Source organism: Styela clava, chromosome 11 (genome assembly GCF_964204865.1).
Source record: "Styela clava chromosome 11, kaStyClav1.hap1.2, whole genome shotgun sequence".
NCBI lineage: Eukaryota > Metazoa > Chordata > Ascidiacea > Stolidobranchia > Styelidae > Styela > Styela clava.
The window spans coordinates 12,648,909-12,707,155 of record NC_135260.1 but is presented as its reverse complement, the minus strand read 5'-3'; the positions used below and the strand labels follow the sequence as shown (position 1 = coordinate 12,707,155).

Genomic DNA, 58,247 nt, shown 5'->3' with positions numbered 1-58,247 from the left:
CAAGCGTAATTAACACGGTATGCCAACCGACGAGCCTACTCATATTACCTACCTATTCATCGCTAGCCAACATCCATGATAGAGTGATGAGAGCCGAGTTTGCCAGCTACGAACATTCTGGTCTTGTCGCCGGGACGACAAAGGCTAAATTTAGATTTTGGAGATACAGCTTATGAGAGGTTATTATATCATTGTAGGTATTTTAGAAAGAATGATTAAACCAAATTGACATGCCTTGATGACCTCCAGTTACAGAAAATTACGCTGCTGACAGAACATATTCGAATTAAATTAAAATATAGCTATTGGATCAACCAAAACAAAATTTAACGACTTTAGCAGACGGTACATTGATGATTTAAGAAAAATGTTGTCTGCTGAAATGCGAACTCGACCGGACTTGAAGCTATATCTAAATCTGTCTTACGAAACAGTATTAGATCAAACTGACTTACACTCCTGTTACTTAACACAATTCCCTAATTCAATCATCACAGACTCGAGGTGTTGAACAAATAACCTTATACCGGATGCTTTATTAATATAATTTCAACACGCAAACTCAACGTTTCGGCTTCAAAAAAGAATAGAAAAAATCTATTTCGAAATGCAATTAAAAATGAGCAATTTTATGTTTGCACGAAATGGAACGAATTACATGCATTTTTGGTTATTGTTATGTATTATTTACAGATAATGGCTTTTTTTTCAAAAATTACGATAAAAATTAACAAATTATTTTTTTCTAAAAAAAGAAAAATTGCGAAAAAATGCGAATGAATCTAATGGCAAAAATCAGAAATAACAAAATATTCATATATATGGTGGCTAATCACCATACGCACAAACTCCCCGCGGGGCTGCACTGCGATGCCATTTGACACCATGGAAATAGTTTTTAGGGTAGCTACATAACGCTTGTATTCGCCGGTATATAAAAAAACCGAAATATTTTTTTGATCGAATATTCTCAAATTTGGAACATTAATTGAAGTCAGCCAAGACTGGTCGTGTTGGCTTTGCCAGACGAAAGCAACTTTCGTTTAATCAGAAAGGTCTGTAGCTCACTAATTCAATTCAAAGAATAATTGAAAAATGTCATTTCATGAAACAATAATAACTAGATTTGGTATCATCACAGACTTTTTGAAATATTTGTATTTGTCTTGAGAACGAGTCACTAAACACACATGGCATGTTACATTAAGCATTTGATATATTTAAAATTCGTTGAACATCCAATTTAAATATAGTAATCGTCAAACAAGAAAAATAAATCAGAGTTGTAAACAAGTCAGTCCAGCTGGGTTCAAACCATAAAAAATATGGAACCAAAGCGCAGCGTATGTGGGGAGATCGTCTATTAGGGTTGAAACTTTTGAATTGACAATGGTTATTTATATACAGGAACCTCGTCTTGCAACATGTATGAAATGAGCACTACTATAACATAAGCCAATCCACAAGATCTGTAAGGATAAAGTCCCATAAAAGTTTTTTTGTAAATTGAAAATGTCCACAAACATTAGACGTATGGGTAAAACCTAATTTAGAATATCAAATAAGACCTGAATTCCGTATTGGTCTATCTATAGGAGAGGATTCAATAATATTAATCTTTTCCTACCAATCAAATACCATCACATCGTCATAGAGATGAAATATTATGTACACTGTGTGGCTAGTATGATTACCAGTTGAAAAGATATGACATAAAATAAAAGATGAAATAGTAATACCACTATGGGCACCACTATGGCAGCCTCATCCTGGTATGACAACCAATTTTGTAGTAAATAGACTTGCCAAGTATGAATTAAAAAATTTCATATGTTGATAAAGCATTTTGGAACATACAAAAAGATATTGTACGTTTTATTTTTAATGTATATAAAGATATATGGCACGCTTCATATAGAGTAAAGAAGTTGGTATAATAACATTTCTAACATAATATAAAAGGAGTGGGGCGAAAGCGATGAAAAATATTATTGTGATTAATAAAGCGCAGAAGAAAACCCACTAAAGTTTATAATGAGACCAATACAATTTGAAATTAAAACAAAAAAAAACCTGCGATAAAACGCACAAAAACGTATACGCTTGCAGTTCTGACACTGCCACATAATAAGCAACAGGCCAAGGAATGTGAATATAAATAGCCTCGGTCGAAACGGCAAAATGCTTTGTTTCGCAATTACTCACAGACAAAGTAAGTTGAAAATTCAATTATAATTAAAGTTATTATATAAACAAAATATTGTAAAGAGAATTGATGTGACCCGGTTATATTTTTCTTACTCGACCACTATGGAAATTAACTAAATCAATGCGTCACAACCCAGCCTATATATTATAAAATATATATAATGTAATACACCAATACCAGTTCACTCAAATCATGGCGATTTTAGAAGTGCGACGATGGTGTATGCTGAAATCAAATCTATCAGTAACAAAAGTATGGCTACAACAATCGATCTCCTCTAACAGATTCCATAAATCCTTGAGCACTCGCTGGGTGGTCACATGCCCATATGACGTCATAATCATTGAAACGAACGCCTATCACAATTCAAAAGCAGACACTTCCATTTCGACATCTTGTTGGTAGTAACCAGGCGGCTTATATTCATCTTCTGGTCTCTTAACTACGTCATCAAGTTGGAGACCGACACCATCTTCCTGGCGCATGAGAGTGCTGATGAGTTCATCAACATATTCTTCTGAGTCACGTGTTACTCTCTCGGCAAGGCGGTCATCACTACTGGGTCCTGATGTCAGGATACTGTTGTTGATACTTATTAAAGCATTGTTTCTCTCACGAACCTACGAACGAAACAATAATAATTCCATTTTAAATGTTTATATTAGGAAAAATTAGATAGAGCGAGCACTGAATGGAAATTCAGAAGAGTCGTCTCTGATACTTCGAAAATAGGGTTTCTCAAGCACGGTCGTCGGCCCTCTTAGGGGCACGAGCAGATTATCTGAGGTTCGCGAGCAAAGAATTCACCAGGCAACATTCGTAATGACTACTAATTTAAAGTAAATTGACCGTGATTTTTTTACTATCTGTGGCAATTGTCTCATTCAAATTGTGAAAACCCTAAACTATACAAGCACATTGTGGAGAGCCGTGAAATTTTACTTTTATTAATAAATGCTAAAAATAGCTATCACGGCCAAATGAAATTGCACCGATATGCACATCTTTAAAAAAAATTTCATGCATTGTTCAAAGTATTACCTTATTCAGTATAAAGTGAGCGGCGCTTGGAATAATAACAAGCGAGATGAGATTCCTTTCCAAGGGATTTTTCATCGACCAAGTTTGTCCAAATGATATCTTGATTTCGTACTACAAAAAAAAAAACATAATTATTCCAGTTTTAAATAGTTTGTGGTTAAGTATGCGCCATGAATGGGTCGCACTCCACCGGCGGTATCCATCAAAGAGCATGCTCGGCTACTATATTATTAAAAAAAAAGTATATTCATTTCATGTTTGGCCGATACCGATTACTGTTCAGGGGAAGAACAGTTTATTCGAAAACGAAAATTTGTGATCATATATGAACGAATACTACCGCAATGTCAACAAATATTCAGTCAACGGTTGGTTAATGAATTTTACCGCATGTGACATGAAGGAAAGAGTGTACGTGACTTATAAAAAAATAAAACAGCAGAAATGGGATCAAATATCTGGAAACTCAGAGTTAGAAAATTTTAAAAAAATAATAAAAAAATAGTAGCTTTATAGGGACTTCTTCCAACTTCAACTATACGTAAGACGTTGGAAATCTCTTGGTCCACCAGTTGCATGAAAGGCGATTTTTTGACAACCACAACAAGAATTTAGCAAAATACACTCCGTGCCAAATTATTGGCCGGTGATAAAAACCTCCATCTTTGATTACTAGAAATTTGAAAAAAAAATTGATAGAATAGCTTAAGACGAAGACAATATTTCTCCCAACAACAAACAAGTAAACATTGAAAGCAAGAGAGCGATGCTCAAATATATGGATACGAAGGCCAGAACGAACTAGTATTAAATATTTTACAGTACAGGTAGTCTTCCTTTATGCAGAAACTACCAACTTCGTTGACCCCCAAATCGCTGAAATGCGATCGTTGAACCGCCACGCGGTGCGCAATTTCTAATTTTGATAACTTTCTTGCGACAACAATATTTAACCACGGAAAATAAAATCTCAAAGCAATTGGTCCGGCAGGTAAAAATAAAAGCGTTTTTTTTCACAACAATTATAACAAGAGGAATACCAACAAAACAACAACAATTTAACAAAACGATCCATGCGTCCATTTCGTGTCCAATGACAAGAATAAATTATCAAAATGATGCATAAATTTACACTCCCTGATCAATAAATGTTAATATTCTTACCGATGGAGATTTGTTTGCTCCGTCATACTTGCACTGATCAGCTGCAAATCTTCTCATGTGATAAAAGAAATTTTTGTAATCAAACACTTTTGTTGGATTATTACGTTCTAATTTCTCTGGTTCGTTACTTTTCGATTCTGGACATAGATAGAAAACCTGTAAATTTGAATATGCAAATGTCATTAATTCTTAAAATCACAATGGTAAAAGGGAGTAAGAAACGTAAAAAAACGTAAAAACTGCTAACTGTTTTATTACGTGACGCCAAATGACGTGACGTTAATAGCATAATGAGTTTTGCATTTCTTTTCCTAATTTGCGTTTTATTTTTAATGGAAATGGAAGGTAATCAACATAAATCAGAATTCCGGATGTTATGCTCTGTTTCGACTTAACTTATGGTATTTTAAACGATATGACCTCTAAAACGTATTTTAAACGTATATTTCTATTAAAGTATGTATGTTACAATTAAGATTTTCAGCAACAAAAGCAAAAAGCATAAAATGAAAATAAAAAAGAGTGATCGAGACCTAAGGAGTAAACGGATCATAAAAAATATAAGGACAAACTGCGTCATAAAATAAATGTAGAAAATGAAGTTCTATTATGAAAACTATCAGATTTGTGTCATTTGAAAAGTGAAACATTGAGCATCACTTCCTCATGATCAGAAATGAAGCAAGAGTGCAATGTTTACATGAACATTTACGTGAACACGAAGATCGCACAGGGGTACCGGTAACTGAGCACGGAGACTACTAAAAACATCGGCGGACAAGTGTGGAATATTAAAATGTTCCCATACGTCACAAATTGGTGATGCTAACAATTGAAAAAAAATCAGCATAATTTCGGACGAAATATTAGCGAAACACATACCCTGCTTTGACATAGACGTTTAGCAACTATGGTTCCATCTCTCTGAAAGCTCAATATCAATCCACGTTGTACGTTCTTCAGCAAATGTTTTGTCAAATTCACCTGTTTTTCAAATGTAGCCCATGGCTCCACCTCACATAGTTCAATCTGATAAAATAAAAACATAGATTGGAAATTACTAGTGACTGGTAAAAAAGTTAAAATTGATTTGGGCGTTCTCATCTGTACCGTGTTTCACTATAGTCGCATGGCCTTACTTCCATTGTCCTACTGCTCATATTTATACATTTACCAAGTACACAAAATCAAATGATTACAACTAACGACTACACCTTACACGCAGTAAGAAGCCTATTAGAACTGCGTTCCGTTTTTAGTGAATTATTAATTATGCTATTCTGGAAGACCCGAAAAATTGCATCACTTTAAGTTATAAATCTGTGCATTCAGTCATACCATATACACCAGAATCAGGTACGTAAGTCAAGTTAAATTTCTCACTTTCGACATTGATAAAAAGGGAGGTATAACTTTATGAATTATTTTTATTCTAGAACCCGAACTCACGAGTGGAATGAGTAAACTAGCTTAAGCTTTAACTCATTGTAAAGCAGGACTCTACATGGCTGCCTTCTCGATTCGGGTTTAAATATAAGCACAGGTACTTCTGCACAAACAACTTGTGCGTGGCTGCCTAGAATAACAGATACCTTCAGATTCTTTGGAGTGGGGGGGTGTAAACTTAACAATTATCTAACTCCTCCCGACTATGATTTCCATTAACATAATATGTAAAAAACACAAGAGAGAAATGAACGCGGAACTGCCACAAGGCGAGCAATTTTTAATTTGGATGACGTCATCGCACACACACTAAAAAAAACGAATTTTGTAAAGCCCAAGGAAATTTTTAAAATAAATAGCCTGGTAGCAAAAAATACAGTCTTTACCACTGAAAATTTCAAAGCAATTGGTACTGTAGTTAATAAGAAAGAGCGATTTTTTTCACAACATGAAGAAGAAAAATACAAAAAATGAACAACAAAATGAACAACAACAACAGCATAATAACAAAATGATCCAAAGGTCCACGTCGTGTCCAATAGCATGGAAAGTATTATATTAACCTGCTGTAAATCCTGCGGTCCAAATACGTGACTTGGCAACTCGTGTGCCACGGTGGCAATATGTTGCAATCCTGAGCTTCCATAATGAATTCGACATCCACGGTGGTTTGAAACATGCTGAGTCATAACTGTTACGCCGCGGTATCTGACGTCAACGTCAAACTCGTACGCCGCTAAAAAGTAAGAATATTATAAAATTAATTACTGTCTGTTCTAAATCCGTCTACAAAAAAATTAAAATAAAAAAAAGATTAAAAATGATTTATATAAAACAGAACGTATTTTTAAAGCATTTTTAATTATATCCACGAAATTAAAGAAGATTTATTTAACACTTGAACTTATGTTTGTGTATGATTGTACCAAAAGTTTCAGTAATGAAGGACATTTTGCACAAAAGTTATGTTCTCTCTGGAATATGTTTCACATGACCTGGATTCGATTTTTTGATCACCCTGTACAATGTTAATTTTACACTATTGTTGTATAGACTGTTATGGGCTGAAGCGTTATAAAACAATCAGTAAATAGCAGGTAACAATCACGTCCCTTGGGGATTTGAATGTTAAAAAATGTTTGATCTAGTCCTTGTTTGCTATGCCTGGATTTCCCCATGTAGGATAAAATGTTACCAAATTGAAACATATGTGGGCGTTCTGGTTCCATTACATTTGAACACACGTACATTTGAACCCATGACATTTGTACCTGCATACTATAGCACTTATGGAATTTTTTTTTTTGTTTTACGGATATTTGAACCATACTAACCCTGACCCATGGGTTTTAGCCCCCGCATATAGATTGAACCCGCGGATATACACATGGGTTCAAATGTACGTGGATTCAAATGTAGGGTCACCGGGCGTTCTATATATGTTTAGTTGATAATCAAGTTTACTTTTGGTTGCTGGTTAAAGTGGTTATGTATCATGTCAAGAAAACATTCACCAGTAACATAATTTGACTACCCGCAACCCCATTTATTAGTGTTTTGTATCGTAAGTGACACTATTTAAATATATGGCAACTTTCGGTGAAATGCATTACGATAACAGTTCACCAACTTATGGTATCTATCATTCTCCGGTGAGCGATACTTTCTATCATTTTCACAAGTTAATGATTTACCTGGGGTTGCATCGGGCGTAGAAATCATCTGAGAAGGAGGCTGAAAGCTGATTGGTTCCTGAGGGGGCGTCGGTTCAATTCTTTGTCCAGATTCACTCCCGACTGGAGAAGACACTGGGTTTATAAGAGCTGGACTTGTATCTATTGGCAATCCTCTGTTTCCATGTTGTTGTTGTCTTTGATCGCTTGAAGTGCGGTGCACCTAGTGAAAAAAAATATAATTTTATTAGTGTATTACCACAAAATGACAATGGATTTAGATGGTAGTAACTTTAATGCGATTGAAAGTCGGTCGAAAAACACACTCTTTAAAGCGAAATTGCCTTTGTAACCACGAAAAGATTTGCTGTAACATTATAAAAGTAACATTTTTCTGTAAATACATGTAAATTTGTGTTTGGCCGCGTGAATTTCGTAAATCCGAGTACAAAAAAAAACGTTCGATATAAGGGCAGAAATAAAATACGAAAAAGATGCAACAGCATATTTCTTGTTCACGCAGCAGCCATTGTTCAAATATCTATGTCTTATTTTGCATAATAAAAATATTATTTTTTGACCCATACATTGTAAAAGGTTAGCCACCCCTGTTCAAATGTTTCCGGGTATGTAAATGCAAACGAAAATCTTGCCTATCGGTGAAGGTAACCGATACCACAAATGTTTAAACAATAGTATGTACAAGCCATGCTCAGAGACCAGTAGATATTTATTCACGACGTAACCTAACTTCTGTGATACACATGTTGTTTCGAGTACAATCTGTAATAATGTGTATTAAATGAGTATTATGTCCTTCGATTACCTCGTTGTGTCTATGTCCATGCATATTATGCTGTTCAGGTGGAGGTTGGTCATGTGGATTGGAGAGTCGTGGTCTTATGCTGTGATCCTGGAACTCATATTCTTGATCGTCTTCGGGTGGAGGAATAACCGTCATCTGCAACAAACAAATAAAAATTACTTGGATGAAAAATAAGGTCGAAAATGGATTTTTGAGTCGTCAATGAAAAAAAAAAGATACCAGATATGTAAATTATGGTTTCATTGTGGTTAGGAAAAGCATAGTCACGTATCGTTTATTTTGGCCATTTGCTGAAATTTGAGAATAAAATCACAAATATACTTAAGGGATTCCCTAGTTTTCATTGCATTTTCGGTACATTTTCATAAAAAGTGGTATTTTTACATATGCAAATAAGCGGATAAATTTGATACGCATATTAAATTACGCTGACAACACTAAGGTAAACTAAGCTAAGAGTATGTAAATGAAATTTACAAATGGAAGCATTCAAAATGTTACATTGGGTGATGCAATTAACATAGAAACACCACTCATTATGTGTTATGACTGTAAGCACATCCAGTTTCATGTTACACCAAATACCGAAAACTGCAATCTGACGAAAATTTGATTTATTTGGAGTTGCGGGCGAATGCATTACACCATGGGTGGGCAACTTACGGCCCGCGGGCCGGATCCGGCCCGTTGAAGTGTTCATCCGGCCCACTTGTCTCTGCTGAAATAACGACTATAGTTTTTATGGATATAAATTTACTTGGAAAATATCGATGAAAATAACGAGATAATGACCACGATAGTTACATCGCGCTTCTTATTATTATGTAAACGTTAGCCCGGTTGTTGCACTCATAGTTTTTCTTATTGAGTTTCGAGTCCCCGGCCCAGTTACCAAGTCTATTCTGTGTAACCGGCCCACTCAGAAAAGTAATTGCCCTCTGCGATTACATTGATTTGGTTTGCAAAACAGAGTCAGAACCATTTTAATAGCGTTGTTCAACGGGAAGTGTCGAATAGGCCGAACATGACACCGACAATTCGATTCACTTTTTCCTTTACAGGTAGTTTGCAGTGCCTTTCCACGTTGTCCATATAGTCTAATGTGGGGCATATACTATTTAGTTTAACTGGTCTTTACGAACATACCGCTTTTATTATGTGATTGAATGATGGATTCAAAAGCAACCTGAATAACAACCAGACAAAAATAAAATTTATCATAAAGAATATAGATTATATCGGTAAAATATTCTATTTAAATCAGGTTGATTGGAACCGATGTAGCCTATATATGAATCGGACTGTCTGTCTGCATATGAGACCAAAATAATCAATCAACTGTCATATTTCCCACAGACAACACTGTCAATCGAAATTATCCTATTAATTGTAGGTGGAACAACGTTTATTATTCTGCAGTTACAACATAAATGATATACCTTAGATCTTTCGTATGTTCCTGGAAAATGAGAATTGTCCTTCACTCTCATTCGGCCTGTTAAAATAAAAATAAAATTATTTAAAAAAAGAGTAAAAAAGAGTAAAAAAATGAGCCATACACTACCATTGAATTCTAAAATAACCCTTTTTTTTTATTTTACAGCGATTCAAATTTAGGCATTTTTAATATACAATGCTATAAATTCATTCATAAATTTTCATAAACTAACGAAACGAAAAATATTCAGATATTTGAAAAAAAATTTATGAATTTGTCATTTATGACATTTAGTATATATATATATCAAATGACTATAGAAACTGTACTGATATGAATATTAAAACATTTAAATAGTCTCAGCGATAAGCCAAAAACCAAATAAAAGTGCAACATTTGCTAATAAAAACTTTGAAATATACTATAAAGGGTGTTCAAAAAATTTCGCCCAATTTCAGAGTAAATCAATTGTAAGTTTAAATAAATTTTGCTCTATGATAAACGAGAACTACAAGCACAATAAGAACTATTATTAAAAAAAAAAAAAAATTTTTTAACAGTTATTAAAATAAATTCGGGTGAATTTTTTTGGACACCCTGTAGAATAGCTATCTTCAAAAAGTATAGAAATTTGGTTGAGAAGTAACAATATTTTGTATTGGGATCGTCATTACTAGAAAATAGCACTAAATTTACGTTTTATTTTCCCAACCAGCCCATTTAAGGTATCATTTTGTTATCGTCGCATATAACTTCACTGAAACACTACATTTTAGGCTTGTTTATACGTTGGAATTGTGACGCATATTGCGAAAACTTGCACTTCACGTTTTTGGATAATATTTATTACGTTATTTTGGTCATTTTCGATTCGGTACAAAGTGTTTTTCTGGGATTTTCGATTCTGTTGTAAACTAATAGCATAGTCATGACACTGATTCACTTTTATTTGAATTTCACTGATAATTATCACAGCCTCCGGCGTAAGAACTAGACAACGCGATTGTTTAGTTTTTAATTAGTATGTATTTAATTAAAAAGGTGTTTCTCTACAAGCTTTATTGCCTAAAACATTTTAGGGTGTCTATACATCTTTTCTGCAAACATGTTAGTTCAGACCTCATTTTCATAATCGAAACAAAAAAATATATTTTGGGAATATGCGTATAACAGAACAGATTTATGTAAATATCATTGAAATTGTATAATAAAGCCTTATACTATATATATCCAGCGAATATTTCATGATCGGGAATTCATATACCACAAATTTCTCATTTATTTTACGGAATTTCATACATCATTGAGAACGGAAAATTACAATTTTGTCCAGAGGGAATTGAATTCTAAAATCTTATTTTGTATTACCTTCATTAAGTTAGGGCCAAATAAGATACATAACTGACGACTGATAAACGTTTGTATACCACTTCCCAAATAGCTTACGAAAATTAAATCGAAAAACGTGGATAATAATATGGCGTGATGCCTATAATTATTGATATAATATACACGATACTGCGAACGGCGACGGAATTTTTTACACTTGATTCGTGTAAAAAAACTTCATTATGTTTTTGATAATAAATTCGATGATTCAACGCCTGTTTAAGTTTAGGCGAACAAAAATATATACACAGGTCACAAGTAGAACAGTACAAAAATACCTGATTTTAAATTTTATTTGATAAAAAAATATTGCGAATAGGAAAATATCATATCTATATGCCTAAAGAACTTTGGAAAAATTTATTTTTTGTAAATAAAAAACGGGAATGATGTTATGCGTTGTGCTTGAATTAAACAAAATTGTTGACAAGGGTTTTCAGGATCTGTAAAAGCTGTTAATTTGATAAATGTTGTAAACTGCTTGACTGGGGAAGTCTAATTTTGGTCAGACGAAACATTGCAAAATACATTTGTGTTAGTGTGTAGCAGGACTTTTAAATTGTATAATTGTTTAAAAGTTAGCAATGATAATCAGCGAAAATATTCACTATTTTACTATAAAACGTATTCATTTAGGATAACCAAACTAAAATTGACTCCAGTACCAATTTCTATAATCCAGATTCTAGAATATTACACTATTCAGATATCGAGATCCAGACAATCACTTTGAAGTATGGACGATTCGGTGATGTAAACAAAATGACTCGTGGGCATTGAAAAAGTGATATATCAAAATATCAATCCAATCAGTTAAAATTAACTTTAAGATAGAGATATAACTGAAGAGCGCGATGTTCAAATATATGGACACGGAGGCCGAATCGAAGTAGTACTTGAGTACGAGTATGCAATCTGTCACCGTATACTCCCGATACGGCAATCTTCACGACCAACGAGAACGCGGAAACGCCACAAATTGCGAAATTTTTGATGACGTCATAGCACACAAAAAACGAATCTCATAGGGCCCACAGAAATTTTCAAAATGGATGATCTAGCGAAAAATACAATCTTTAACCACTGCAAAGTAACCACTAGAAGTAATTGGTCCAGTAGTTAATGAGAAAAGCGATTTTTTCATAACAATAAGAAGGAAAATAACAATCAAAATTACAAGAACAGCATAATAACAAAACGATCCATATGTAGACTTCGTTCCCAAAATGACTGATGTATGACTGATCGGAAATTTAGCTGTTTTTACAATCATGTGCCGCATTCACATATATGCATATTGTCATATCCTAATAATATTGAAGTAAAAATTTTATTCCAGCGCCGTGACATGTATCACAGAAAAGAAATTTGTCGAGAGTTCGAAAAGTATGGAGTATATCTATCTACTACAGAGAATAGAAAAACAGAAAGTTAAAATAATTCTCGAACAAATAATAATATATTTTACTAGGTGAATCGAAATCACAATAATTTAGTCTTGTCTGTTCGAAGCCTTGCAAAAATCGTTCTTCGCAGTACTACAAAATCATGTTATATGCTATTTATTTTCAATTACAAATTATGAAATAATCGACTTGTTAAACAATAATTAGGCCGATCGTCTGATAATGACTTAACGAACTGTGTCGTGATATAATAACGTCATCACATCAAGTCCAGGTATTTGATTATTATAACATTTGGTCGAAAATCTATTAATTGCGTAATTAAATATATTGATTAAATTCATTTCATATAATTTTCATACATAAGTACGTATTACGTCAACCAATAAGATTATGATTGACAGCATTGCTATCGCGGTTACCAAGTTTTCTTGACTTGAAAACTACACTGTTCCGGTGTTCATTCGGCCGGGAAAAAATTCTGCTAATATAAAATCCCTAAAGCAAATTTTAAAAACTCAAGTCTAACAATGTGAATTTGTGATGATTGATTATTCATGACCATGTCATCTGTTTTCTTGTTACATTCGAAATACTTGGCTGACTCAAAAAATTGCTTAATTACTTTAAAAAAAAAGACGAAAAGTACTTGAATTTCTGTTAGTGTATGATTGTATACAAAAGTTTCACTAATTGGGGACGATGTGCACAAACGTTACGTTCCTTCCCTCTATAGAATATGTTCCAAATAACATGGGTTCTGTTTTTTGAAGAGCGAGGAGGATAACCATGTGTCATTGCCAGAAGATGTCAGACGAAACGTTGCAGAAATGCATTCGTGTTAGTCAGCACTAAGACATAGAGAGGCATATGTATAGTCTCGCATTATCCAAACTTGTAGGAATTATTAACCTTTGGATTATTAACCCTCTACTTACTAAATTCAGAGCTTGGAGCAATGGTATCATCTCTTCTCTGATAATTTGCAACTGACATAATTCCTGGGTGTTGCACCATAATCGGATTGTGGTGTGACGTCATCGTTTCCATGGCAGGATCACCGTGACGTTGATATTGTTCTGGATAAGCCGGTCTTGGTGGACCATATACACTTTCTTCTGAAAATAAATGGCATAACATTTTATTGATACTACGTAGTTCACAAAAATCAATTTTACAATTTTAAGCGAAAATAGTAAGTATGCGAGTTCACCATGAAATTCTTTACAGTTGCAATTGGGGTTTGCAATGAATATATGGCCCAAATTTGACTCGCCTCCTACCTACGATCAGATATAATATTGGGCTCCCATTACTTCTGTTTCGAGATAACAAATATGAACAATATGACACAGCTGGTAGGCAAGTTTGGGTGAGTAAAATATGTTCAGTCAGCAAAACAATGCATTTGTTAAACATTTGTTATATATAAACATTGTCCTGTGATGCGTCTTATCAGTAGCACAAACATGAATGTATACATCTTGGCAAACATTTTCTATATCTGTTTAATATCCAAAAGCAAGTTGTATGGTTATGAACAAACACAAGAAAGTAAATTTGAATTTTTTGGCGGTAGACGTTATTGTGCGCATATACCGATTTGATTTATCATTTAACTAGTACAATATTATTCCTATGTCAGGTTTAAATTTTGAACCGAAATAAAAAATTTTGTTCAAAACGTCACTCAACGTCATCCGTTTTGTATACTAGGTACAGACACTGTCAAAGATGACAAATGTTATTTAATTGATTGGGTAATTTTAGATTTCGATATTATACTACAGCAGGAGGCAGCCCTTCAAATAAATAATTTTTTAGTGTCATTCGGGTTCGGCTTTGTATTTTTGTTTCGAGTTTGCTTTTCAGAAGTCAACTTGATTGAATACACTAATATTGATTGCATGTATTTTAATAAACCCTGCCAATATTTGTGGGTATTGTTTCTAAATTTTTTCAAATTCAAAACCAAAAGTGCATCTTCTTGATACTATTCCTAATAGCATACCATAGTTTGTTTTCTTAATCATTAAGTCCACAAAATTCGAATTCTCTTATACAGAGTCGAATGGTATTCACACATTTGTTTCGATAACCTTATATAAGCACATCAAAACTTTTCAATTTTAAAATAAAAAATAGTTACACTTATAATATGATTTCGTTCATAACCTTTCATACTAATAACGTGACAGAAAATACATTAAAAATACGAAACCGGTAAATTGCATCATCAGCTATCTAAGTAAATTTCAAGGAATTGATATAGTAATAAAACATCGAAAAATGCACTGAATTTTTGAGTTTTGCATGAAATTTTAATATAATAAACAACCCGTATTTTACAGGCCATATATCATATTAATTTAATTAAAGAATATATTTAAATATATATATATATATTTATCTTATATTTATATATATATATATTAAATATATATATATTTAATTAAAAATTTAATTTCTTTGAGATCCTATGTACCTCAATAGATCGAGGTTTAAGGTAAATGGGCCCAGGAGAAGTTGGCGAATCGATCACTGACCGGTTGTTTGATTTCTTATAGATAGTGTCACGTACTACAGTAAGATTATTGATGTTGTCTTGTTAACGAGTTCAAATCTAGCAAATTAAAAAATCGTGATGAATAAATTATTTGAATTTTAAGTAGAACGCGTGGTATGTAAACAAAACACGTTGTCATTATCAGGTTTCGATGGAGTTTATAATATTCAAATTTCAACATTATGTAACTTCATCATATTTCCGGATCCTATGTTACCTAGAATTCACTTGAACAAGCATCTTAATCAAGCTGCAATATTTTCTTATACAACCAATAAAGGCAAAAAATCTCAAATGCGACAGTCACACCCTAGGTGTATGGGTGTTGGCATGGTGAACCCACATGCGCCGGAAATTAAAATAAAGATATCAGACAAAAGATTTCAACACGATAAAAACTGGACTATATTTTTCATTAGGAAATTGACTGTTTAATAATGTTTCGGGTCAAGTTTGAATTGAGTGCGAAACATTTTTTGATTTATTACCCATTTTAAGTCATTTACTCGAAAAAAAACAGGTAGTGTCGCAGACCACCAAAAGGGTCATAGATTTGGCTTGATCTTTTAGTTTAAATGGTTCATTTATTAGATTTACAACGAAGGTGTATGGATTATAGCAGTGGTTCTTAAACTTTTTCGAGCGCGACCCAAATCTGAGTTTTATGAATACTCGCGACCCAATCCTAAATAACGCAAAATGTGTTTTTAATGTTAGCATAGTTTGACTCAAATACAGACAACTATTTATTAGAAACAGTCCATTGACTCAGTGAGATTGATAAAACTGAAATTTCCTTTTTCATTATATCTTCAATACACAGCTCTATTTTACTTAACGCAATACGCAAGTTGTCACGGGTATCGAAGCGATTGCGAGTTTAGTTTTGATAACCGTCAATGCCAAATATCCTCGCTCGCACAAGTGCCTTGTCGCGAATTGTAGCAGAAAAGGCGTCCGCTGTCCGTCGCAAACACGACATCCTAGCTGGCCTTCGGTATCTCTCGCAACATACAACTTTTTACTCATCAAATGTGCACGCACTGCTTTGTTCGCGGTAAATGGTGCCTCGAGATGAAGTCACATTTTCTCTAGATATTGAATAATCCAATGTCGAGAAGCGAGCTTTTTTAATGCGTCGTCTATTACAATTTTCATTACCAAAAAGACACCCATTTTTGGTTATTTTAATCCAATAAGACGACATTCCATGCTGTCAACACAACGACAAGCGACGTGCATGGTTACCGATACCATAAAAATAATACACGTGACTGGCATATCAGAATTGTGATGTAACAATGAGCTCAAGACAGTTCTTTCTGTGAATGAAATTTTATATTTCATTATTTTTAAATACCAGAGTTTAGAAGCTAAATTGGAACATTGGGAAAACTGAAAATTCGTCCTTCTCCTCTTATATTGCCCTTGCATTGACGACCTTGTCGCGACCCATTTTTAAACCTTCCGCGACCCATGTTTGGGTCGCGACCCATACTTTAAGAACCACTGGATTATAGAAATAAGCCAACAAATATCCACCGAAGATGGTGAAATTCAGATTTTGGGCAAAAAAACAAGAATAGAGGGCGTATATTTTATTTGTCAAAAAGGACCAAAATAATAAAAACGTTTTAGTAAAAAATCCTATAGTTAAAAAGAAAATTAATGAATTCTAGTAAAAACCTTTCTATTTAAAAAAAGTTCACGTGCCTTATTACATCGGCTGCTGTGAAATTGAAGTAAGTTGCGAAATTTTAACGAGCGAATGCGGTTCATTGTACGATTTTCGATAGCGACTGAAATTACATGTCGACCGTCCAAAAATTCGCCACAGCCACTGTAAATTTTCCTCGAGGATACGTTTATTTCTGTGATAAGTGCGCGTGAACCTCATTAAGTTGATTTATTTCGGAATTGAACATATTTCTGTCTTATTTTACTGGTTTGTGTACACCATCAACAGTGCCTATTACCAACTTTCACAAAGACTTTTTGTGTTCTGACATTGACACGACATTGCCGGCGGCGATTTTTTGTGGTCGATAGCTTGTTTTCACTATCGCTCAAATACCGATCAAAACTCCACTAAAATAATAATTCACCGAAGTTACTATAATTTTAAGGAAACGGTTTAGATACAATCTTAAATACGGCGGTTGGTGTTTTTTCGACTGAAAACCCTCTAACTGAAGGTGATTGAAAATACCCAAAAAAATTATTAGTAACAGTAAATCTCTAAAAAATTGAGACAATTTATTTAGCTGTTTGAGATTAGAGATGAGTACGGCAAATTTTAATACAAATAAGTTGACACACCCATTTGTAGAGAAATAAAATCTAATAAAATGCGTATTCTTTAAATTTTTCGAATAATTAACAATTGCATGTTAATTTAGTATGTAATTTCAAATGACTTATACCAGAATAGTTAGCAGATTTGTTTTTAGTCCCATGGCTCAGTGCAAAATTGTTAATAATCGTAATATTTGTTTTTAAGAAATCGTGAGAATAAGAATAAATCCCATAAAAAAAATCTTCGCGATCCCGATTCATTAAAACTAAATTTTGGTCCAAAAATTCTATTTTGACAACAAATTCTGCCCTTAAAGAATTTTAACGGAAATTACATTATTACTATTATATCTCACAAACCAGGGTTTGGCTACATATAGTGTGCCATAATCCATATGCATAAACTGGCGTAGATTACCAAATTCTTGGTTCACATTTCTTAAAACTTGTTTATTTTTATATTTTAACTATAATACTTCAAAATATGTCAGGTGTGTTACTTGGGACACAAAAAGGATTTAAAATCATAATCGGCGGTTTCGGAAGACGAAGACTTGTCAATGATTAATTTAAATGTTAAGTTTTGTACAGATTATATAACCATACAAATCATATTATGAATATGTAGGTTGAAACTTTTCATTTGTTTACCATAATCAGATAATTGTTAGACCCGAGGCATAACCGTGAATCCTAATACGGATTATACTTTGCGTCGACTTTTTTTCATCAAACAAAATTTAGGCCTAAAGAATCCAATAATACCAGCCAGAAACAAGAAAATTTCTACAATGACAGAATCAATCAAATAACATTTTCGTTCAGTTTTATTAACATAATTTCATTAGATGTTGATAATAAATAAAGCACAACCGGTGTTAGCAAAACGATGTCATTTGCCGACGTTTCGAATTTCTATACAGAAAAACTGCATCAGGGCATGATATGGAAAAGACACAAGTGAATATATATAGAGCAAGAAAGAGAAAAATTTCATTAGATGTTACACATTCGCTCAAAAGAAGGTCATAGGCAGCAAGCATTCGCCGTTACGCAATCGGGAACTATATTTTTCGAAAGAACGCAATCTTTTGTCATTTACGATTGTTGTAATCGGTGCTGTAGTCGCCTAAAACTAGCTTTATAGTAGAAAATAATATAGGAAAATCAATCCGTATGATTAAACTGCGAAAATCTAATAATTAAAGCACTCGGCGCCGACCTTATTATTTTGTGAACTTATGGTGTCTAAAAATAGCTATTTTTCCCAAAAATTGCGACTAAATTTTCCCGAAAAAGACGACATTTTGACGCCATAATAAATCTTATAATATCATTTCAGTTATATAATCCCATTATATCGCGCTCAAAATAAATGTGGAAAAGCCTAAAGGAATTCGATCCAACATTCGTAAAAAACTAAAGACTTAAAATTAAAAAAAGACTATTTTCGGTAACGGCAATTTCATTCGTCCTTTCGTACAATGAATGAGATCAAATAATGGCCTTTGGGCATTTCAACATATTCAAAAAAAGTGTTCCCAACAGTTTTAACGATACTTGGAAAATATCTAACTGAATGATTCATTCGCAAAACCATAGTTTCCCCCTACACGACAATTTTGATGAAGGTATTCTCATAACAAAAACTAAATATCAAATAAAAGGGTTGGTTATTTTAAAAGCACGACGTTCAAAATAATAGGAACTTCCAGTATTTACCACTATATCTCAGTTGCCTCTCTTGGAGTCCAATAGGAGAATATGTTTCTCTGCCCCAGGTACTACGTGGATATATTTCAAAATCTTGACCTGGAAATATGAAAGAAATGCAAAAATCCCATAATTATCCTAAAAATGTACTTATAAATCAGCGATTTTAAAATATGGTACAATTTCTCACCTAAAATCCATAAAAAATGCCAACCGACGCACTATTTTGTAACGATGGCGGTTATCTCATCGTTTTTGCCAATTTTCTTCGCCTTATTGAACAACAAGACTACATACAGTACAGCTTGGACCACATCCCTTACCGAAACAACCAAGTTATGATAAAATATTTTAGGCTACGCAGATGACAGTGGCGATAATAAATTATGCTTATGTGACTGTATTTATCTGACTTCATGAAGGCTGAATCATACCAACTGGTTTCGATGTAGTTGTAATTTTGCTTTCTGGAAAGTGCTGTTTTAGTTCTACTTATGACAAACACACTGTTGTGTGGCTATAACCTCAGTTAACAATAGGTTTCTTGCGTAAAATGCCCAACACACTATATATATAATCAAAGACACGTCAATGACGATATATTGCTTGAATTCGAGATGAAAACCGAAACCAGGTGAAGTAGTTCAATTAGTAGCAACAATGTACAGTGGTGTTCATTTTGGAAACTTGTAAGGAACAAAGCCTACACCCGACTTTCAAATTAGCAGGCTTGTGCAACATTGCATTCTTTCAGCTGTATTAATTTTCGGCCGGGCCAGTGAACGCTGTATGGCTCTGACATTGCGTGAATCGAAGCTACACAAACCGATCGCAAATCGGTCAGATTATATAAGAAGAACGTAAAGCGCTGTTAAAATTTGTGAACACCTATAGGGTACATTTGTTTAGCAGAAAATGCTACTTCTGTGCTCTATAAATTTTCAAAGTTTTGCCACTCATAATGATTCAATGGAAACTATACAAGGGAATCAAAACACTTAGAATGTAAAAGTTGATGATATGCGAAGGCCTGGTAAACCGGAATGCTTTTTTTTGATCTGAATTCAAAAACACAAGCCCGAAGTTTATTCAAATCCGAAACATATATCAAAGTATGAGAAAAATGATGTTGAAAACCCAGGAATAACAATTCCAGTCGTAACACATGTCGCTCTGTTTTACTTTCTTTCAACGACTACATAGTGTTAGACATCAAACTAAAATCGACACAATAAAGTGTCTAAAATATGTAGATTCGCAAAAGCACAGAAACTTTTGTACATACTTCTATCTGGTTCTGGTAGCAGCCTATAAACTCTGAAAGGATCGGTGCCTTCTAATTGGCTTCGTTCCTTCAGCTCTTTGATATCAGGCAGTTTGTTCAACGCACATCGAAGTCTAGTTTTCCATGTAGCTGGATCAAATTTGTCCACGCCTTCTTTGTATTTTCCTCTGTGTTCTGCCCAAGCCTACAAGAATAGAAAAAACTTTCATATAGAATAGATCACCCACTCAAATACTTTGCCATCAGTTAGTGATAGAAGTTGTGAAGGCAGTGTTGTGATAGAATAGAATATTGCGATATCGTAATCTGTGTATCAATGTGTGTGGAATGAGTGTGAAATACATTCTCAATTCCCAATGTATAACTTGGAATTTTTGATCTCAGGTCATAGTTAGAATTTTACAATCTGAACATAAATACTTTTCCGGCTTACATCTCTCATTTGCCACTGAAGTGTAAAAAATCATATCGCAGCCAATTGTCTCGCCTATGAGTTCGATATTGGTAGCGTTTTAATTTGATAGTAGGAACATAGATAGCGATTTTAGTTAAGAGTTTACATATTATCACAAATTGATATGAAGTCATTTTTATGGTAACACCCAGACTTAATGCTTAGCTAGTCTTTCTCGGAATGGAGCCATTCTGTCAATTCCCGCGCCCAACACACGTATTTCGAGACCGCAACAATAGTGATTATACGATACCAGGCGATAGCACGCCCAACTTAGATATTTCCTACCAAGTTTCGATCGTTTGAAGACGGTAGATGACTCAAGATGATTAAATGTTATCATAATAAATCATGCCTAAACTAGTCAATATATATATATACATATGTGCAACGCTGTTAACTTAACAACAAAAACTACAAATCACAACAACCCTTCATTTACGATTGAGGTTTGAGTTCAATGGGACAAAAAATCCATACTCCGATTCAAAATAGTTTCTAAAAATATATAAGCGGATATGACACAAACAGTCCATATGCATCGTTGACATAATGCTCTTAAAGATACAATGGTGTGACTTTTGACTCAACTAGCATCCGTATGAGGGAAAACTGTGATCTACACTGTAATATCCATACGATGACTATTGAAATTGACAATAAAATGATTTATGCTGAATTTTAACATTGTATTCCTACAATAGAAATGTAATTCAAAAAGTATTTGCAAAGTTTTGAAATGTTTTCAATGAAAATATGTTGATAAAATTTTAATGCACAATTTTGTACATAATGGAACTGATTCGTTGGTTTTCAATAGCGTGTTTTGGACGTGTATTGAATATAAGAATCACAGTATAGCAATACGATCCAGCCCACGAGATCCTTGCATTGTTCTCAGCCTTTTTGTAGGCAGTTTCGCGCTGGTTTTGTTGGAAGAAACAATACGTGGGCACTGTGTACTGTGTACGGGTCTGCCAGTCAGCGGAACGGAAGTCATTGAAATGAAATTATAAGAAGCTATCGAATCAAGGTTTCGATACAGTGAGTGAATGATTCCAGTTTTGTAATTTATTGGTACGAAAACGTTACCAAAATATGGTGGTTGTTCAATTTTTAGGAAATTTCGATTTGTATTTGAGTATTTTCCATGAATGAGAAAAAGGAGTAAATGCGTGCCATAGCTTTGTTTCGTTTAAATGCCGATATACTTAGATAAAAATCTCTTTAAGAATACACACAATTTCATTCACCAATATCACCTCGTCCATAACGAAAATAGTCAGTTAGGATGATGTGGGCAATGCTGGTTTATTGTACCACCATTCTATGGCTCCATAAGATATTCAAATATTTGTTTCGCCTGTGAGAAACGCCAAGATAACGCAATAAACAAATCTGTATTAAATTTCATTCCAGAATTTGGGTAATGATATCGAAAAAGTATATTATACAGTATAATTAGTTTCAATAGCAACAATTGGATATGATCAAAAATATTTGGTGAAGTAAGAATATTATTATACATAATATACGGTTTCGATAGCCCCGCATTGACACGATCGAAAATCGCTATACATAATAAGGAAGCCGATATCACATCAAGTCATCAAATTACTGTTGCCGCTTTCGGCAAATGTGTTTTGTGCACAACACTTGCACCATTGTCTCATACATGAGTTTGAAGACTGAAATCAACTAAGAGTACTATTTTGATAATGAAGCATTTTATATAAAAGCCTGGCCTGTGTCTTCGAATAACAAGAATAGTTGATAACAATTTCCACATTTCAGCAGGCAAAATGTTTTCAGATTTAGTGCCTAATTTGCCTAATTTTATAACAGCATATCAAATTATGTAAATTTGCTGATATGCGACCCATTGTGCATAACATGAATGGAACTAAGTGGTAGAAATTGTTTATAGTACAAATTGAGTATTATTCATGAAGATGAAAAAATAGAAAATTTTGTTTGGCATTTAGTGTTTCTCACAGAAACACGCAAAATTTGTACACAAACAGTAAACGATCTTCGCCAACAAAGTATATTCACAAATCGAAATATCATAGTTATTCCAGATTTAACAATAATGCCTATAAATAAGTCGAAAAACACAAAAGTGACAACATTTGAATAAAAAAAATCATGATTATGAAACACAATATCTGGCGTTTCTGTATGACTACTGTTTGTAGAAATATGCATTGACCTGCATTGTTGTAATATTTAACAATACTTTATCACTATTAATTGCCCATAAATTCATTGAGTAATAGTACCTATCAAAAAATATAAAACCAAATATAACAAAAACAAACCTTCTTAATGTAAAGCACAACAAAATTTTTCAAAATGTTAATAAAACAATGTACAGCAATTTTCAGCAAGGCAATCCTCAAAACAACTAAACTCACCAGCAAGTATTGCATAAACAAGGAGCTCTTGTCGACCAAATAATTTTTTGCATTGTCAGTTATTTTTTTTTCCAAAATAGTGATTTCACTTCCTCATTTTGTATAGTTTCGAAGGAGGAAAATATTACTTTAAAAGCTATTTTATGGTAAACTTGTGAACAAAAGATTGGTTCTGCTTTTTCTTATTGTCTATTTCGTCATAACGATTTTACTTAGTGTTAGGGTCAGCTTCGAGACTGAGTTCAACTTAAGTGAACGAAATCTTTCTTTCACTCAAAAACATAGTCGCGTGCCGCCAAAGTAAATGAACGTTAGTTATTCAATTCAGTTATTTGAACTTTTTAAGTCTTCAACGAATATCTATCCGATTCAACCCTAATTTCTGAAATCCGGGTGTCTTAGGGTCTAATTAGATCTCTGTTAGTTGAGATTGTTCTTTTATGACAGGCATACACTATATATTGGCTAATAAATCTAAAGTCATATATATATTATAAAAAAGTCAAATAATTGGTGGGTAAAAAACAACGATACGTCTAACATATGAGTACGTCATTGACAATTATACCTAAATTGAATCACATTTCAAAATTGACGAATCAGTACAGCAGAAGGGAGATAGAATAAGTTGATAATTGAATGAATGCAAATGATTACTTTGGATCAATATATACGCATTGGCATCATTATCCATTTATCTGTTCAAATGATGTTTTGAATTTTGCTTTATTTCTAATGGAATAAAAAAAACGGAACCAGTGGTAGATTTGGAGGTAAGTATAGCTTGTAGATAAATTAGATTTGATGATATATTATTTTAGGTTTACTAATAAAACTTCCGGCAATTGATTAGTGAGGGTTGGATTCATGGTAAAACTGATGGTTTACGCATTTTTATTGTATCTTTCCTTCCCAGTAAAATTGTGCGCTTAACTTTTTCTCATAAATTGCGTACGGTTGATTTTTACCGCCATATAGCATACATACAGTTGATATTTACCAAAAAAGCAACATAACACAGCCAACGTAAGCTACACATTTTTAAATGTGTCTCATTGGTTTCATCTCATTCTACCGTTAGTGCAGAGATTCATGTATGCTATGATTAATATTTCAGTCGGAAAATAAATTTGCTGTAATTTCTCATTGACTATTACCGCACGCATCAATGTAATGAGGTCGACTTATGCAACACAAACGCTGCCGTATTTTTCTTGTGTAAAAGCAGGGAAATGAGTGATCAATTTAATTAGGTTCTGTATTGAAGATATAGGAAACGGCAACATGAAACCATTTTTCATGTGTTTGGAAACTTGTAAGCTACACTTACGCCATTGCGTGCCAAAGATTAATGACGCATCAATTTCGTGGCAAAGTTTGTGCAACGTCTTTTTGGTATTACTGTAGGCGTTATAGCACCTGACAGGCTCACTGGATAAACACAGTAAAATTAGTATCTTCCATTGCTCGCTTAGTTGGCTATATACAACAAAAAATAAATATATTTATTCAATCACAGATACACACATTATGTAAATTAAACATACGTATACATAGACGACGAAAGTTTCAGTACATAAAGTTATTAATCAAACACATTTCCGCAGAAACAGTGACAAGAGTATCCATACATCCGTCCTAACCATACATACATTGTAGAAGTTTGCAATAGGGAAAATTCTCAGGGATGACGGCATGCATACATACATTTAGCAAAATAAAATCGTAATTTCATGTAATATGAACTGATTTCGTACGTGAATATGATTTCATTTACTTTCAATGGGATAGTATTTAGGTACATTCAAGATAGTCAAACTGCCGTACCCCATAATCGTGTCAACGAGAACGTTAGTCGCTAATGAGTAACTTATGATGTATGAAACCACGTGGTCGAAGAGAATTAACAAATGTATCGATAAGTCGATCATTTTCGATACACCACCCACAAGTTGCAAGGCTATATATAATATGACGCCATTGAAACACCAGATTTATTATTTAAAACCAAACCACCAATATAAGAATTTCTCTGTTTGGGAACATTATTGTTGAGTCTATTTCAGTACGTCACAAATATCATTTGTATTCTGCTATAACGAATCGATATATAAAATTAGTATATTTTCGGTTTATATCATAACAAAATGGCACCAAAGTGCGGTTCGAAAGTTGGCGTTCTACCGTCGTTAATCATAGATATTTATCTGTTGTCATTTATAAGTCAAAACGTAAAACAGCCTTTAGGCGTTATTTGCGAAATTTATAACGTTCATACCGAAGATAGATAATGATAGAACCTAAGTACAAAATTCCGCTTTTGGTTTATAAACGACTATCCGCCGGCTATGTAATCTTTGAAATTTCATATCCTAAAATTAATAATCCAATATGCCGTTCATCTATAGTATAACACTCAATCAAATATAAATGTTTTATATTTTTTCTTCAATGTGCTATGATTTGAGTAGGGTATATCACCTTTGCGTAAATTCATAACATGCTATTGTTTAAATTATGTATGTTTGTTAGTATAATGAGAAAATGGTCGTAATCGAAAATAAACATAGATTTAGACTAATGACATTGACAATTACTAATCAACTTTCTCCAAAAATTTTGGCAACTAACTAATATATTCCAAAATTCAAAAAATTTTGTTTCAGTTTAGCCTTTAGTCGGATTAACGGATTAATGGCCAGTTAAGAATTTATGCCGGATTGTTGTAACTGCAAGGTCAGTCCACAAGTTGTGACTTGTAAAATTACAAAATAATTGAATATAACCCACCACTGAATAGTGCCAATTTTACAATTTCAAATAAAAATGTTCCAGTTTAATTGTATACCAGGACAATCGCCACCAATATTGGTAGTTGGTGTGCTCTAGATGTAATATCAAAACACAACAGCAGGGACAGAAATATGAGCCTGTGTGAGTTCATTGCTTAGAAACTTAATTATTAATTGGCCTATATTAGAGTATGTACATTTTAGTAAAGACACTGATGACCAAATTTATTGCGTTTTATTTATTCCAAATTCAAGGTATATTGATGATACAAAACTACCAACATTTGGCTACATAGTTTCGATCGAAACCGTTGCCGAAAAGTCTCATGCCCAATATACACCACGCTTTGCCACGTTAGCATGATCGTGCAAGTGGATACGTCATCTGATGTCACATCCGGTCTAAGTATGAGGAAGCCGTTCACATCAGAAAGCAAACACCATAAATGAAGTTAAATGCTTGTGATAGTTGTCCCATATGTACCATTAACAGGGGATTAAATGTCGGATAACTTCGCAGTTTGAATCATTAACAAGTTTGAGTTTTACAAATTAGTTTTTCACAGCCCGATATAAAGAAGTACCGCAGATTTCTCACATAATGTTCAGGAAATTTAAAACGGTAACCGTGCACTAACTATCGAGAAAATTACAAAATTTACAAATCAATCGATCGAAACCCGAATAGTTTCACACAGAATGTCAATTTGCACGATTTGATGTTATTTATAACCAGTGTTCTACAACGAGACATGCTTCAAACTATGCTATGTATGTAGTATTTGCAAACAAAGTCGGTATATATCGATAAAAGCAAACACTACCCTACGAACACAGAACAATATAACATTGCGCGTAAAATTATGTATTCAGTAATCATTTGGCAACTGTGGTTACGATGCACATCCTTATTCGAAAATACACGAACATTTTTATATCACTGAACCTCTTACCTCTTAGTTAATCATACATATTGCTTACATTTCGTTTGAATCATTTATTATAAATATATTCTCCAGTCATGTAAATTTTTTGCCTACCTTCTGTGCGAAAATTCATTACCGTGATTATTTTATTGCTGGTTATTTTATTTTCAAATTATAAATTTTAATTGTGAGTATTAGTTGAAGTATATAATGAAAAACCAATTTAATTAAATACTAACCGATAAAAATGTTTGGATATTTTATAATTTCCGGCATTGTATGATTTTGTATGAACAGTACCATAGAAAATACCAAATTACCTTAAAAATACGACAGTCGTCTTCTTTCCAGTTGTTTTTTCCCGCGTGTTTCCAAGGTATTCGGAAAATTGTTTTCCCTTCGTCCTCCCACCTTAATCCTGGAATCTGTCCATTTTCAATCATTTCAACTAGCCAGTAGCGAAGTCGTTTTGGGGGTTCTGATTTTCCCCCAGCTGACGATTGTGGTGACGGAACTGCCATGTGTGGTGGAGGTGGCGACGAAAATGCAGAAGTCGAAGATGCCGGTGACATTCCAGCGAGACCCATAGGTGAACCCGGTCCACCGAACCCCATCCCGTTTCTAAGTCCGTTCGCGGGAATGAAAGGTGGAGAATTAACTGGATCACCCGGATGCATAGGATAGCCTTGCGCGGCGAAACTGCCCACGCGCTTTGTAAACATGTCTACGGTGTTCATCACTGTTCTTATTCGACGTCCTGATCGAAACTGAGAATGTTGTCAGACAGCCAGTACTCGAGAGTAAATACTTATTATTGAAGCCGTCCGATGTCTAAAGGTTCTAAATAGCTAATGCAAAAACAAATTTCACGTTTCTCGCAATGTGATAGATAGTCTTACAGTCTACGTTACTCTAACAGAAAGAACGTTCAGATAGATATATTTAAATCGCGTACAACACAGCGACTAACCGCTTATTGCGGCATAAACTCCGATACGCCGCTCATACAAATTCAACACTGATTGCGCCTCTGGGAAACTCGCGACTAAAGCTATGACATCGATTTACACAACGTTGTTGGCCAATAGCCATTTGGGAATTCCTGGAAACGTCTATACCTGCTAGCCTATCGCATATTCAGCTGTACATGTAATTCTATATATATGAAAAGGAATCATTATTTTATCGCCCAATTGTTCATTCACAAAAGGAATTGCCGATTCGCATGTAACTTCAATGTAAAGAAATGGATTCACACGAAGGGGATTTCCAAACAGCAAACTAGGTAAAGGATTTGGCCTACTTGGCACTTTATAGAAATGGTGTACTGGGCAACAATAACCTACGAAGCGATACGCGGAAGTTGAAGGACGCGTTCAGCAAAGACGAGCAGGTTCTATCTACTTTTACTAAATGTATCTGTGTCGTGTCGTATATGACTTTATATTGGATATATACATAAAATTAAACACATTTGTGTTTGACACCAGTGTCTAGCTGTATTTATCAATACCAAAGCAAATGCAAAACAGAACATTGGTTCGATCGAATTTTAAATGTGGTATATTTTCTATCAGTCCACCACACCAATGCAGTTCGTCAATCACGCATTTATTTAGCCACAAGCTTTGGTACTTCACATAGAAGCAAATCGATGAACGCCCCAGGGTGTTCACGAACTTGAACGCGTCACGTTCGAAGAATTTGGCATTTATCAATACAACATTATTTTATCTACTGCAAAAGCCCACTTCATTAAACTAATTCCGAAAAACATTTAGCCATTTAATTGTTACCTTTCATCGTTATAAAAAAGAAAGCAACAAACTAATGCCTAGGAAAAGTCTGGTAACGCCACTAAGATTGATAGAAAACATTAAAAAAAAAATGAAGCCAATGAGCCCCCAATCAGTCGGTGACTAAATGTATCTTACATTGTTCCAAACCATTCGGCATTTTTAAGGCTCTGTACTAATTTTTCTTCACGAAAAAATGAAAAACCCAACATTTCTACACATGTTTTAAGGCATATAACAAGGTAATTCAATATATCCTCGAGTGTAAGAGTTAGTAGCGTAAAAATCAAATCCTTTCCTTGATTCGGTATTTTATTACCTAGTAATAATGCTTAGCCAAAACTCCTGACACTTGATGATGGGCTTGATTCCCGGGCATCGAAACTATGAATTGTTGACCAACATACATACTGATCGGCAAACAGGTAGGCTATAGTCAACAGTATACTGCGCAAACATACGGTAATCGCTATATGCTCTGCTTCATTTATGTCAAGACGTCGAAGCAAACGATGCGTTTCCGCGTTGTTGATAAAAGCAGCCATGCTTTGGGACTTCGTAAACTGTTATGGCTCGTTGTGATGACGTCATTTGGGAGAAATGTTCGTATAGTGACAAAACAACAATAACAGTGTGGAGCTTTTGTGCGAGAATAACGATGATAAAATAAATATATATGTAGTTGAACAAATTAAAGAGGCATATTGCCTGTTATTTATTTCGACCTCTACAACGACAAAAATCTTCAATGAGAAGTAGTGCACAGTATGTAGGTAGCCTGCCCTATGGTATGAATGAATGGATTTAACCACGAGAGCTATATACATATTGTTATTGGACACGTTTAGTGGCCATAACGATCGTTTCAATATTATGTTGTTCTTGTTCTTTGACACGTTTTTGAAAAGTCGCTTTTCTCTTCGAATACTGGACCAATTGCTTTGAAATTTTCAGTGGTTAAAGATTAATTTTTTCGCTAGAAGGCTATTACTTTTATTTATTTCAAAATTTTGCGTGAATTCTATGAAATTTGATATTTCGTCTAAAATTTTGCTGTATTATTTTTTATCCATAGGAACACGGATTTTAGTCAGGGTCATGACTGGCTGTACGTTTTGAATTTGCAAAATTCTTGCTACTGGAAATTCAGAACTTTTTTGAGGGTACCGGTAGCGTCAAAGGTACCGGTAAGGACTGATTCGCTCTGGTCTAACGTGTCCATATATTTGTGCGTAGCTCTCTTGTTGTATATACGACGTTGGCTGGTCCCAGGCCTGCAGCTGGAATGGTTATAAATAAGCTTCGTATTTTAATTAAATTGTGGCGTACCAAAATTGATATCACCACTCAGGTTCTTTCTGCCAGCTTCTTGGACACTGAAGTTGCAATAGATGTCGTTCACAAAACAATCTTCTTGCGGTTCCAATTATAGCAGAGTAACTAAGTTAACTAACTAGATTAATTATACACCTGTAAGAACTTAATACAACCAAATACTCCAATCAGAAATACAATAAACAAATAAAAACACAGTACAAATACCGTAGGATACATACGTAACACAAGATACAGAATTGGTCTATGACGTCACAGTCATGAACTATTTACTTATAATGGGATACTAAAAACCGAGTAAAACATACCTAGATATACATAAAATACCTAGTATGACACTAAAAATACAACACAAATCCTATCTTATCAACAAACACGTAATATACATGGAAATACGCATAGAAATCACACAGGAAATAAACTGCGAAAATAGACTAGTTACGGAAGTGTTAAATACAAGCTAACTAGTAAACAGAGCTATGCCAAACTGGAGAAATAATAAACCTGTACTACTAATATCATTTTACAACACGAATTACATAGATTTACGGCATTAAAACACTATAATAATAACCTAATACACAGAGGAATATCTACACTGCCGGCAGTCTGACAAACCAGCTACAAGAGAAAGTTACACAGTTGTTCACTAGTGACTCAAGTGGTAAGAATAAATATGGGCGTACAGAATAAAACAGAGTTATAGACGTGGTCGTCTCATTACTCCCCCCTTTTTCAGATGGGAAATTACAAAGAAACTTTCCATCTTCAAAATTGAAAAACCATAAAAATGTGAAGAAACTGCAAAGAACTGTACACTCAAATGAAATGTATATCTAAAATCAAAACAATCAATTGTTAAAAGCACTATCACAGTCAAATCAAATGTAATCATCCAAATATCTAGGCCTTCGCCTAGTACGTTGGCCATTATCAAAGTTCGCATCAACTGTAACTTCTTCTGGTACAGTGTCTGGCCTTGAAGAGAAAGGTAATACATCAAAAATATCATGAGCAATCTGCTCATCATTTTCCATAATAGGTTCCACATCAGGTAAAATGTCACATCCAGTTAAGTCAATGTCATTGTCTTCTTCATCTTCATGAAGGTAAGGTCTCAGTTTGTCAACATGCACAATTCGAGAACGTGTTCCCGAATTCTTCTGAATCCTATACAAGTGATTAGGTAAACAGTCCACAATTCGATAAGGTCCAATCCAAGGAATACTCAGCTTACGATGCTTTGGTGGATAATAATACCACACCAATTCATCTCTCTGGAAAGTAAGTGGTTTAACACCCAAATCAAAATTTCGCTTTTGTCTGGTTGCAGCAGCATTTAGATGTTGCCTAGCATGAAGAAAAGCTTTTTCAGTTGCACAGGAAAACCATTCGACAAACGCAGTGTAACAAGGATGAGTAGATGACTCTGGTTTGCCAAACATAACATCAACAGGCATCTCGATTTCTCGTCCAAGCATTAACTTGTTCGGTGAATATCCTGTACTATCATGCACAGTGGAGCGATATGCCATACAAAGATATGGGAGATGGTCGTCCCAATCATTTCGATTCTCATTTACAAAAGCTTTCAACATCTGCTGTATGGTCCTGTTGAAACGTTCAACTTGTCCATCTGAACGAGGATGATATGGAGTTGTTCGAGTCTTTTGAATCCCGTACAATTGACACATTTCTGAAAATAGTTTTGATTCAAAGTCTCTTCCTTGATCTGAGTGGAGAATTCTTGGTACCCCAAATCTCGAAAAGAATTGAGTAACCAATGCATCAGCAGTGGTGTCAGCTCGCTGATTTGGTAAAGCAAAACATTCCACCCATTTAGAGAAATAGTCCGACAAAACCAAAATGTGTTCATTTCCATTTTCAGTTACAGGCAATGGTCCAAGAAAATCAATGGCAATCCTTTCCATAGGAGCTCCAGATATAAGTTGTTTTAAATCTCCCTGTCTTCTTCCGTAAAGCATCTTTGTTGAAGCACAAGACTTGCAAAATTTGCACCATTTCAGAATGTCCCTTTTGAAACCAGGCCAATAAAATCTGCGCCTTATACCCTTGAAAGTTCGATTAGCACCAAGATGGCCTGCAGTGCGCAAAGAATGGAGCTTATGAAACAAGTCGTGCCTCAAATTTGATGGAACAATCAATTGGATATGCGATTCCTCCGATTTACAATCAGGAATCCAACGACGATAGAGAAGTCCATTATCTACAGAAATCAAGTCCCACTGCGACATTAAACGTTTGGTCACTGTTGATTCAGGCATGTATTCTTGAATGTCAGGTTTCTGAGCAGTAAGTTGTTTCCATTTCAAAACAGCAGAAATATCTGGATCTTCACTTTGCCAAGATTTAATTTGCTCATCTGTGTAGGTATCTAGCCAATTACAATCGGAACCGTCTGACGATGATTGACCGGGCTGTTTTGATATTGCACTTACAATAACATTGCTCACAGCCACATCACCATTGGTACCACAATCAGAACAATCTTCTCGTTTGCATTTGCGAACTTGGCGTGACAATCCATCAGCATTGCCATGTTTCACGCCAGGTCTGTGTTCAATCTTAAAGTCATAAGCGCCAAGTGTTAATATCCATCTTGCTAACATTCCTTGAGGTTCACGAAAATTGATCAACCATTTCAGAGCAGCATGATCTGTGCGAATTCTGAACGGTCTCCCGAGAAGAAAATGACTGAAGTGACGAACAGCCCACACCACAGCTAATAGTTCCCGGTGTGTAGCACAGTATCTACGTTGAGACTTGGACATAGTCTTACTGGCATAAGAAAGTACACGTTCATTGTCGTCCTGAACTTGAGATAACACTGCACCAATCCCAAAACCACTGGCATCAGTATCCAATACAAATTCGCCGATTGTCCTCGGAAAGCTAAGAATTGGGGCAGATGTCAGACAATGCTTCAAAGTTTCAAAAGCCTTTTGACATTCAGTACTCCATACAAAAGAAATATTCTTCCTGGTCAATCGAATAAGAGGTCCAGCAATTGTTGAATAATCTTGAACAAATTTCCGATAGTAGTTCGCTGTGCCTAGAAAACTACGAATATCGCTGACAGAATTAGGCGTTTTCCATTCTTTGATAGTCGCAACATTTCCAGGGTCGCAACAGACACCGTCAGATGAAATAAGATAACCAAGATAAGAGGTGCTCCGACGGAAAAGTTTACATTTCGAGGGCTTCAAGCGTAAACCGGCACGGCGAAGTCTTATAAAAACTTCCCGAAGATTTGAGAGTGCCATTGAGAAATCACTACCATGAGCCAAAACATCATCAAGGAAATTGAAACACCCGTTCCACAGGAGATCACCAAGGATATTGTCCATCATCCGTTCGAATGTTGCGGGAGCATTCGCCAAACCGAAGGGCATCACTACAAAGTGAAAATGACCACGGCCTGGGATGCTGAATGCTGTCTTTTCACGGTCTGCAGGATCGACCTCCACTTGCCAATATCCGCTAGCGAGATCAAGAGTTGAGAACCATTGTGCTCCGTTTAAGGACTCAATGATATCCTCAATACGCGGCAAGGGATATGCGTCCTTGTATGTGACGTCATTAAGCAATCTAAAATCCACGCAAAATCTGGTAGAACCATCCTTTTTGGGAACTAGGACAATGGGAGAAGAATATGGGGAATCGCTGGGTTCTATGACACCCTGAGCCAGCATATTATCAACAGCTTCTTCGGCTATCTTCCTACGCGCCCACCCCATTCGACGAGGAGCCTGCCGAATCGGCTGTGGTGTGGTTGTGATGATCCTATGCTTTGCTGCTGAAGTACGGCCAAGTTCACCATCTGGTCCTACAAATACATCATGGAATTCACAAATCAAGTTGACCAACTGTTCACGTTGACTCGGGGTTAGATCCTCAACGGAATTGACCATGTCATGTAGATGTTCTGGTAATTCAAAAGCTATAACCCGATTATCGGATTCGTCAACTTGAATTTGTGCTACAAGTTGAGGGTGTGCAATACCAAGCAAAGATCCAGCCCTGATCTTAAGTTGTCTGCCTTTTTGGTTCACCGCTAGAACAGGAACAGTGGACTTTCCTGGATCCACTACAGAAGAAATCAGCTGAACGCCATCAGCAAGGAAAGAAGAATTCAGCGGTTCAACAAGAGCAGCAACGTCAGACAAATTGCTTTTCGGCCAAGGACGACTAAGTTGTGCAGGGATAACAACCTTAGAATATGGCGGTATCGTAACATCTTCCCGAACGGTTACACGACAACACGGTACAGACTTTTCAGTAAACAGTTTGATTTCATGACCCTCTATCATCATGTGTCCAGATGATAAGTAAAGAACGCAATCATGTTCTCGGAGATAGTCCATGCCCAAAATACCATTAGACATGCCTAGGTTGGCAACAACAACAGTGCGTCGTGATGCAAAAGAATCAATAGACAAATCAACTTCCAATGTACCCAGTGGTGATAAATCATGTCCTCCCACTGCAACAAGAGATTCTTCGAGCGGTGCTAAATGTGCTTCTTTCCCACCTATAGCCTCAAAGATGGAAATGTCAATCAGAGTAGTCATAGCACCACTATCTACAAGAAAATTGAACGGTTGATTGTTTACAAGTACCTTCGCATGCCAACTATTGTCATATTGCAAGGAACAAATATTCAGGTCTATATTCTGGTTCGTTGGTCCGTCATCAAGTAATAATTCAGCGGACACTGAGGACCTCAAGCCCGCTGAGTGTCGTTTAAATTTGCGGTCGAAGAGGAAGCAGCTGTTGCAGGATCAGCGGGATTCTGAAGATGTGGACAATCCCGTTTAAGATGACCAGTCTGCTTGCAATTAAAACATGCCTTGCAATCCCTGCCCCAGTGACCATGTTTACCACATCGAGGACACGGGTTGCGTGGTACACCATCAAAATTGCGATTGTTGTTAGCGCGTGGCTTAACATATCCTATGATCTCATCCAGTTTTGCTACAAGTCGCTCAAAACTGCTCTCGAGAAACTGAAAAAGGTCGGTTTGCTGATTAGCTGCATCACCAGTGTTACTCTGTTTCACTGCGGCAATGCGAGGTTTAGGCATGTCTCTTCTCTCAGAGTGGTTAGTATCAACAGAGTAATACAGCGTTGCAAGAGACAGTGCACTTTCAAAAGTATCAGGCTGTTGCATGGTAACATGTTTGATCATGCTTTCATCGGTTAAACCGGCGAGAAACTGCGATTTCAAAATATCATCTTGACCAGCAATATCAAGATTTGGGTAAGCAAGAATAACAAGCTCTTTCAATTTGTTACCATAATCCCGTGGCGCTTCATTTGGCTTAATCCTACGACAATGAAATGTAGTACGATATGAGCTCGCATTTCCGGCAGGTTTGAAATAATGATTAAAATGAGCCACAATATCACTATAGCTAGTACGTTTCATATCTGGTAAATCTTTCAACACATTTAGAGCTTGACCTGTCATGCAAGTAGCCAATTCTAATCCTGCAGTGTCGTCATCCCACTGATTATAACTGGTAACCAATTCAAAATGGCATAAATAACTGGGCCACGTCATGACAGTGGATCCATCGAAATACATTGGCTTTTTGGCATTTCTTGCCATCATCGTAGCATTAGCTGTGCTATTGAGAACACTACGGCTAACATTGGCATTTGAGACACTACTAGCGCTCACTGGAGGAGCTGATTGTGTAGCCACTGTAACCATTTTCGGCCTAGTACTAAGTTGCCTTCTGACATTTGTGCCCTCATTACCATTATCATTCAAAAAAGGAATTGTAGGTGCAAGGTTACTCACATGACTATTCTCCAAAAATTTCACCTCTAATGTCTGTGAGAACGCGTTCCGCTTCCCTTCTGGCTGTCCATCTTCTGATCCAAAATCAGAAATTTCATCATGCTTGAGAACAGGCGCTGCTTTTGGAACAACCGTTGCGGGTGTTGAAGTGATCAAGCTGACATCTGGGACATGTGACATGGGCTGCGTTTCTTCAGAATCAGCAACTTTTCCTGTTTTAACCACGCCAGAAATATCTTGCAGCATGTTGTAAACATGTTCAAAAGATGAGCCAATTTTCGCATTCTGGAGTTCAACTGATTCTAGTTGACTTCCAATCTGTTGCACACGACTGTCTATCAGTTGCAAACGACTGTCAGTCTCCTCTTGCTTTTCCAACATTTCCTCTTGTTTTTCTTCTGATTCCTTCAGTTTTGCCTTCAATACCTGTATTTGCAGATGCAAAAGTTCATTCTCCTCTTTGGCTTGCTTTGGTGCCGGTACAATCTTTCTTCTCTTAACCATCTTTCCAAGATATCAGGCAACCGCAATTAAAAAAAATTCGGCAACCTCAAATGTCCAATATTGTCCAAATATTATCCGTCACAGACAAGCCTACTTAATCGGCTTAGTCTTAATAGTCCTTGTGTCAAATAATATATCCTGGCGTGTGCTCGCCAAAAATTCGTATATGTGGCGTACCAAAATTGATATCACCACTCAGGTTCTTTCTGCCAGCTTCTTGGACACTGAAGTTGCAATAGATGTCGTTCACAAAACAATCTTCTTGCGGTTCCAATTATAGCAGAGTAACTAAGTTAACTAACTAGATTAATTATACACCTGTAAGAACTTAATACAACCAAATACTCCAATCAGAAATACAATAAACAAATAAAAACACAGTACAAATACCGTAGGATACATACGTAACACAAGATACAGAATTGGTCTATGACGTCACAGTCATGAACTATTTACTTATAATGGGATACTAAAAACCGAGTAAAACATACCTAGATATACATAAAATACCTAGTATGACACTAAAAATACAACACAAATCCTATCTTATCAACAAACACGTAATATACATGGAAATACGCATAGAAATCACACAGGAAATAAACTGCGAAAATAGACTAGTTACGGAAGTGTTAAATACAAGCTAACTAGTAAACAGAGCTATGCCAAACTGGAGAAATAATAAACCTGTACTACTAATATCATTTTACAACACGAATTACATAGATTTACGGCATTAAAACACTATAATAATAACCTAATACACAGAGGAATATCTACACTGCCGGCAGTCTGACAAACCAGCTACAAGAGAAAGTTACACAGTTGTTCACTAGTGACTCAAGTGGTAAGAATAAATATGGGCGTACAGAATAAAACAGAGTTATAGACGTGGTCGTCTCAAAATGATGATAATTTAAAGACCGATAATTTAAAATTTGTGGAATAAAACTCTCTTTACCGAGGATGTGGCGTACACGGGCTCGCGACAGAATGTCGATATGATTTAAATGGTTATCGTCACTGGGATTTTAATTAGATTAGAGTTGACTTGATTGGCATTTTCAGAATCTAAGCGGGAATGAGCATTTGGCAGCAATGTGATCGGATTTAAATGGTAATGTATTGGTAAATGGTAATACAGTATATCAGTTTAAGATTGCTGTGATGACGCTTGTTTTATCTTTTAAATGATGTCATGTGATATTATTGCTCTATTTTGTGTTTTTAACACTGAGGGCGCTGTGACACTGTCGATCTGTCCTTCGGTATCCTGCTAGCCCAGGGGTCTCAAACTCAATTTAACTGGAGGCCGCCGAGACGGAGCCTTAGTGAGTCCGGGCCGCATCCGGTTTTTCACAATAAAAGCATTAAACTTAAAAAGTTAAATCTTTTTCTCTGTCTTTCTATACGCAAAACATGTCAAAAACATAAATGTAAGTAATTCCGCGATGGACCTTTCCCCGAGCATCTACTTCCTTGCTTATTCCGTAACATGGGCTAATCAGTAAGACGCAAAAAGTGACGTAACAATAGACTTTTTCGCAAACGCTCAGACACTTGTCACTCAGAAAGATTTTCAGGCAAGTTTGTAAACATTACCTCGTTTTTGCATGCTATTTGTTAGTTTTGGGTTGTGTTTCAGAAATTCAAGGATGAATCAAAGAACTCAATGATCATTCTGATTGCTTGGGCGTCGTAGTTTAAATGTCGTATACAAATATTAGTCTAGAAATAGTTGTGCTAGACTAGGCTAAACTTCTCTACAGGTACTTTCTTCGGGGTCAAAGGTCCATCGAATATCATGCCTACAGATACGGTACTGGTAGGTTACCGTGCCGCATATGCTTTTCGGGGGATAGATTATAAAATATTTTGCTTTACTCTACTTGTCCTGATCATATATTAAATGCATCAATCATTCTAACTGAGCTGAGTGACTTACGGGCCGCACTAACATTAAACTTTCATACCAAGGCGGGGGCCGCAAACTATCGTCCTACGGGCCGCAATTGGCCCGCGGGCCGCGAGTTTGAGACCCCTGTGTTAGCCTATGCTGTGGTTTGCCGTAGTGCAGTTAAGATAAGATAGGATTTACAATTTCCTTAATGCACAAATATGGGAGGTTTCCTATAGGTTCTTAGCGGAGCGGTTGAGAATGAATATATATATATCGTTTATCGCCAGGATTTAAAAAATCTTGATTAAGATAAACTAAGTATAGTCCAAATGAATTGTGCATGGTCATAATCACCGTCCAGCGACTTGATCTCTGTCGTTAAATGTAAACATATGCAAAAAAAAATTTGACAACGTTTGCTATTTTCATCAAACTGTATTTACAAAGCATAACAAGACAACAATTGAAAGTTGTTATTATATATATTGCAAATATTAACTCTCAGAAGCAAGCCTACTTGCGAAAAACACATGGATGGCGATAGTTGAAGATAATTTAATTGAACACTTTAATTGGTGATATCGTCAAAAGATTTGTGGCAACTGAATCCATCCCCAATGTATCCATTTCTGCAAATACATTCATAGCTTCCGTCTGTGTTCACACATGCCGCATATAGACTACATTGATGCGTTGCCACACACTCATTCTCGTCTAATTTATAAACATAAATAAAAGTCAGTTGAGTTACTTTCTGAGAAGAATAGTAGAAAAAAGAATGGCGTGACAGCAGATTAAAATATAGGATCCAAATTTCAAATATGCGTTTGTCTCCTATTCGCATATATACATGGGAATATTAAATTGGTTCCCAGTTGAGTTAATATTACAGCCGCAGTATCTGACATAAAATAGAAACTAATTTCTCTTCAAGGAATTAGGGAGAAGAGCTTTGCTAAAGGCGAATACCACAAAAGTAATCAATATTTGGCTAAAGGAATTGGTGGAAGGTTTGCTGTATTGCGTCTCGTAAATATCTGAACTGGAATAAACGTTAGTGTTGTAGATTACTCACGGTATTAACCTGTGCAAATGTATCCACTTCCTTCATATCCTGCATTACATTGACAGTAATAAGAAGACTCTGCAGTTATGCAAATGGCGTTCTTGTCACAATTGTTTTCTGGGAAACATCCGCTTGTGTCTGTACGAAAATAAAAAAGTATTTATCTACTGAATGAAATTAATCTTCTTGCAAACTTAAATTTAATCATACTCACCTATTATCTGGAAAACCGAAATTAAAATAGTAAAAATTGATAACTTAGAAGACATTTCAAAAAAGTTAGAGCAGGCCGGTATATTGTGCAGATTTATTGATTTCTGTGACATAATTTATAAAGCATGAAATCTCATTGAATACTACTTTGCAAGTTATCAAAATTCACCTGTCAACTCAGTATTTATATAACCTTTTGTAGCATCGTCTTGGCTACATTATCTCACTAGTCACCAACTACCCTCTTCATCTGCCCACCAGGTACCATAACGTAATCTAGTTCACTACTTTCAGCAATATTCAGATTTTCAAACATTGGATGCCGCTTCCAAACAACTCATTATACTATGTCATATATTGATATACTACAATATATTGATTATCTATTGATGTTATTATAAAGAAACTTTCCACAGACAAATTCACTATAGTATGCATGAATTTGATAGCATAAGGTAAGAATATCTAAATAGCTCGGAATCTTTTACCGAAAAACTTTATCATCTACTAACGCCATTCACAACCTGAAAAATTTTATTGCTAGAATAATTTTGATAGTTCTTACGCGCCATGTCTGAATATCTGGAGTCTTAAAAGAATAATACAGATTATATATTATTTAGATGATTGCGCTATCTCATCAAAATCTAAAAAATGAAGTCTTCCTCAAAATTTTCCTCTCATCCAACGCGTTCCGGAAACATATGTCAGTGAAAGCACATTTTTAATACCTTGCGTGATTCATCTGAAATACCCGTAATTCTTATCGGTACAATACAGAATATTTGGATGATTCCGCCACGTTTGTGGAAACCAACATTTTTGACTTCCTACCAAATGTTGCATACCCCTGGAAGCCCATATTAAAGGGCTATTTTCAAAAGAACTCAAATAATTTAGCCTAGAATATCGACATAACCAAAGCCAACGCTCATATTTGCAGCTCTTACGTGATATATATACCTAAACTCTTTTCTCAAATAAGGTAGAATTTTTGAATAGATGCGCCATTTTATCCGCAAGTAAAGAGAGGAACTTTCCATTTGAATTTTAACCCCTAACAAACTTCCAGTGACTCAACAACATACATCGCTATTTTTTATTCTATTTGGTGGTATGGATTCTGTTTCAAATTGCCCCTGCTTCACAATTAATTTACAAAAATTGAATTGAAGTGATTGTAAACCTAAACTACAATACCTATATTGCGATTAAATATTTTGGTAAGACTAAGCGAGATTTCGATTGATTCTTCAGCTTGTCAAGCATTGGAATTTCCATTTTCAAATAACATTCTTCGGTAAAAACTTTCTTCATTCCAGCTATTGTGTAATGAACATAATAAAACCGTACAATCAGCATACTATACATTCGTAAAACAACACTTAAGCCTTTGTTTTTTCTCACTATTTTATCAATGAATTCTCCAGCTCAATTGGAATTTCTATTTTCACATAAAATTTTCTGATAAAAATATATTTTTTATTGTCAGTACATTATGTAACGAAAATAACAAAACAGTACAATGGTCATATTAGGCATCAGTGAAACAACACTTGATGCGTTTGCCTCTTTGTAGTACTTCTTCATCTGATTTGAGAAAATTACGCCATCCATTTTTGTCGCCGACTTGGTTACTGGATGTCGATGTTATCACCCAGATTCGGAAATAAAATCCTGCAATAAAAAACATCTAGGTAATATAGCAAAGACATACAAGCTTGTCATTCAATACTATATATAAATATATTTATAGCACGGTCACTTCTATTCATATGAAAAAAATTAAATAAATTTAGTATGAGATGATAATGACTTTAAATATAAAACCTATTTATTCCGGTGAAAAACCATGGTGATTTTTTAATATTGCTTACAAATTATTCAGATATACGGTAAGATCCCTTACACAACATTTTGTATCGAGAACGTGAATTCATAGGTTATTTCATATATTCAAAAATATTAGATTTCAAAGTAAAATCTATTTAATCAGATTTTTTCGTTATCAAGTTTTCAATATTAAAATACAAGATGAGCGAACCTCAATGAATTTGTCAATGTCAAATTCTTTAGTATCTTCTTTTAAATCTGAATTCGCCTTTTTAATTTCATTGTCATGTCTCTAAAAATTAATTAGTACAAATAATGTTATCGAATAATATAAATGCAGTGTAAGCCTACCATCAAAGGTATATATATATCTGCTGAAGTGAAAATTAATTTAACAGGTTGCTCAATAAGTTGTGAGTTACCTTATTATCTTCATTTACCAAACTTTCAGTATTTTCCAATATTTCGTTTATGATATCTTCAATTGGAGTTTCGGGTTTTTCCTCGATCTGAAATATGGTATAAGAATACTTACTTACATTTTTACGCTTGAAGATATTAACCCTCGACTAGATTGTCGCGCAAGCCGAATAATTTTAGATAACTTCCGTAATTGAAGTATAAATAAAAATATGTTAATGGAAAGTGTTAATGGAAGGTTACTAATATTTCAACAAAAAAACTCAATTGGATTGAAATTAGACAAAGCAAAATGATGCGATGGGTTTTTCTCTCTGTTCCAGTAAGCTATCTAGCGGATGTGGTAGAGGCATAAAACGTCAAAATTAAAGGCTGCTACGAACAGTTATTTCTTGCACTGGGCTTACAGTAAGTTTGATAATTTTGAAAATCTCACATTGATTCGTTCACCCGATGAACAGTCTTGTTCAAGTCCTACAATATATGTCGCTCTTGAACGCATCTGTAAAAGTTACAAACTTTTCAGTTAAGATACTTTTTTATTGTCCTCTATTGCGAGTTCATTAGGGAGTTCTTTCCACATTTTGTGAGATTTTTACAGCCATCTGCTTTCGACTCCAAACATTGTCTTAGATTTCGATCAAATAATGAGTATTAGAATATATATAACACCTCTCACTCTATTTTTCAACCGGATTAAAATAAATACCAGTTTCTTAGTAAGAACTTTAAGCATAATATTGCAACTAACATCTCTATCAACGTAGTCCAATTTGTTATTCAAAATTTGATCCACAAACTGGCAGCATGAGTCATCATCAATCTGTAACACATAAAACATAGATTGCATGAGTAAAAAGTTTTATTTTATAAGTAGTTCAACATTACTTACTGAATGCAGTGAAGACACATCAGTAAAATCAGAATCCACAACGTAAGTTGCTTTTGATTCAATCTGTCAAAAACGAATTTAAAATACATTTGTGTATTGAGTTCCAGTGAGTTAAATGTAATGAAAAATATAGGCATTTCATCTCAGATAAAAAGGATAATAGAGTAATAGAACCGAAGAACATGATTTCAAGTAATTGCTGAGACGAGACATTCATACTTGAGTATAGCCTACTACTTCATCTAAAGACGTTTTGTAACTATTGCATTTGACTTTATCTTATGTCTGTAAAAAGTTAACGAACTTCTCTGATGTCAATCCTCTCGTTATGGTCAAGACTTTGGTCAATTGATATAGGTCTCACATCATTCTAAAATATTTTTTCATTAAAATTAGGTATTACATAATAATTTTAAAACTATAAATTAGATTATTAATTCAATTTTTGAATATTTTCTCACTTCCTTCATGCAATAGGAGGTTCTGTCGTAGTGTCGACCTGCTTCTTATCAGAATCCATACGGCCCTGTAAAATAAACATTGGTCAAATTACCAAAGGGTATTTGTACTAATCGGTGAAAAATACTCTTTTTGATATATAATATTTTACTTACAATGATATTTGAAACATGTGCCTCGAGATGATTTTCAACTTGTCCAAACATCCAATCCATTCTCTCGGCCACTGCCATTGCAATCTAGAACATTAGATTATTATGTTTGTGATGTCGTTAGTAAGTACCATTACAAATTTCTAGTAATATCAAAATAAATGCTAAAATCTTACTTTGATTTCTGTTGATTTCTCAGTTTGAATTAAAGCATCTTCACTCTGCTAAAACAATTGAAATAAATATTCGCAAATGATATATACAGCGCTTAATTGAATGCTGGATCATAAAATATTTGAACAGTGGATTTTATGAATACTAGTTTAGGCTGTTACTGATATATACCGTTATAGATATTCTATTCTTCTGTACATTTTCACCGGATTCAATTATTTTTCTACTTTTCATAAATAATATCTTATTATCCGATACTTGTAATTAGTTATCTCATGAATAAGCAATTTATCATCCTGAGCATCCATTAAACAACAATACATATGTCTAGCCCAAAATGACGAATAAAATAAGTCGATTGGTTTTCAATTTTGTTATCTCCATATTGAAGTCATTTTTGTGGCTGAGTGAGGGATAATTCTCCGTTAATATGCTTGTGCCGATTTTAAAGTATTTCAATTAAAAACAAAGTTAATAAACCTCTCTTACGACGCTTCCCTCTCTGTGTTCCAAACATCCAATAACTGATGTTGGTACTTCATCAACCTGAATTGAAAATATTTACAAAGATCCAATCATTATGGCTAACTAAAATAATTTGAAATAAATTATAAAATTGCCCAGGAAACAACATAAAATGAAAACGAGAATATCAGAGACCGAAGACTTATCGATCGAAAGTTAGGGGATCCCCCAAAACAGCGCTCTTACTCCATAGTGACACCTTGTGTCCCATCACTAATTAATTAATAACTCGCTAATTATACGACATAATTCGCCCAAAATCAATAGGCTTCTGGTCCGAGATAGGATGAATACACATGCAAAATCTGGAGCAGATTCAGTCTCGCTTTCGTGAGATATCGCGCGCATCTAACAGACAAACAGACATACACACATACAGACAGACAAATACCTATCAACATACTTACCGATTAAAATCGATAAGTAATAAGTTTATTTCTTCAGTCATGACACAAGATTGGTATGATACCTACATCAGCATCTCCGAAGTTTAAACCCATCCGTTTAAGTGAAATAATCGTTATTTAGAACACTGGATCACAGGTATACAGCAATGCGCGTAATGTGGATAATTTAATAAAAATGATTCAAATTACAAATTTGCCAATATTTTCATACTAATATATAGTTCCCATTTGCAATGTGTTATAATATACCCACAATTAATTTGTTATTCTTGTCCGAGATTCTCTCAAGTTGCTTTTCAACATGTCCAAGCATCCAATCCATTCTTTCAGCAACTACCATGGCTATCTATAATATTTAATTGATAATTTAAAACAAATTGATTTATTTATGTGTCTACACCCAATGTATGAATAAGCTACAAAATCTTACTTTGATGTCTTCAGTTTTCTCTGTATGGTTGTCGATTTCTTCAGCCTGTTGAAACAAATGTAGCGATGAAAATGCGTTCGCATTTAGCCCCACCCTTTTATCAGTCTCTTTTTTTCAAGTTGTACTTTTTGAAGCAAATAATGGTCGTGAAAAATAGAATGGTCGCTTTTAATCAGCGGTGTTAAACTTGGCTGAGACCAAAAGAAACTGGATAATTTCTCATCAATTCACATAACTAATTAGCGATGGCTGTATCAATATAGAACTCATAACTAGTAATAATAAAGTACCTTAAAATCAGTCCAATATAGAGATACATGAGTCCCGACAGGGTGATTAATTCTGTCATTATTTTGCACATTATTATGCACGATAAAAAAAAAGATACAAGGCGATACCTTTACTCCGAAAACCGTGAGCAAAACTTTAGAAAACATTCAGGTAATTTTATAACAAATTGTACAACTAACCTTTGCTCCACATTGTGTTTCATTTGGCCCTTTTCTTGTTATGTCTTTCTCGAACACAGATGAAGGTGTAGTGACAGGTTGATGTTGTGTATAATCCTGTAGAAATATGATATATTAGGATAATTTCAATCGTATACTGTCAGAGTTTTAGATAAAATTTAGATACCCTAATTATTGTATGGGGCAGTATAGAATTGAAGGTTTTAAAATTATTGACAATAATAGTAACTGACCGTCAACTCATTGCTATTTATCCAATCACGTGGATATGGTGGTGGAGTATTTCCCGGTAATCGATAAAATGAATTTGGCTGAAACAAGCAGGAATGAACAAATATATTTGGAAAACTTTTAAACAACAATTACTATTTAAACTTACAAATTCACATGGTAATTCACAATAGACGTTCTATTCGTAATAAACGAATTAGAAATCGTTGTTTTCAACTTTGAGTATTCATTTTTCAATTGAGTATTTTAACTTCAAAATTTTGGCTATCAAATATTTTATCAAATCCCAAAGTTTTCATAAAGTAAAACTATCAATATTGAATGTATTTATGAGTCAACTGGCACCATCACCATGCCTATGGTGGTATGTCTGTTGTTATTTAGCTTGCCCCGTACATCGAATGTTGCAAATTTTTGTCATTTCATTTCAGTCCTAGTTGTAATGTTTCAAATTAATAATAGCAAGCAGCCCAAATTCACATTTCGTGAAGGGGTGCAATAAATTGAACTTACCCCTTCCCAGTCGCAAACTTTTTTTGCGCTGGAAAAAATGTAAACCAATCTTTTGCATGTAATTCATAATATTGTGAACTATTTGCCAATAAATAAAGCAATTACCTCTGATGGTTGTTGGAAAGCCAACATGAAGTCTGGCGATTCTGATTGGTCTGGGTCCTATAAATAAAAATATAAACCCCATTCAATGACTGATGAAATCGTCTTCACATCGGAAGGAATAATTGCAGACACGATACCATATACAAATTTCGAATGCAATGTGACAAACAAACGAAATAAATTTACCATTGATCGTATCATTGCATATTGGATGTCCATCTGAAAATAGAAAATTCAGTTTATTAAAAATATTCAATGAGAAAATTTTATCCACATATATAATTCATAACTGTCTTACTGGACCTCCTGAAGTATGCGCACCAAGATGGCGCACAACCTGAACTCAGGTTGTCTACCAGGTTAGAGTTCAGGTTATACGACATCTTGGTGCGCATACTTCAGGAGTACCGTCTTACTCTCTCTATGTAGTCTAAGCTTTGGCGCTGTTCCAAAATCTTTGCAAATGGGTGAGGCGGAGTTGGTTCCCGAAAGAAATCCTAAAAATTAAATATTTAGTTTGTATGTCGTAAAATATTGAAGAAATTATGGGTTATAGGTTCCAAGTTATAAGTTTACAACAAGATTTCGAACTAAATTTTTCAGGAGTGGCTATCAAAAATTGAGAAAATGACCTCATGTGGGAATCTAATAGTATTGTATTTTATTACATATATCATCAATCATCATGCAATATAGCTTCGCAGTCAAAGAAATGTTGTATTCAACTGTTGTATGCCGAGATAATGTTTTGAGTCAAAGACTCCAAATTCTGGAGGAGCAGTAAAGGCCAATGCCCCGTCATACATGTTGAAAACCTTGCTGTTAGAATATGATAAAAAATTATCACGTGGATAATATTTCCAGACACGGTCGACAAGCTGAAATACGTGATGCTACTGTTATTTAGGTGGGCTTGGAGTCATAGTTTGAAAAAACGCACATGAGTTTCAATTTCATAAACAACTTGAAACGAATGAATTCTCATCAAGGTTATTGATGAAGCACAAATAATTTCTTACGTCATCTGAAAACGATCGTGGCAACTGATACTGAAGGGAATCTTTTTCGCCATCTGTTCCCTTTTTGCACTGAATACCGGATACTGAGGCCTCTTGGTCCTTGAAAAATGGTTTAAATTATAGATTTATTAATTTTTGTTAACAGGTTCAAATTCAATAAATTTATTTTTTCTTACCCAAATTTCCCATGAACTCCCCGCTCCATCTCCTTGTTTTCTATGAAGGCATGCACAAAACTGTAAGTAAAAATGATAATTTGTCTGTGTCCTCTCCACTCATAATGTATTGCATAATGCAAAGATAAAATACATAAATTTAGAGTGAGAACACCAATATTCGAATCAGTACTAAGATTTATTGAATTGAATTGAAAATTCTAGAATACAACAATCGATCAAATTTGCTAATAACCTCCATATATTGCTTCACATATTCTCGGCGAATTTCTAATAAAATTTGTCATTAACTATTTTATTTTTATTTTGACATTAATAAAACATGAGTCTGTATTTGGACAAACCGTTATGCAGTGCGTCCTAAACCAATTCAATATGGTAATGATCACAGAAGATGATATTGTAGCTCTAGAAGATTCCTGAATAGAAAAAAAAAATTGTTGTTGAATCATATACATATAGTAAGGGTACTTCCGTAGTATGTGAACCAAAATGGTGGACACCGGAGCTTACTATGTGTAACAGATTAGAGTTAGGCCATAATTTTATCCCAATTTTTTTTTATTTTAGTACTATTACGAGTTTGGGAACTAGCCAAGTGACTCTCGTTGTATTTGTACCTGAAATGAGGGCCTAACCCTAACCTGGTACACATACTACGTTACGGTGTCCGCCATCTTGGTTCACATACTACGGGAGTACCATAGAATGTATTGATCTGACTTAAAGCATTACAATATTCATAAATTATCCATTTTCCGCACACGTAGATACCAAAATGGATTGAATGTTATCCGTTGAACATGATTCTTTGCAAACATTGCGTAAGTGTATATCTCAGTGTTTTGATTTTATATACGAAGAAGTTCCCATGGGATGTTTTGCATATTTCATTTACGATTTCAAATTATTTCAAATTCGATATTCAAATTTCGGCAATAAACTTCGAATATATTCGCTTAACATTGTGGAGTTGATGTTGAGGTGTAACTGACTCCTCGCACTCGCTGGTCGGCAATAATACCTCCAGCACTTACCATGGTTAATATTGAAGATTGAACTCATTAAAATACCATGCCTTTACGCCGCTACGAGGTAATGCGAGAATTAGACTCTACATTCTACAATCTACATCTACCAGAACAGGCTTAGATATTAACATTATGACGTCACACAATGCTATGAAATGTGAAAAGAATTCCACATTTATTAAATGATCATCTCGTTCTATCCTTTTCTCGGTACTTTATCATTGGGAAATATAATATTTCAATTATAATAGAGTCGAATATTTATAAACACACACTTAATAAATCTTATAATGGATCTTAATACTACTGCAAAATATATTTATCCAACCTTCTGGATCTTCTTTTTTTGCTTTTTACGAAAAATGTTTGCACATTTCTTCAACGATTTTGAGACTTTAATCACCGATTTTGGCCAATCTATTTGGCGACGATACACACGAATTCTTTTTCCGTTCCCCATTTTCTATGTACAAGCAAAATATATAATTAAAATCATACAAACTAATCATTATATCGGAAATAATTCAACCACTTACCATAGAGTCAGAATTAGAATAAAATTGTATTTTACGAATACCCAGAGACAGATAAATTTCGATTGTTTGCTAACAATATTTGTTTATAGTGATGTCATAATCAAGTGTTTCCTCATTAGCCTGAATATGCTACCTGAAGGAAAACCATTCAAACGGTCGATTAATTTTGCGACAAATCCCGTTCGAGAGTAATACTGCAGAGTTTAACTGAAGTTAAATATCTATAATCAAACTCACAACATAAACTGCGTGCAACTTATAAAGCTTTCTAGCTGGCGTTTGCAACAGCAGCTAATCATACAATTGATCATATTATTTTTTCTGTATATTTTTAATGACAAAAAAATTGCCGGGAAATCAATATTTATAGAAAATTTACAGCTCTCAAATGCTGTTCAAAATCATTGAAGTATAACATAATTCAGATCAAGGAACTTTTTATTCAAATCTGAACATACTATTGGGACCATTGTACTGAAATCAGACAATGTACATTCTAAAAAGTCTTAGTGTTTCGCCTCCCACAGGAAGTCGTGGTGTAGGTTTGTTTTCGTGTTATTATTGAGACCTAAATATTAGTTTTGGGAGCTCACCTTCGCCGAAGTTCCCGATTTGTTTCCAGTTGTTCCTGATTTGTTCCCAGTTCTTACATAGGGCTAAGTGCTTTAGTGGAATATGCAAATTCAATTCAACTTGAATAAATGCTTCTTTTATCAGGTTAGCCATGGATGTTAGCAAACTACTATTTACGCCTTTTTGTCAATACACATACTCACCCCGCGTCCGCATCCCATCTTTCGATATTTGAAGACAGTCTTGAGTCACAAATACTGTAATTATTCATCAGATATATTAAAGTATGGAATTTATTTTTTGCCTGCTTTGATTTAATGACTAATGTGAATGCCTGGAATATCAATTATTGCTTGTTTCCTTGCGTCCCAACCGCAAACTTTTTGCGATTTTAAATTACTCCACCACACACAAGAGGGCACTCTCGAGTCACAAAATTGTGATTACAAGCTTGTCATTTACGAAGAAATTCTAGCAGCGGAGTCTACTATTACTAAAAAAGTATGTGTAATTGCAGCAATCAACTTATTAGATAAACCCAAAAACATAAGAAATCGATCCCAAGATATTTAAAATATTTTCATAACTATTTCATAACAATGTTTCGTAGTTAAAGTGTGTTTTAATTGCTTTTACTTATGTATGCTGTATTTGGTTTTCACACGAGATATTTCTTGCATGAAGTTTAAATCAATTGTGATTATCTATTCCGAATATCTCTGAATATCTATAGAATTAGGTTAAAAGTATAAGTTCTTAGTATAGGAAAATATTATACACGCATATCGGTTCATCTTAGGTCTAACGATTTATCGCTGGTTAACGTCATGAGTGTTTGTTATCCAAACTCATGATTCCATGAATTTATTTTAGTTTAAGGTTCTAAATTTCAGAAGTATATCCTCTTATAGTATTTTATAGGGTGCGGGTCTAAAAAGAAAAAGAAATTCATACAACTAATCACATTCACGAAAGTTTGATTTCAATGTAAACTTTAGAAGTATATAAAATTAAGTTTAATGTATGCAATTTCTCATTAAAACGGGAAATAGATAAAGTTTTTCTATTACCACTTCCACAATTTAAATAATAATTTTTAAGTATGAAATCTTTCATTATACGTGGAAACAGAAGAATGGCTATATTGTTAAAAAGCATTCGAAAAAATTATTCGATTCATTGTATTGAAAAACAGAAAGTGTGAAGCTTTCCAAGGGAAAATAAGAAATATAATGCAAAGTTGATTTGACTTCGTATTGTATTTTATTTTTGATTGCAAGTTGATTTTTACTTCCTCCTTGCTTTTTTAGGAACAAATCTAGTATTATTCATAATTTTTGGTCATACTTTATTTTGTGATAAAAGTATTTTAAATTTATGGTGAATGGAGTAGGATTTAATGAGAAAGTCCAGTTTGATGACGGTTTGTGTAACTTCTTGATTGTTCTGTCATTGATGAAGTCATCAAAATAACAAAGACGAATTTTAGAAAGTTCTGACTCAGAGGTTGTTTGAGGTAATTAAGAAAACCACTTCCTGGATATCTATGTATGCGATCGGTTTGTTGTTTAGCTACAATTTATATACTTTCAGAATTTGAGAAATTGTAGTGATGAATAGACAAACTGTCTAAAAATATTTCTCGTGGAATGCCCTGTTATTATAAAACGTTAATGGTCGATGCAATGTTGTGAATTATTTTAGAAACAATCCCTTGAATATCATATCCCAATTAATATTCCGATTGTTAAATACAGATAGTTGAGTTTACAAATTTAACTTGAATGTAGGATTATTTTAACCCTTCTTATTTCGGTTTTTATCTTCCTTATATAAAACTTAGAAATAGCAAAATATATAATTTACTCAAATTCGTGATTTGTTAAAAAAAATCCTTATTCAGAAAATATATCGATCAAAGATTATTATAAATATTTTAAGGCGAGAGAAAATAATTTATCACAAATGAATAACTTTTCGTCTTCTTTTGCTGCCATAGGCAGTAGTTCTTTTATTATTTTATCTTTTAGTTGAAATATCGCATTTCAAAGTACATATCGCATCTTCACATCGTAGCATTCTGCAACAGAAAGGCATGCCAGATTATTTCAGTGAACACGTAACTCCTTCCTAGCAGCACAAGATGAAAAAAGGTACAGGAATATTGTACAATATGGTTAAAACTTTGCATGTTCTGATATTGATGAATTTTCAGCCTTAATATTGTTATGAAACCAAGGTCCTTTTATCAATTTTTTACTTGTTATTGTCACAACTTTGGTTATAACTGAATATCTGATTCAATCGTAAGAGTCTCATCTAGATTATAATAATTTGAAACTGTATATATATATATAATAAGGGGGTGGGGACAATCCCAAACACAAATTTTTGTTATGAATAATTTTAACTACATCATTCACCCAACTGTTGAATCCGGTTTCGGATCCACCCACGAACCGAAACTAGCTCAGTTGATGGCCTTTGTTGTTTTCATTTTACGATATTATGTCATTCGTTTCATATATTATAGATACACTGCACTGTTTTGGACCAAGGTTGATCAGTTAAATTCAAAGTATGTTTCAGTTAATCTCTCGCATATTTGAGTTTACGGAAAGCGAGCAACTAACGTGACATAAGTCATTATGGCGTTAAATAAAGGGAGCATCACGTGATCAAAATACCCGTATTCGGCTACTCGTGTAAATATGTTCTCCTAGGTTGAATTGCACTCGACAAATGCAGGAAAAAAACAATTTAGGTAACCACTGCCAAATGCGGAATGTATGTGGATTATCATCCGGTCTATCTATGTTTCAAGATTGTCTATACACAAAATTTGCGTTTAGTCTAGATTTTACTGTTATTGGTAAATTTTGCATAGCTTACAGCTTCGATTACGCATGATTTATCAAAAGTATATTACAAACCTTTGTCTATCGTTCTTTTCTTAATTTTACTGTAAATGAAATGTGGATTGTTTTTTAAAATTTTGGGAAAATTGATTTCGAATTTTCAGTATTTGAAGATCGAGTAAGTCGATAGAAAACTCTTACTTTCAGTTATTTGAAATTTTCAAGGTCTTCGCGGTTCGATATTTCATACAAAATCTTGCTGTTTTTGTTATTGATTCATGCGAACACTGTTTTGACATTTGATCTTCGTGTCCGTATATTGAGCATTGATATCATATTCCAATTATTTTGCTATAAAGGCACAATTTTGATTTTAATCACCAATGTTGTTTCCGCCTTGTGGATACCACGAATATCTCGAAAAATGTAAGCGTGCCAAGCTTGGAAACTAAAAGCCGACCATTTAATTTGCAATATATAAAATCAATAAACAAAAACACAGTTGTTAAACATCGCGACAGCGAACGTGCCATATCGTAATTCGACACCAGCCGTCATGTCACTTGATTACACTACGTCACAGGAAGAAGTACGTCCTGCCTTAAATTTCCCAAATGGCCGTTATCATGTCTGGTTACAAGATCAAGACCAAATCTTTTCCGATATCTGAAAACATTTGTACCTTTAAAAACATCTGGAATTGTTGTGATCTATTCGTACCATCCCACAATTGTTTTCTATTATAATAATCTATTATTACATCACAATTGCAATTTGCTCTAGAATAGAGACGATTTTTCTACCATATATCTCGTCTTCTCTCCTTGTTATGCTCTAATTTTAGAACAAAGCATTTCCGGGTTACAAGCAAGGGAAAGGTGTAATGTTTAAGGTTATAAAAACAATATTACATTTCCGTTGATGAGGTCACGAACAACCGACATTTGGTTACATACTGAAATGCATTCTTTTCACACTATTGTCAAGCTCTTTCCTCCATTAATGGTGGGGTGGCTTTTTAATTTTTAATATTGGGCCACAATCAATTCGCAAATAAACAACGAGAATCAAATCAACTGCACATGTAGCACACGTATATTTACGTTCAATGAATGAAACTAATATTTAAACCATTGGACAAATAGGTTAGTACATTTTTTTTCAATTCACCATGCACTTAATTTTGTCACACATAATAAAACGGCGTGAATGCGATGTATCAATATCCCAAGCATGGACAAAGTATAATAATAAATTGACAAAATTTAATAAAGATCAAGCTTAAACAGGTATATAAAACTTTAGAATAAATAATATTTATAAGCGTGGCGGCCTGCCGTGACTCTAATGTGGCAACCGCATTTGTGGGTTGAAATCGTGTAGCATGCCCTCATGATTGTCCAGCTAGATGTTTGCAAAACATGGATCGTGTTCACATTTCGGTTTGCCTTTTAGCGAAAGAAAAACAACACTTCGTACGTCACTAAGAGGTAAACATCTACCTTCCCGGATCTGTTTTGACATTTTGAGTGACGTAAGTAGTGGAGCGGTCTTGCCTGGGCGGTAAAATAATAATATTTCTTTATTTGGCTAAAACAGATATCACTTTTAATAGAAGTATTTCTGGATCTCGATTTAGCCCGCGGACTTCGTCGAGTAATTTCATCCGATCGAAATAAGTCGAATTCTCAGCAAAACTTCGTCTTCAGCTGATGTAGAATGAAGTTTACTCTCATGTTTCTAATTTCATTCAAACGGAGGTAATTCAGGAATGGTAGTTTGTATAGGCACTGATCTGAATAAAAATATATAAAACATTCATTTCTTGGAAGCCTACATCATTGATTTCAATATATTATAATTTAAAGGTAAAAGTTACTGCAATACCTGAGATTAAAAGGAAGTTTTTCATAACCTACAAAGCGAAAGATTGGAACTCCACAATAGCTAGTCAAGATATTGCAACACCCCAATGTTATTGCTTCATGTTGTTACAGCATAATGCGTTTTTGCGTTGCATGGTTGTTCAAAGACAAGCAAAGACGCGTTCTAAGATTGACGTTCATGTTTACCAATTTCCTAATCATTCTTATGTATTAAATTTAAATACTAATTTGCGATTTTAAAAGTTCAGAGGGCTCATGCCGCTCGATTTTTCCGTAACGTCATAATCGCATTGAACCATTTACTATCCACATATGTAAAATTAGAAAAAAAAAGTTTGGATTATATAAATTTTACTTATATATACGTGTGATATACATGTACTGTCACTAGAACCATATTTTTAAGCAGTATATCATCACATCAAATTGAGCCTATTTGTAGCAAAATAGAAAAACCTTAAGACACCTCAGTAGATAGGATCAACTCTAGAAGTCAACCAATGTATTCTCATTTCTTTCATGCATCCAAATATTATTTGTAGATAACAAAACTATTTTTTAGTTTATTTCTGGTTGATTGATAATAACCGCCAGTCATAGCAGTTTGTTGTCATAAATCTAACTTTACAACTGTAAAGTAATTTACCTTGCCCAACTTTGGCCTAGTCGATACCACCTTGCATATTGCTAGGGTCAGTATTTTATCACATCCTCATCCATAAATTTAGAGTCACAGATCTTTCTTACATAAAAAATTCGCGTTAGCGCTCATTGCTGTTTGGTCGGGAAATAAAATAACGAATGGATTTGATGTGTCATTTATGATACAGTGTTGTTTACAAGATTAAAGACTTTGATAATCATTAAAAGTATTATATTTCAATATTCATGTATTTATTGACTCGATGTTTTTTCCATAACATGTCAAAATACTAAACCGATCCCGTCAATGAACGAAAATCGAAAAGAAACATAAATATGCAAAAATAAAGTCGAACAAAAACAATTCAGTTTTTTCAATTAATATTCATTAGTATTTATTTTTCCTATAATCACCACCCGAATGACGTGAAACGTGGTCATAGATGCAGTTTAAAAGCCTTACGCACCTATGACATCCGACTCTCCCACGGGTTGAAACAAGGTCAGATATGCCACAATACAAATTGGATATGATCGATAATCGGATATAATTTTTAATCTATAAAACGCTTTTTCCGAACTTGGATGAACTCATCCAAAAATAATGTCAATTTCAGAAGATTTTGGTGATGGAGACACGAGTAGAAGAAATATGCATTATTGTACACACACTTCTTGACACTCTTATCATCATTTTTTATCCAAGCTAGAGACATTTGAATACATTACTAAAAAAACAACGATTGGCACATCTTGTCTATGTGGCAGCCCAAAATTCTTTCTACGGGAGAGGGAATTCGGTACTCCTGAAGTATGCGCATCAAGATGTCGCACAACCTGAATCCTAACCTGGTACACAACCTGAGTTCAGGGTGTGCGCCATCTTGGTGCGTATACTTCAGGAGGTCCGGGAATTCAAATGGCGATTGGGGTCAAATAATCATTGCTGCACCGAACTATGAGTTGAATATAAAAGTTGGTTACATACATATAACACTACAACTTAATTGGGGGAAAGCAGACGTATATATTCCGTTCGTATTCTGTCCTCATCTGCCTATAGTGTGAACTTAATTACGTAATATATGCATGAATGGGCACGATGACGTATGGGTAAGCGCGGCAGGTGTAATAAGAACAAAAACGGAGACGCCGTATTAAATTTCATAAAAGAATATTTATTCTTGAAATTTTTTCAACTTCGAGTAAATTATCAAAAATATAACTTGTGAACAGAAATTTCTAATGTGATACTGCAGAATAAGTGACGAATCTAAATATCGAAAGATGTTAATAAATTTCAGTACATTGTTCAGTAAGTCATACATGTTAAATTTTTCAATAACTACACAAGAAAGTTTAATTCAAACGCATTGGGAACGTTTAAGTTGGGATTATTATAATTCATAGACGTGGCTCGCACGTTAGTATTCGCAGTCAGTCATTTTAAAAATAAAACGGTTTCCGTTCGGTACACGATATTAGATGTTTATTTATTTATCAAGTCAAATGAATCCCGATCAAAATACTTAGCAAATGGAATACATATACAATGTACGACAAACGGGCTTAAAATTAGGCGTTTTGGGGGAGTGAAAGGTCGGAGGAAACTTCAATGATTCACTCATAGGTCGCGTCAACCGGAAACGAGGCCCGGGTCAAGAACAAACAAAAAGGGACTTTCTTGGCTAAAATGCCATTTTGGAATCCCGCATGATTCGATCAGATATTTGTATTCATAATCTAACGTAGCACAAAAAATAGGATTTCAGTTTTTCCCATTTCTTAAGCTATTTTAAATACGAAAACCAAATATATACGACAAAGAAATATTAGTAAAATATGAGTTACTTTGTATTTCCCGAATTGTAAAACGTGTGGGATTTCCGAGTTTTTACGGTTGTCTAATATTATTATTTTCGATTCTTTTCTAATTAATATCCATAAAATTGAAATACCGACACTTCTACTCACTGTTAGATTGTAAGTACAAAATAATATTAATATTTAATAACATCTTCCGAATATATTTGAAATTTGATAATAATGTTTTATTCAATAAAAAAAAAACAATAAATTGAATCAAAAATTTTACTTTTTGTCGCCATTCCAGGCATAGGCTCAGTCGAATTACATGACGCATATTGGTTTGACGTCACTTGGTTATCAAATTTACTCTCTGGAGAAATAAATTTAGAAGTGTAAACAAGTTAAAACCCAATGAGCGTCATTTTATATTATTTTATAGAAAATTGTAGACATTTTTACTAGATGTCCAATCTCGATTCTCATATTCAATCTTAAGGATATTTATTAATATTGTCATCATTCTAGTATTTATAATATCGATAATGGGGATTTAAACTGATCTTAAGAAGTGACGTCACAAACAACATGGTGACAAAACAAGTCAAAAATATCGCGTCATAATTTGGTTTTTGACGTTAGCTATGTCCATATGCCACCTTTACAATTGAAATGAGATAACTGAAACTGTATTTATCAGCAATTCTAACGATCAAATCAACACAAAAATTATGTCATATATTCGAAAAAATAATATCGAACTGAAAAATTCTGTTTTGCATTGAGTCAGGTAGTGGTTTAGATTTACAAAAACAGTCCCATCTTGAATCGAAAGAATCTGTATGACAGGTGACGGGCGTTTGATGTTTTGATCAAAATAAAAAGTCTATGTCATGGGATTCACGTGCTCGTTACTTTACTCGTGTTTTTATTCTACAGTTACAATTTTCAATTTGCTCTGCAATTAAACTAAACCAGAATATCTACATGACTTTGTATTAATTATTTTATATATATTATAATTCATTGGTACTGTGTCGAGCGTGGCCAAATGGTATGTTCGACAACGTTTTCCCGAATACAAAGTGTAGATTTTTATATTCAAACAAAATGTAAATTCAATTGTCGTATATCTTTGGATGCTTTTACGAATGTTCTTGCAGTATTGAGTATTCTTAGCCTATTCCTAGTAACAAAGAAAAGTTGTTTAAAAATAAAATTTGGTATGAAGAGTAAAGAGTTGTAAGCGATCCATCATAATTCCAGATACAGAACCTGTATCAGAACTCGTCCCTAGCCTTCATAATATTGTATTTGAAGCTCATGGGGAGAATTGGGGAAAACCCGAATTATCGAATACCAAATTTAAGCATAGCCGAAGTTAAGGCTTCTTGTCTAATATTTGTATCGGTTAACGATGACTTGAAA

At 34.4% G+C, this 58,247-nt stretch overlaps 3 protein-coding genes across 5 annotated transcripts; all 3 read right to left on the bottom strand.

Moving 5' to 3' along the window:
* Positions 1-507: 507 nt before the first annotated feature.
* Positions 508-27,954, bottom strand: LOC120347510 (interferon regulatory factor 4-like). 3 transcript variants are annotated; one of them, XM_039417528.2, is made up of 12 exons: positions 27,361-27,954; positions 20,452-20,635; positions 19,176-19,265; positions 13,531-13,707; positions 9,799-9,854; positions 8,360-8,494; positions 7,555-7,756; positions 6,424-6,596; positions 5,297-5,443; positions 4,415-4,570; positions 3,251-3,361; positions 508-2,829 (listed from the first exon to the last, which is right to left on the bottom strand). In XM_039417528.2, the coding sequence occupies exons 1-12, from the start codon at positions 27,775-27,777 to the stop codon at positions 2,569-2,571; spliced, it is 2,109 nt and encodes a 702-aa protein (XP_039273462.1). In that variant the 5' UTR covers positions 27,778-27,954; the 3' UTR covers positions 508-2,568. The 3 variants fall into 3 exon arrangements, with proteins under 3 accessions (XP_039273462.1, XP_039273461.1, XP_077973734.1); XM_039417527.2 differs by having other exon boundaries at positions 13,531-13,710; positions 27,361-27,951; XM_078117608.1 differs by lacking the exon at positions 27,361-27,954 and adding an exon at positions 23,323-23,440 and having other exon boundaries at positions 13,531-13,710.
* A 10,815-nt stretch (positions 27,955-38,769) lies between these two features.
* Positions 38,770-39,930, bottom strand: LOC120348170 (uncharacterized). Its single transcript, XM_039418295.2, has 3 exons — positions 39,683-39,930; positions 39,487-39,606; positions 38,770-39,116 (listed from the first exon to the last, which is right to left on the bottom strand). The coding sequence occupies exons 1-3, from the start codon at positions 39,792-39,794 to the stop codon at positions 38,971-38,973; spliced, it is 378 nt and encodes a 125-aa protein (XP_039274229.2). The 5' UTR covers positions 39,795-39,930; the 3' UTR covers positions 38,770-38,970.
* Positions 39,931-42,826: 2,896 nt separating this feature from the next.
* On the bottom strand, positions 42,827-48,978 carry LOC120347918 (uncharacterized). Its single transcript, XM_078118136.1, has 17 exons — positions 48,847-48,978; positions 47,832-47,906; positions 47,488-47,547; positions 47,312-47,410; positions 46,709-46,789; positions 46,479-46,511; positions 46,293-46,349; positions 45,677-45,754; positions 45,444-45,539; positions 44,974-45,018; positions 44,797-44,889; positions 44,092-44,157; positions 43,614-43,661; positions 43,441-43,524; positions 43,288-43,352; positions 43,131-43,196; positions 42,827-42,889 (listed from the first exon to the last, which is right to left on the bottom strand). Exons 1-15 carry the CDS (start codon positions 48,976-48,978, stop codon positions 43,293-43,295), a joined length of 1,107 nt encoding a protein of 368 aa, XP_077974262.1. The 3' UTR covers positions 42,827-42,889; positions 43,131-43,196; positions 43,288-43,292.
* Positions 48,979-58,247: the final 9,269 nt, after the last annotated feature.

What these genes read in the sequence shown, in the direction of transcription:
- LOC120347510 (XM_039417527.2), bottom strand. Translation starts at nt 27,777, where the DNA reads ATGAACACCGTAGACATGTTTACAAAGCGCGTGGGCAGTTTCGCCGCG. An exon ending in GAGGCAACTGAGATATAGTG is followed by an intron (nt 13,711 to 19,175) that starts GTAAATACTGGA and finishes ATTTATTTTCAG; the next exon opens with AAGAAAGTGTATATGGTCCA. An exon ending in GAGCAAACAAATCTCCATCG is followed by an intron (nt 3,362 to 4,414) that starts GTAAGAATATTA and finishes TTTTTTTTGTAG; the next exon opens with TACGAAATCAAGATATCATT.
- LOC120348170 (XM_039418295.2), bottom strand. Translation starts at nt 39,794, where the DNA reads ATGTCACAGAAATCAATAAATCTGCACAATATACCGGCCTGCTCTAAC. An exon ending in TTCGGTTTTCCAGATAATAG is followed by an intron (nt 39,607 to 39,682) that starts GTGAGTATGATT and finishes ATTTTCGTACAG; the next exon opens with ACACAAGCGGATGTTTCCCA. An exon ending in AAGTGGATACATTTGCACAG is followed by an intron (nt 39,117 to 39,486) that starts GTTAATACCGTG and finishes TTTATAAATTAG; the next exon opens with ACGAGAATGAGTGTGTGGCA.
- LOC120347918 (XM_078118136.1), bottom strand. Translation starts at nt 48,978, where the DNA reads ATGGGGAACGGAAAAAGAATTCGTGTGTATCGTCGCCAAATAGATTGG. An exon ending in TAAATAGCAATGAGTTGACG is followed by an intron (nt 45,540 to 45,676) that starts GTCAGTTACTAT and finishes ATATTTCTACAG; the next exon opens with GATTATACACAACATCAACC. An exon ending in AGGGAAGCGTCGTAAGAGAG is followed by an intron (nt 43,662 to 44,091) that starts GTTTATTAACTT and finishes CAATTGTTTTAG; the next exon opens with CAGAGTGAAGATGCTTTAAT.